Genomic DNA, 72,089 nt, shown 5'->3' on the forward strand with positions numbered 1-72,089 from the left:
TAACATTTACTATATCCAACACTTTAACCCTCACAGAAACCAACTCACTTTATTAGTTTTAAAGTGGAACATAATTCGGAAGATTTATGAGCCTCTCAAGCAGTGAGGAACACTTCAAATATCCCCAGGTTTCACATATTTCACCATGTATTTGTGAGCACATTTTTTAAAATGCGGCCTGTAGCCAAACCTAAAACAGGCACATTTCCTCTGGGATGCATTTCTTGAATACATTTCTTTATTATTATTAGCTGTTTTTATACCTATAGCTATATGCTTTTTTCTCCTTTATTTATTAAAATATTTAAATTAGGCTAAATAGGGGAAAAGTGTCCCAATCAACCTGAATTCATCCCTAATTAAATAAATAAACAAATGTAGGCTATTTATCTATTTAGTTATTTACTTTTATTTACCTTAAATTAGTTTTAAATCCTATATTGTTAAATAAATAAATAGTTAGTTAGTTCGTTACTTTAAGATGCAAATGTGACGTTCTGTTAGATGGGTGCCCTCCTCCTCTCTTCCTCAGATGGTACAGTCCGTTTAAAGAGCCGCTTGGAGTCTCTCGTGCGTTCAACTCTCTCCACGAGAGCGCGCGGCGGAAAGATTCGTTTAGTGAAGCACGCTGTTTTATTCTCTCCAAAGTCTCTTGTCTCTCACTGTTTATCTTTCTCTCTGACAGCCACATCCAAACACATGACAGTATGGGACTCTGAATATCCGTTCTCATCTTGTGGATTTGGGGGGATTTCTGAGCTTATAAAAGAGAGCACAAGGACAGAATGGGATTTTAGTGTGCTTATGATGCAGCAGGCGATATGACACGCTCCGTGGGTTCTGTGGATTCTCCCGGCAGGCGAAGATCCGGAGAATGATGGACGAGAATAAGCAGCTCGCGCAGCGGATCGATGGCGCGATCCAGTGCGCGAAGCAGGAGGTGGCGAACCTGCGCGCGGAGCTGACAGCCACCGGTCACAGACTGGCGGAACTCGGCGAGCTGGAAGAACCGGGCGAACCGCAGGAACATCAACAACAACAACAACAGAACCACCACGGTAAGAAACCGCACGTGTGACCGCTCATATCTCTTACCTGCGTGACCTTCGAGTGAATGGACAGAATAGCTACAAACTCTCTCTCTCTCTTTTGCTCCGATTCATTAGTGGGTTAGTAAGGTGATTCCTCACTGACAGCTGGGGTGTTTCAGGACAATATGTTGTTTTTTTTTGTGTGTGTGTGTGTGTGTGTGTGTGTGTGTGAAAGTGTCAGGAAATAATGCTTGTTTTTGTGTGTGTGTGTGTGTGTGTGTGTTTAAATACTTTTCATTAAGAGAAAGGGTGTTTGTTCATCAGCAAGTTTCAGAAATCAACTTTTTTATCATTATAAGACATATTTAGCCCACTGTTTTTCTAACAACAATTTAATCAGTTCATTGAAATTATACATTGTCAAAACCCATGGCTGGATATTATGAAATGTTACATAACCAATCCACAAATACCAAATTTATCCTCCATGTTTTGAGCATCTGGTCATTGTCATTTTTGGTGGCAGTTTACATCTTCTTTCCCTTGCTTAAACAAGATATCCACAAGAGAAACTGTTTTATTGAGAACCCGAGTACTGTAATCGAGCACGGCTCATGTTTCAGGAAATGGCCCTTCATTTCATTTTCCATTAATGCTAGTCTCACTAAGTGTACCACATCACAGAAGAGAGAGCGTATACGGCTCTCCTGCCATTCTGTTTGCTGTTTGGTCATTGATTGATTGGTCAGTCTTCTGATTGTCTGCAAGCTGTGTGGTGTAGCTTTGGTTTTGAGTCTCTTGGGTGTTCAGAGTGATTCTCTGTTTCAGATCCACCTGCTCTCAGTGGGTGGAGTGGACACCCTGGGCTAACATTTAACAGATGCTTTTTATCCAAAGCAACCTACTGTACTCCAGAGCCACCCTGGGGTTATGTCGTGTGCCTTGCTTAAGGGCACAATGATGAATCAGGATTGTGATTTCCATAACACTCAACAATCTCAGATAATTTGCTGCATTTAATATGCCCTGAAGTGACAGTGAAGCTTTGTTTCACTGTACAAACAAACATGCATCATTTTACACTTTCTTACAAGGTTACACAATACAAGGTTAGTCTGTGTGTGTTTTGATGAGAATGAATCCATCTTGCCCTGTAAAAAATGTTTTAGAAATGCTACAGTAAAAACCTGTTAATTGTAAATTAATGTAAATCTCGCAGACAGCTGCCATAATTTTACTGTAAATTTTACTGTTTCCAGTGTGCACGTATAACATGGTGTTCATTTTTTATAATGATCACTAAACTGTATATTTGACCCTCGTCTGTGCCACCCAATTTATTCATGTCTGTTTATCTATTTGGTAAGCAGCCGTATAACAAGTGGGAATATGTACAGTCAACCAGTAGTTATTGCAAAACAAACCTCTTCCGGATTTACATCACAGGATGTTTATTGTGTGATTATGCTGGCTAACTGTACATTTATGCATTACATACATTTCTGCCTACAATTAAAAATACAAATCTGCTAAAATTACTTGTATAAAGCATATAAAAATACACTAATCTTTCTATTCCTCAATAGAAATCCGTCACATGACCGCAGATGAATCCTGACACTGTGAGGCTCTTGCCCACAGCTCTCTCTGATTTCATTCAGCACTTAATTGAGAGCTCAGCAGATTGTGATCTTGTGTCTAATGTCCCACGTCCACTCCAGGAAAGGCACTTTTCTGCCTTGGGTTTGACTTGCCAAGTCACTTGATGCAATTTATTTATATGTGCATTTATGTATTTGGCAGATGGCTGCTTTCATCCAGAGCGATTTAAAAAGCATTCAGGCTATACGTTTTATCATTACATGTATTCCCTGTTAATCAAACCTATGACCTTGATGTTGCTAGGGCCTGTTAAGCTACAGTATTTCAGTCTGGCCAAGCCAAGCTGCTCTATCAGCGAATCAAGGACTTGATTGTTGTTGCTTGTGTTATTTTGCCACATGTCAGAATGCAGGACATATGTATTGACAAAATAATGACTTATCAAGATGGAAAATCACACAGACACATGTGCCCAGACACGGGCCTGTCAGTGTAGATGAGAACAGTGCTTATTTATCTCTTGGAAGAGAGAGTAGCAGTGCAGATGGCCCTACAAAGACCTGCTGGTAATGAATGAGACGCTAAACGCATACAAATAAACACACACGCACACAATCTTTGTGTCTCAGTTATTTTCCCAGTTATGGCATAGTATCTACATTAAGAGTTATTTTATTTGCCTAAAGATGATGTTTATATAGTGTTTCCCCACTATGGCCAGCAAAGGATGTGTCTTAAGTGCACTTGCCCACCATACATCTGACTTACGTAATATTGATGTTTCTAAATTGCCTTAATGGCTTGGCTGCATAATTGTTTTGATGTAACAGCTGTCGGCGGCCATGCACATACAGGAAGGCTGGTTGTTTCTATTTCTGTTCAATTACACTTGCATATACATTTGAGAATAGCAAATATGAGCTAGTCACTACCAAAGTAATTGCTGTAAAGCTTACTGCTTTAGTTTGAGAGACGATACTAACAGAAGATTCGCTCCACACAGGTGAACCTGTGTTCATCTGTAGATTATGTCATAGGGGCCGTTCAAATTCCCCATCTATCGGTCTCTAGGCAGCAGTGTGGGTTGCTAGGCAATCTTCTCTCATTATGACATCACAAAGGGGAGGACTGATAATGCAGCTAAAAGCTTTTCTCCCTTCTCTCTATATACGCTTGCACACACTCCAGCGGATCAATGCTTTTAGTTTATCCTACTGACATTAATGAGCTATTAAGGGGGTCATCAGCTCTTCGTATTTGATTGTTGCGCTGTATAAAAGTGATTATATTTTCATATGGGTGTTTGTCCATGTTCACAAGGGTGTTTGACAATTTATTTGTCCTATCTATTATTAAAATGCTAAATCTAGTTGTTTGTATCCCAGCAAGAGCGCGTTTATAGACAGGTGTTGTATGTGTGTGAGTGCGCTGCATGGGAGCTGGCTGAAAGCAGTCCTGATCCTCATCCCTCAGACGTGTGAACTGCCTAATTTAAATGCAAGGCAGAAGATGAAACATCACAACATATATCCAGATCAAGCAGCTGGATTGAAGCAGTCAAGAGCTCAACTCACTCTTAAAGACCATTTCCATGCTTGGATCAAAAGGTGTCACCATAATTTAAGATGTAAGGCTTTAAATGGCAGTAAAGCAGCATTAAAGGTCAGGCTAAATCACCACCATCAAGTTAGAGACAGTTCCGGGCTCAGTTTTAATCTAATATTATTAGACATATGAGTAGGATGTGCTCTCAACTAATCTGTGATACCTCATTCTCTCTCTCTTTATTTGATCCTTCTTGAATTCCTGATGGTGCTGACTGATGTTTCCACTGGCCTGTGATTCTGGCTCCTTTCTTGGGAATGATGCTGTTTAAACTTGCGATGAAATGGAAGTAGCGACAGTAACGACACGGTTTTCAACTATAAACAGAATCCATGGATGAATTGTTCACAATAAGATCACAATAAAATGCATTTAGAAAATAGATGCAATGAAATGTAATGTGACTTTAACCTTTAACCAAAGGTTATAAAGACTTTACCTCTTGAATAATGCAGACTCATTATTTTATTTGACTGATAATGGTGCTCTATTTACTGATGATGTAGAGTCAGTCTTGTACCTTGTTAATATTCACTGCCTCTTTCCACACCAATTTTGTGACTCACTTATTTTCACGTCATAGAAAATCACAGTGATTAATACTGTAAGTGTGCTCAACACAAATATGACTGACTCAATCTATCTTGTTAAGCAATAAATTCCTCTGGCCAGGCCACTGGGTGTTTTGTATTGGCTACTTTAGCTAGTTGTTTTGCTGATTTGCTGTTCTTGAGACACAGCATAGTTATAGACCTTTTTGACCTTCAGACTGATTCATGATTTTAAAGGGCAGAATTATGTATGTGCTAGTGATGTCATGATAAGTGAATCAGCTGATATTTGATCATTTTGAGATTACTGGCAAATATTTTTTAGTGAATTTAATCAATATTGTGTGAAGTAGGTGAATTCTGTCTAGATTTCATTTTGTATAATTAAAAGGGTCCTATTATGAAGTCCCCTTTTATGAAGTCTTGATTTTGTTTTTGGGGTGTTCTAGACTATGCTTCCATGGTTGTTTGTTCAAAAAACACATTATTTTTCTAATTATTTTCCATTATTACAGCACCTCTCTTCCCATTCTGGCTCGAACGCACCATATAGTTCCTATTTCGATGAAGCCCCTCCTTTCGAAATACGAAATATGCTGTGATGTTGGTTAGCTGCCCCAGTGTGTTGTGATTGGCACCGCTGGCTTTTACGCGCATGTTTGGGAAACGTCCCGCCCCTTACCATCACCACGAGCTCTACTCAGGTGTAAATATTAAGGATGGTGTCAATTTCAAACCAATTCAAGCCTGATTCAGACCCTGACAATGTTAACCAACAAGAGGATTATCTTGAATGGATTTCATGCACAGACTTTGCAAGCACGGATTTCTCAGGACGTTTCAGAGTGGTGTTTTATTTTTGTAATTTTCCTATACATTTTAGATACGATGTTATACACCATTTAATCATGATATTTGTTGGAAAACTATGGTAATACAAACAGGAATTGATCATAAAAGCTACAATAAAAACTATATCAACACTATTGTTGGTAGCATGGGAGCGGAGCCAAACAGCTTTGCCCTTTGTTCACATCGTAGCTACAACAAAAAACTTGTAATTGGAAACAAATGAGTTTTGGAATAGGGGTGGAAAAAACAGCGTCCTTTTGACATAGCTGTAGCTCAACCAGGCCTCGTCCCCTTTTTTTGTGAATTCCGTGGGCGGGGATTATTTATATTATTAACATTATGACATCACAAAGCCCAGAAAAAACGCATTGTAGTCCAAACGAGTCGTTCGTTGTAGTTCTTGAAAAGTGGATTCTGTTAAATAAAATATCTCCCTTTGGAGTGGACTTTGAGCTTTGTAACCTTGCAGATCTTGTTTATGCTCAACATTACAGACTAACTAAAGTTGAAAAAGTCAAAAAGCATAATAGGACCCCTTTAAGTTATACACTACCTGTTCAAAACTATTATGTCAATATTGTTTTTTTTTTAAATAAATTAATACTTTAATTCAACAAGGGTGCATTAAATTGATCAAAAGTGACAGTAAAGAGATTTCTAATGTTACAAAAGATTTCTTTTTCAAATAAATGTGTTTCTTTTGTGTTTTCTATTCATCAAAGTATCATTAAATTTTTTTTATCATAGTTTCCAAAAATTATTAAGAAAATGTTTGAAGATTTATAATAATAAGAAATTTTACTTGACCACCAAATCAGCGTATTTGAATGATTTCTGAAGGATCATGTGACACTAAAGACTGGAGTAATGATGCTGAAAATTCAGCTTTACCATCACAGGAATAAATTACATTTTAAAATATATTAACCTAGAAAGTTTCAATAGTAATAATAATATTTCACAATAGTACTGTTTTTACTATATTTTTGATCAAATTAATACAGCCATAGTCAAAAGAGATTAGAGACATTTTCTCAATAATTAATAATTCAAAATAATAAAGTAATCTCTAAGTAAGTCTCTATATATCATCATCAGCTATTCAAAAACTCACATCGGTCAACAACTAGGCTACCCAGAATATTATTGCTTGCTTCTGGATTGATGTGTAGGATCTAGGATTTTAAAGACCCATACACGCTGTATCACAGAAAATAGAACCTGTTGTTTTGCAGGGGGAAGTTCTGTGAAATTGACAGTCTGTCATGTGTCGACGAATTGAGAGAATCTTATCTTTTGCTGCAATGCATTCTGCCGTTGGCATCCATTGAGCAAGAATCTCAGACAGACACATCCAGTACCACATTTCTATCTCTCCGTTTTCTCTCTCCCTGTCTTTTTCTTTCTTTATTTTTTCACAGGTACTCACTTGCATGCTGAACTGATAAACGCTGTGGTCATAAATCTTTACTGCTGTGTTGTGATATGTTTGGCTGTCACCATACTGAAGGTGTTTAGGTCACCTGACACCTGCACATCCTGCTGCTCTAATGCCTGTGATTGAGGCTGTTTACTCCTCTAGAGCATTGACGTCCTCTATCTGAGTCACTTCTGTCTGTTGCTGTATCTAAACCTAATAAATCATGAATGTATCAAAATTTGAAAATAACTTTTTTTTCACACCTGCCGATGGCGAATTGAGAATTTACCAGCATGTCTTACATGCCATGAAACTGTCATACATTTTATTGAAATCTTTTGCCTTGCATGTCTCTGACAAACAACGATGAGCCACTTAAACTGCAGCAAAAATACATGAAAAATCAAGTTTACTACAGCAGAAAGTGGAGCTGGTTATGTGATGCAAGCATTATAATAGATTCGTTCTATTATACAAATCACGTACTATGGTAAAAGTGTTTTCAGGTCATACCAAAGTATTGTTCAAGAAACCGTCCAAAAATAACTTTATTAATCAATGATCTGTGCCTGTAATCATAATAATTTGTGTGAAAAGGAATAAAAGTTGTTGGTGTTTTATTGTAACTACTAGTGTTCATTTCAGATGGAAACTGCAGTGAATTGTAGATATAGGTAAGAATCTTGTGTTTTGCAAAATATGTAGGTATGTTTTTCCAATGTGTTGGTCGAAACAGTTCTGGAGAGAAAAAAAACAATGGCCATTTACATGTGGTAAAAATTATAGAATGCAATGAATGTTGTCTTTAGTATTTACTGTTTGCCATTTGATTTGATCAAGAACATGCATTAAAGAGACTATCTGCTTCGATAATTATCAAATTTTGTATGCATTTATTTTTAATGTATTATGTTGCAGCTCCTAATAAACGTACTATCCAACTGCCACTATCAAAACATTCATACTAACATACAATTGAGTGTGTTGAAAGTTATATCATAACATTACTCTACTTGTTGCACACTGCAGTAAGCTAGATCAATATTAGAATATCATACTCATAAAAGCTGAATGACCTGTCTAATAAAACACATAATACACTCAACTAAAGGATTATTAGGAACACCATACTAATACTGTGTTTGACCCCCTTTCGCCTTCAGAACTGCCTTAATTCTACGTGGCATTGATTCAACAAGGTGCTGAAAGCATTCTTTAGAAATGTTGGCCCATATTGATAGGATAGCATCTTGCAGTTGATGGAGATTTGTGGGATGCACATCCAGGGCACGAAGCTCCCGTTCCACCACATCCTAAAGATGCTGTATTGGGTTGAGATATGGTGACTGTGGGGGCCATTTTAGTGCAGTGAACTCATTGTCATGTTCAAGAAACCAATTTGAAATGATTCGAGCTTTGTGACATGGTGCATTATCCTGCTGGAAGTAGCCATCAGAGGATGGGTACATGGTGGTCATAAAGGGATGGACATGGTCAGAAACAATGCTCAGCTAGGCCGTGGCATTTAAACGATGCCCAGTTGGCACTAAGGGGCCTAAAGTGTGCCAAGAAAACATCCCCCACACTATTACACCACCACCACCAGCCTGCACAGTGGTAACAAGGCATGATGGATCCATGTTCTCATTCTGTTTACGCCAAATTCTGACTCTACCATCTGAATGTCTCAACAGAAATCGAGACTCATCAGACCAGGCAACATTTTTCCAGTCTTCAACTGTCCAATTTTGGTGAGCTCGTGCAAATTGTAGCCTCTTTTTCCTATTTGTAGTGGAGATGAGTGGTACCCGGTGGGGTCTTCTGCTGTTGTAGCCCATCCGCCTCAAGGTTGTGCGTGTTGTGGCTTCACAAATGCTTTGCTGCATACTTCGGTTGTAACCAGTGGTTATTTCAGTCAAAGTTGCTCTTCTATCAGCTTGAATCAGTCGGCCCATTCTCCTCTGACCTCTACCATCAACAAGGCATTTTCGCCCACAGGACTGCCGCATACTGGATGTTTTTCCCTTTTCACACCATTCTTTGTAAACCCTAGAAATGGTTGTGCGTGAAAATCCCAGTAACTGAGCAGATTGTGAAATACTCAGACCGGCCCGTCTGGCACCAACAACCATGCCACGCTCAAAATTGCTTAAATCACCTTTCTTTCCCATTCTGACATTCAGTTTGGAGTTCAGGAGATTGTCTTGACCAGGACCACACCCCTAAATGCATTGAAGCAACTGCCATGTGATTGGTTGATTAGATAATTGCATTAATGAGAAATTGAACAGGTGTTCCTAATAATCCTTTAGGTGAGTGTATATTAAAGCTTCTTTGGTGTTTCCATGGTTTCTACGGAAGTAAAAACAGAAATCGAGGGTAATGCAGATATGAGGTCATTGACAGGTGACGCAATGACACAGGATGTTACACTGGTTAAAATTGCAGATTTCTCTGGATTTGGGATAATGTAAGTATACAAGTCAACAAAATATATAGCATTGTTCTAGTGGCTTTTGGATATTTTAATCCATAAATGTTACATATTGTGCCTTTAAAGCATTTTTTTCCTACTTGTATTTGTTGCTTGTCGAGTGTTAATTTTGGATCCCGTATACAGCAAGTCCATAAGCTAAGTTAACTTCACATTTATCAGCACAGTTACAGTATAACACATTGGTTGAATCTCTGAGAGAAGGTGTAAAGGGGCAGTCTATACAACCTTTGCACAGCATAGCTTTAAACTTCTCAATGAACTCAATTCACTCTTATTTCCCCCCACACACACACTTCACAGAGTGTCATATTCCACCTGCTCTGTTAGTATGGAAGATCTGGAGGAGCTGACAGGACATTTTTGCCTCTCGCTCTCTCTCTTTCACATTTGCTGGGCTACAAAACAGTAGGAAAAAAGTGAGTTGTTATTTTGTGTGAGAGGAAATGCGTTTGTTGTCATTCACACAGTGACAGTTACTAACCTGTGGAGCATACGAGTTTTGCCCCTCGCCGTGTAATTTGATCAGCCACGTTTGAATGTGAAGCGTTTTCTGCCATATTTAAATGTCTATAATAGGGTTTCAGTTACTTTCTTTTACACTGTTGTAAAATTATGCAGTTATGTTTGTTTTATATTATGTAGCAAAGGACTTGGGGTTTGGGACTATGTGTGATTTATATGGAGTTTTGAGAAATAAATTTGTGTAGATTTTCCAAACAAATCATCTGTACAGCATGTTTGGTAGTAGATAAATCATAAACGTTTTTGTGTTAATGTTTGATTTGTAAGGGTGCAGTTTGTGTGTGCTGGTGTTTGCCAGTGTTCACTATAATGTTAAACACAGATGTCGAGAGTAAGCTTATATCTGTTTGCCGTTTGGCATTAAAACGACTGGATGGGGTTACCAGCCAGAGAGAGAGTGAGTGAGAGTGAGTGTGTGTGTGTGTGTGTGTGTGTGTGTGTATTTTGCTATTTGCAGCACTTGGAGATGATATGCTTCTAAAATAAACCCTGTACACTGCCTACAGTACCAATGAGGTTTAAGAGGTTACAGCTAGATGTCAAACTCTGTATGCACAACTGGAATTTTTTGGTAAGCGTTTTATAAGTTTTGGATCACAGACATTGTACTCTGCACTGCAGTAACAGACTTTAATTCAAATCCAGCTTCTTATTGGGTGTCCTGGATCAAAATGAAATTTTCCAATATTTAAGCTGTTAAACCAGAGGTGTTTATCATTGCCGTGCCTCTGGACATTATTTGGCTGGGATTCATGATGGAAAAAGCTCTGCACATACATATGTGTATTCTTATCAAGGAGAAGATGACAGAGGCAGAGTTGTGGCATTAAAGCTGGGAGGTTAAAAAAGACTTAAGGCTTTATTAAAAGCACTGACATTTTTCACGGTGGTCTCTCTACACTTTAAAAACAGCAGCACATTCAAGTTCAGTACATAGCAGCTTGATGAAGGCCTGATTACATGCCTGTGGATTGTGAAAACAACATTGATCACTTGTCATTCAGGGAATGCACAAGGCCATCTGCACAGCTTCAGCTGATCGGTTTAAACAGATCTTTCTTTCACTATTATTAACTTGTTTGTGTCCTATAACATCTCATTCAGTGGGTTTAATTGGTTGCTTATGGCACTTACAAGATTTTATTTTTCCTTTTATTTTGCATTAATATTCCCTTAAAGTCTCAAGTCTCTTATGTGATGCACTCTGATTTAACCATCATTAATATAGTCATGCTCATAAATTAATTGAATAGGTTTAGTCATTTATTGTAAGTATTCCATTTCTGATAAGGGCCAAACTTAATTAATTCAAGTGCCCCTTAACTTCCTTTGTTGTTCTGTATACAAATATATATATTTAGATTTAGATTTAGGGTTAGTTCACCCAAAAATGAAAATTCTGTCATTAATTACTCACCCTCATGTCTTTCCAAACCCGTAAGACCTTCGTTCATATTCGCAACACAAATGAAGATAATTTTGATGAAATCCGAGAGGTTTCTGAAAGGTAGTAAAAACATTGTTAAAATAGTCCATGTGACTACAGTGGTTTAAGCTTAATGTTATGAAGCGACGAGAATACTTTTTGTGTGCAAAAAAAAACAACGACTTTGTTCAACAATTTCTTCTCTTCCCTTTCAGTCTCTGACACTGTTCGGTTTATGAAACAGATCTGACATTGCTTGTGTGTGCTCCGGTGAGGATGTAAGGTTCTACGTCAGAACGCCGGCTCAGTATTGGCCGGCTCATGCGTCAGCATCACACGCATGTGTCGTGGTGCTCATGTCAATCGCATTAGAGACTTACACGGAAGAGAAGAAATTGTTGAATAAACGGGGAGGGGGATTGTTGAAATTGTGGATTTCATCAAAATTATCTTCATTTGTGTTCCTACATCCTCACCGGAGCACACACAAGCAATGTCAGATCTGTTTCATAAACCGAACAGTGTCAGAGACCACTGTAGTCACATGGACTATTTTAACAATGTTTTTACTACCTTTCAGAAACCTCTCGGATTTCATCAAAATTATCTTCATTTGTGTTGCGAATATGAACGAAGGTCTTACGGGTTTGGAAAGACATGAGGGGGAGTAATTAATGACAGAATTTTCATTTTTGGTTGAACTAACCCTTTAAGACTTGATGTATTTGCTTAATAATAGTGACCTACATTGTAAGAGCATTACTGTGTACATTTTTCTTTGGTTTTATTAGCTATTTTTAAAGGATTTTTTGTGGTAATGCCACAGATACTGTCGATAAAGCTCAATAGTGTTAACACTGAACTTTCTCGATTGAAAGTCTTTTCAATACAAAAAAAACACTTGATTTAACTACTTTAACTATTTAAAAAGTTTAATATTAATGCAATTAATTATTACAACGATTGCAGGTACCTTTCAAGTATTTTCCAATTAATTAAACATGAATTAAATGGCTTTAAAAATAAACAGTCAGTAGTAAAATGAGGCAATTGCAACAAGCAATCAAGCAAATTGCTTTTCAGTATCTACCTGTTGAAGAATTGCTTTCCAAAAAATTCTCATTTGCTAACATTCACTAAACTGACTGTTTGAATATTTTGATATCAAACAGATACTGACTGTTTGAATATTTTGAGTGTTACACTACCAGTTAAAAGTCTGGAAACATTAAGGTTTTGTAATGTTTTTGAAAGTAGTCTCTTAATCTCACCAAGGCTGCATTTATTTGATAGGATACTTTTTTTAGTTCGTTTTTAGTCCACGGATTAAAGCGTTGCCGTTTTAAACTGGATATTTTTACAGTTTTTTAATTGCGGTTTTCAATTGACGTAACTTGGAAAAGTATTTTGCACCACAGGTGTTTCCTGTTTCCAAATTTTGGCCCTCTGACGACCTTCTGTCTGAAACAGCCAGGCATATGAGTTTTGGGTGCCGTTACCTTGGCATTAGTTGCTTAGCAACCCCTGGTCATATCCTGACTCAGCTCCAGACTTTCTGTCAGAAAGACAGAAAGTTTTGACCTCTGAATGAGATGTTTCAAACTTCACATCCTCCCAGAGCACACACAAGCAATGTCAGATCTGTTTAGTAAACCGATTGTGTTTAACCTCTCTTTAGTCATCCCAATTGGTTCCCATGGTGATGGGATGCTTATGGTGATGTGAATTTATTTGATTAAGAGGATGTCATTTCAAGGATTTACAAGAACAAAAATGTTCACATTCTGTATTTAAAGTCTTTAGTTGTTTGAAGTTTCCTTCTGCTGCATTTTGTTCTTAGTTTGACATGTCATTCCTCCCCCTCACTCTCTTTTATCCTGATTCTGTCGCTTTGTCTGGGAAACAACACAATTCATCCATTCATCATCGATCTGTTAAACTCAGCATGTGAGAGAGTCACAGAGACAGGGAACATTTTCCACTCAAATTGCTATGCTGAGAACATAATTTGTACCGAAAACATTTGTATTAAATTAAAACAATAAAAAAAAAGAAGCATTTTTACTAGTGGTCTCAGACTTTGTGTAGAGAAATGCACAAAACGGTTTGAGAAAGACTGAAGAGAGAATGAAAGCGCAAAGGAAACTAGATGTCTTAACACTTAGCACTTTAGCGATTTTATGTCACTCGCAATCACGAAATCAATATTTTTCAAGTGCGTGCCGTGTGTACATGTGTGTATGTGTAAGTGTTTTGAGTCGCTGACAGCTGAAGGATCTTATCGCACTCATCTGAAGGATGTTGATCTTTGCACCCGCCAAACAGGTTCTCTTATCCGTCAGTGCTGGAATTAAAATTGAGTGAAGGATGATCAGAGTGAAAACATCTTCAGAGAGAGAGAGAGAGAGAGAGAGAGAGAGAGCAAACACATTTCCCCTGCAGAATAAAGCCAGTGATTTAGTTTTATAAGATTATGCTCATTTTAATTAGGTAAAGAAGCTTTCTAAGCATTGAAATCCATCCTGAAGGCGTTATAACAAGCATCCAGTGGCTGAGCCTCTATTCTCTCATTGATTTGTGTGTTAAATGCTTCCAGTTCCTTCTGCAGTGAGTGGTGTGATATTTCAGCCGGATCAGAGGTGAGATACACTGCTGCCGATACCAGAGGTCATTCAAGCTGAACTCTAGACATTTATTTGACTAAAATGTGAACTTCCATCTTCCATCTGTTGCGATTATAAGGAAGCCAGAAGAGTGAATCTGGCTTGAACACACAGTTTTCACAAATCTAATGTTACATGTCTGTGTGTTTCTCCCACAGATGCACCGGTGCAAAGACAGAAAGCTTTGACAGAGCTTGGTCAAAAAGGTGACGCCGTTCTCCAGGAGACGTCATTGGATAAAGGTAAGAATAGTGCACATGCTGAAAAGCCTAAATGAAGTCCAGATAAGCACAAACACTCTCACACCACTAAAACGCACCACTGACTAGTCGAATGAAAATGAGTGTGTTTCAGATTGAAACTCAGAGTGTGATCTATGAGGCGTCACCTGAGAGATAGAGAGTGAATTTTCCTGAGCTGGAAGCACACAAACACAGAGAGACACTCTAGTCTCAACATCAGGCTAAAGGGATAAAGATTTTTTCAAAATCATAAGCTCCACTCTGTCTCTGTCTGGCAATCGGGATGCACATATATATATACAAAAGGAAGTCTCTTATGCTCAAAAAATCTGCATTGATTTGATCAAAAATACAGGATTTTTCCTTTTTGAGAAATTTAAATATAAACAACTGTTTTCTATTTTAATATATTTTAAAATGTAATTTATTCCTGTGATGTCAAAGTTGAATTTTCAGCATCCATTACTCCAATTTGCAGTCACATGATCCTTCAGAAATCATTCTAATATGCTGATTTGGTGCTCAAGAAACATATTTTTTTATTACCATATATTGAAAACAGTTACTATTTTTGTGGAAACTGAATCTGGATAATTTAGATCAGTGATCAACTGAAACTTTTTAACCCGCCTATAGGGGGTGGGATCTCACGATAAAACGGCGTCTTTTCAGTTTCGATACTGCCCTCTGTAACCGGTAGGCGTGGCTTGGGAGTGGCCTCGTAGGGCAGCGAAGCAAGTGCATTCTGGGAGTTGTTGTCTTTCATCCACATGATCCAAAAATACATTTTCTGACTTTTCTCAGTCTAGAAGGCAGGCACCAACTTCTAAAATAATTTCACATTTCTACTACATAAATGAGCCAATTTAAATACACATTCATCTTTCCAGCTGTGAAATATCCCTTTAATTATTAAAACTGGATGGGAAGGTGAACTTGTGAAATGGTTTAAAACATTTTACTGACCCAAGACTTTTGAATAGTCGTGAATATTTACTAGTAAAAATTGTTTACGTACCACTTTGCAGCCACAAGCATCTTCTGAGGAAGAACTGGGCCCGGATTCACAAAAAAATTCTTAAGAAAGAAGTTAAGAAAATTCTTTAGAAAAATTCTAAGAAGTTCGTAAGAATGTTCCTATGTGCAATTCTTGAAAATTTAAGAAGTTCTAAAATATTTTCTTAAGAACATCTTCATTTGTTTTAAAGAAGAAAATGACAGGTTTTTTTATTTTATTGAAAGTGGGTATTACTCATTGCTTGCCGTGTTTTTAATGTGCTGTGTCAAGTTAAAATAGATCATTTTAAAAGAGCCTGTCTCAAGATGCAGCTGTCTTTTCAATTCATTTGCGCTCTGTCTTTCTTGTGCTTTAGAGCGAATGCGTCTTGTATCTGAGTGGTGCCTCGGTAATTCTAGAGTAGTGATCACTGTTTTTTATGATCGATCGGTGTCACTTCAGAGTACACGTCCACATTCCTAGTAGTAATTTGTATTATATGTAGCTAGTGTTATGTTGCAATGTTTACCATTTAAGACAACCCAATACATTTATTAAACATCCCACATTTGGGTATTTTAGACAGGTTGGAGGTTGTCACTCTTAAGGTGATGATACACAGGGCAACTTTTTGAGCAATGTTGCTGGGCAATGTTGCCGTCAACGGGCAACCAGATGAGACACAGGGCCCACGACTGATCTAAATTATCCAGATAGAAATGTATTGCCCATTTTCAATGGGAAAGTGCCCAAGCAACAATCGCCCAGCAAGATTGCCTAGCAACATTGCTCAAAAAGTTGCCCTGTGCATCATCACCTTAAGAAGTTATTTACAATGATTTTTAAGTGATGATTTTTGTTTTTTCATAAATTTGATCTTTCTTAAGAAATGTTTTTGGGAATTCCAAATATTCGTATAATGTTTTTTAGATTAGAAGTTCGAAAACAAGAAGAAATGGGCAGTTAAAAAGATTTTTATTCTTAAGAATGTTTCGAGAATCCGGTCCCTGTTTACTGGAATTGTGAGCTTTGTGAGATTTTCGGGTAATTTCATCATTGTCTTTACAACCTTAGTGAGAACTGCTGTGCATTTGAATGAGCTGCCAGTTTATTTTCTTTGCCGTTTTTGTTGGTTGGTTTGTTTTTCGGGGGGGATTTGGGGGATGTGTTTTTGCCTTTATTTTTATATGACAGTGGATAGCACATGACATGTCCCAGATTAAACTTTTTTCTCATGAGCCGACAGCCCTTGAGCATCCTGAGCATGTGCACAGCCGAGTGCGCCACAGCTCTGATGCCTTGTTATTGAGGGATTTCAGCTTTACAGCACCTAAAATAAACTAAAAAGTGTGGTTAGTTACTTTGTGTCAGTCAAATGACCTTTATCTAATGAAATGGTGGTTCTTGGTAGGGCTGGGCAATAAACAATATCATATTGATATTTACTTAATGATGATAAGCTCTGGAGATTTTTACTTGATATGGATTAATGTAACAGCCTATCATACAGCAGAAATAAACGTAATAACAGCCAGTCAGTGCATATCGCTAGTAAGTCATTTCTGTGTGTCTCTGTGAATGAACGCCGTGGTTTCGTCTGATACACAAACTCACATACATGTGACGCTCACAGTGTTTTTAGCATCTGCAGTCTCAATATGAGGACATGAACACATGAACTTCAGAGCTGCTTTGAGAGTCACTTCACAAGCTTTTCGCCGTTTCATTTGAGAAAAACTACCGTCAAATACACACTGAAACTAAAACTAAAACTGAAAGATCTTCACAGCAATCTGTCAAAACAAAAGTTCGGTTTAACTTCAAGAAATTATGACCGAAATATATCACTCACTAAACAAAAAAATAAATACTCAAAATGTACTTCTCAAAGTAAAAATAATATTATTATTTCTAAGGAATATCATACAACCAAGATATTTTTTTCATCCATGTTTTACATTTATATAGTTTTGTTGTGAAGCATCTTGACAGAAATACAAATCCAATGTTTTGTTGTAAATTAATTGATATATTTTCATTTGATTACATTTTAAAAGCTTGATTAAACTGTTAAAGTTTATATAAATTTGTATTAAATCATAAAACACAAAATCCTAGAAAAATAAAATAGAATTTAGGGGAAAATAAAATGGATTTCATGGGGCCCTACATGAAAAGGTGGCTACTCTGTGGAGTTTAATTGTGAACTAACAAGTTTACATGTTAACATTCATTCTCAAGGTCTAACAAATATGTGGAAAGCATTTCCTTCCCCATTAATAGTAAATGGATATTGCGATGATGAATATAAATTTTGTATGATATGGAAAAAAATATTGTGCCATATTGCCCAGCCCTAGTTCTTGGCCAGGATAGCTTTCAACAATGTGGACCAGACGTTATGTCAGTGATCCAGTCTGGCTATGAGAGACTGCACACATTCACTCTCTACTGAACATGTCATAAAAGGGAGAGAGATGGAGTGTTAGAGAGACACTACCATATTATCTTACAGTGTTTTCTTGGCCCTGACTGCAGGTTGACTCTTAGAGACTCTAACTGATTGAGGTTCTCTATTCACTAGCTTTGAATCAAAGGTTATAAATTATGAATCCATTGATTCATCATCTCCATAAAGGGAGTGACTGTGGCTGCAGTTCTTAAACAAACGTTGTCTCATTTATCACTCTTTTATTCTCTTAGATAAACTTAGATTTTTCATCTGGGTCACGTTGTCAATTTATGTTGGCTTTTGTGAGTGTGTCTATTATACTTCATAAGTGTAAGGGCTTCTGTTTCTGTGACTCAAAGACTAGAATTATCCGCTGTCAGAAGATGACTCCAGCCTGCAGTTGTTTGTCTTTGAACAACTTTGAATTGTTGTCAGTCAAATCTTTGATTCCTCTCTTTCCTTCCTTCCACACATCTACTCGCTCACGTGGTTGGCACAGCATTTATTCACACTTTACATTCCTTTGCGTAAATGGGATTGTATGTTTGTGCGTTAAGCGGATTTGTGTGAACCCTGTTGACAGGTGTAATGTGTGTGTTGATAAACCATCCTGAGGGATCTGTAAAATTTAGCTCAGTGTTGAAAAGCAACACAGCTATATTCAGACACACATATTTTGTGTGTGAATCAGTTTTGGTTTGTAAGTACCAGAGTGAATATGTCAGTGTGCACGTATGACCTAGTGAGCTTAATCACATTTTTGGGCATGCTTGTTAGACTGCTCAACTGTTACTGCCAACACCAAGGTCATGGGTTCAATTCCCAAGGGAGATACAAACTGATTTTTTAAAAAAGGTCACTTTGGGGAAAAAGATGTGCCAAGTCAAGAAATGTAAAAAAAAATCCCTCATAACTGACAGACTACTACAAATCTGTCTGCCTTTTTTTTGGTATAAGAAACATCTGTACAGTATCGTTAAAAAATTTGGGGTCAGTACGTTTTTTTTTTTTGTTTTTTTTTTTTGTTTTTTTAAGGAATTAATACTTTTATTCAGCAAGTATGAATTAAATTTAATCAGAAGTGACAGGAAAAACATATAATGTGATAATTATCACATAAATAAAACATATAATGTAAATAAAAAAAAAATTGTAATTTCCTCACAAAGTGAAACAGTTGAAGATCTTTCTCTCAGATGGGAATTTATCTTTACTGAGCATGTGCTGTGTAAGTGTCATCTTTCAATTTAGTGTGTTATATTTGCCCCCCTTCCTCCCCCCTTCACATGCTGAGATACTTGGATCAAAACTGATTGACAAAAACAAGTGAATGGAGATATATGCCAATATCAGGGGTTTCCTGTGGCTTATTCTGAGAACAGTGTGTTAGTTGTTGATTGTTAACTTCAGTGTGTGTGTCTGTGTGTGTGTGTATGGTTTCCTCTTACCGGAATCTGGCAAGTGAGAGAGAGAGAGAGAGAGAGAGAGAGAGAGAGAGAGTGTGTGTGTGTGTGTGTGTGTGTGTGTGTGTGTGTGTGTGTGTGTGTGTGTGGATATGCTTAAAAAGAGAGTCATTACCTGTTTGAAATTCTGCACCTTGACCTTAGATCCTTCTTTTCCTTTAGCACAGTGTGTGTGTGTGTGTGTGTGTGTGTGTGTGTGTGTGTGTGTGTGTGTGTGTGTGTGTGTGTGTGTGTGTGTTGAACATTGGTGTCAGTTGTAGCTCCTCCTTTTTAAGCAGAGAAAGAGAGGGAGGGCTGAGGATAGTTAATATCTGTAAACCAGTGGAGTCGCTCCTGGCAGGTGAAGAGGGAGTTTGAGCTTTTGAATTTGACTTGCTGTTGGATTCCGTTCAGGAGATGATAGTTGAGATTCTTTTAATCCCAATCATTTGATGTGTGGAGATGTCAGCGAGGAACGAGGGGTGAATGCGGGTGAGTAAACGAGTGATCGTGAGCGTTTCCCTCAGGCTGCAGAGAAACGGAGAGCAGCAAAAGTTTATTTGTAGCTGCATGACTGGTTTTATGGAGTGAGGGTTTTTGTGTGTGTTCAGGTTATTTATGTGTATGCATGCAATGAAGCATCAGAAATTATGGACTGTTACATCATCAGGCTTGTTTATATTCAAATAGACACAGTCATGCATGCACACACACATACACACTCACTCTCTCTCTCTCTCTCTCTCTCTCTCTCTCTCTCTCTCTCTCTCTCTCTCTCTCTCTCTCTCTCTCTCTCACACAAACACACACACACACACACACACACACACACACACACTTGGATAGTTAACAAATGGACAGTATATCAAGAGTTTAAGTTAAAGTAAATATTTGTGAAGCGTAAAACAAAAAATTGTTGTTGCTGATTATCATTTCTTTAGATTTAATGGTGTGCACAATAATAATAATAATAATAATAATAATAATAATTGAGTATATAATATATATAACTATAGTATATAGTATATAACTATTTATATTATACAGTAATATAAATATGTATAATTTGTATAATTTTAGTTTATGCTATTAATGCTAAATATCTCTCTTTTTATTATGTGGAGGTGTCACGCCGTAAATGAACATTGAAGTAATTCCACATAAACATTACTTAATTAAAAGTAGGAGGAAAGCTTGAAAAATTCTTATTTATTTCCTGAAATGATTTATGTGAGTCACTCAACTCTGCAGGACAAAATTGTGAAAACCTTTTTTGTCTGTCCAGATAAATGATGAAAATATAAGAGAAAATGAATGGCTTTTTTTTTTTTACATGTCGTCATCATCATTCTGTTTAATGTACAATTCATTTTTAAAAGCTGACAAAACATGCAGTGATGCATTGTCGTGGAGCTGTTTGCATCAAAATAGCCCACCATCAGAAGATGGATAACACGGAGCATGGTGAAACTAGAGTTGTATTTATCACACTGGACAGGCCTGGCATCGCTTCATCCCACTGTACATAAACTGAAGCACGAGCTTTCCAGAACAGAAACAAATACACATCACAAGCCAGCGGCTTCGTTATTATCAAGTCCAAACTTCATGTGTATAATGCAAACGTTCATCTGATCAAATGTGACTCTGCAACACTCATGCCGACAGTCACTGTTATTTTTTGAAATGCTGTTTATGGTTGCTGTGAGATTAGAGTAAACGTATCTTAAGTACAGTGACTGATCACCTTTAATTAATTAATTAATTAATTATTTAACTTTTTTTTTTTTTGTTGCCTTCACTACTTTATATTAATTAAAAGCCCAAAGATCAGTCCTCTTCTAGTCATCTCCCTAAAGCTTACAAACTCATTTTGTGGTTGACTGCACTAATAGAATTAATCAAACTCTTTAGAGCGTGGCAATCAGATTTCTGCCCTTTTCTGTAGTGTCCTCAAAGGCCAAGACACTCAAGACTCTTTAAATTGCATGAAAAGCCCACACATTCTGTTTTCTTTCTTAGTCACACTTAAAATGTATTAATGTCATTGCCTTGGTTAGCAAAACATGAAACCAAGTGGTATCTATTGCAAAGAAGGAACTTAAGTGGAACTGACAGGAAAAATTGCTCAAAATAAAGTACTTCGGAATAAACGATTCAATAAATTTCCAGATACCAATTGGTTTGATATTTTGTTATTTCATGCCATGGACGTTGTTTGAAGTGTTTGCTTTTTTGAGGGCTACTTCTGTAGCTCAGTTTGTTTAAATTAGATCTGATATCCTGTTTTTAAAGGCCTAAAATGGCAAGCACAGAGAGTCCAGGTAAAAGCTCACTCCATACACCATGTAATACATAACAATAATTTAAAAAAAAAATCCTGTCTGGACAAGAAACGACGGGCTAGTGCCAACTGTAACCCTTCACTGAACCCATAAGCTAATCTAGAGTCACATCTGCATTCTAGAGGCTCATTTTTGGATTAGTTGATGCTAAGGTCTTACAGCTCTAATCCGTGTAATACAGCCTGCCGGATCTGCAGTGCTGTCTCGTATCTGCAGTCTGAAAGTAAACTAAAGCACACTCTGGAACTGCATTAGATGCTTGTGACAAGACTTCAGCCTGTTCTGGCAAGGAGGAACTCCAGATGTTTAGGATTCCTCATCTGTTCCATACCAGCCAACTGTGATGTGAATGTTTATTAGATTGTTGAACTTTTTAAACTCACACGATCTCCTCACAGTGTTTAGAAAAGATAGAGAGTGAATCAGACATCAACTGAAGCTCTCACGTGACTGAACTGAACTCTTCAGAATATGGCAACAACTCAAACTCATAAACATGGCCATATAGACATGGGTCAAAGCTCATTATGGATGCCACACACACACACACACACACACACACACACACACACACACACACACACACACACACACATACACACACACACACACACAACACACTTTACATTGGTACACACCTCACAGACTACGTTTTATAGTCTTTATGGTTTTATTCACACATTACTGTGTCTGTATGCACACTTATCTCTTTGTGTAAATCCAGAAGTGCTATTTAAGAATTTAAAGCTCAAAGATTGTAGTAAGCAGATGTTTTGTGATTCTGTATGCATATGTGCAGAATCATGCATATTTAGATGATGAATGTGTGATTTCGTTTTGTACTGTAGATGCATGATTACTGTGTCTTCTTTATCACTATCATCCTTTACCTATACTCAGTTTCTATAGATTCTCTTTGCAAAATTCTGCAGAAATGACTGGAATGCTCTTATGCTTGTGTCCTACAGTTACACCTGCTGAGTGGATCTACTTGTTTCAGAACGCAGTTTCAGAATGTAGGAGGAATATTTGCATATTGAGTATGTAGTTAAATTGATGGAATACTTAAAGATTTATTTCCTTATTCCAAAATATATACAATAAAAGACAAATCCTGGATTATAATTGTCATTATAATAAACTTCTTCAGGTATATTGTGATTTATTGTTATGGTTAGGGGTTGCAGGCACTGCAAAATGAATAAATAGAAAAATAATATTTATATATTTATTGGGTTAAAAAACTGCATTTAGTTGAAACAGAAAAGTTTTAGAACACGTGTCGGTCAAAAATGACCTTGTTTTTTATTTTATTTAATATTTTGTATTTTAGGAGATTTTATGTTACCAATGTACATTTATGCAGTAGTTATAATCCATTTATTCACTTTTTCAGCATGGACCTGAAAATTACATTTCCAAGTTAAACTATCATCAATCTTGAATGTTTTGGATTTCATATTTTTAAATACTTGGCAGATTACTGCTGACGTGAAAACAGTTTTTTTTTTTTTTTTTTTTTTAAGTGAACTTGAAAATAGTTATATGAAAAATGCTGAAAAATTTCATAACATAAATCTAAACAAGTTGTGTTCCTAATTTGAGGTTGATATCTCAAAAAATGCTTTTTGTTTGGGCACAGTACCAAATGCCTCCCCTAGTTGAAATTTGTTTCCCATTCATTTCCAATGCGCTCATTTTTGACCACGAACAATAGAAGTGTGACTATTTCAGGACCATTTAACATTGTCAAATCATGTCCATGCATTAAAAATCCACTTGGCTCATGCCACTTCTTATAACAATGATTGTAAATAACTGAATAATAATAAAAACCTTCAACAGTTTTGCAAAGTAAATCAGGAAACCATCACAGTGATGCATTATAATGTTTAATTATTCTCTCTCTTTTTGTCCTTTTCTCTGTAGTGCTGTTGCATGAGGAGGTGGTGCGTCTGCAGGAGGAGGTGTCGGTGCTGAAGCAGGTCAGGGAGATGTTGAATCGTGAGCTGGAGGAGACAGGAGGAGGATGCTCCGTGGAGCTGCTGTCTGTCTCACAGGTCCGAGTTCAGCTAACACAGAAAGAGCAGGAGCTGGACAGAGCAAAGGAGGCATTACAAGGTAGGAAATTAATACAATGAGCCCGACCTTTCATCCCCAGCTCTCAGCCTACCCTAGACCTGTCATTTTGAAATAAACAATAGACACAAAAGCACAAACCTCTTGCTTAGTGCTAACTAACTGCCAACTTGCTCAGGGAAACAAAGACTATTCATAAATATTATGGAAAGAATAGGAGTACTTGATTGCTTTATTGATTTCATTAATTGATGAGTGATTTATAATGGTTTATGCATTCATTTTGGCACATTTTTAACGTGTCATTTACATGAATTGACTTGTGGAGCAGCATTAGCCCAATATCATACCCTTATATTACTTTATTGTTATATATATATTTACTTTGATATATATTTACTTTATATATTGTTGATTATTAAATGCAGGGCTGTTGATTTAACGTGTTAATTAATTTAATTGGTTATGGAAAAATAACGTGTTAAAATAATTTAAAGCATTTACCAAACCTGGCCCCACCCCCAGACCTATGTAGATAATCTTACATTTCATATAGTTGATTGGTGATGAACATGATGCAGGGCAACAACTAACCGCGTGATGGAGCCTATGGAATGTAGTAAGAATACCCCTAAAATTCAAGATAAAAATACCCCTGTATGAGTTATGAGTTGATGTATGAGTTGATATATATAGGCCTATATGATATCACACGAGTAACGAGCGCAGTATCACATGAGTGCTGTCTTTGTCTCAAAGCATGAGTGCAAATGTGATATTGATTTTATACAACAGTTCAATAAATAAGAAGGTAAAATTGTGATATATTTTACACACAATATTGTCTGTTTTTGCAAAAAAAATCCAACGAATATATTGCCTATAAAGCCAGAGCAGAACTGTTGTGCGTCTCCGAGCAACACAACAGCGGCGTTTTATTACTGAATGAATACACGTTTCGAGCGAATCAATTGGGTGAACAAATGATTTAAAGGGAGGGTGAAATGCTATTTCATGCATACTGAGTTTTTTACACTGTTAAAGAGTTGGATTCCCATGCTAAACATGGACAAAGTTTCAAAAATTAAGTTGTACGTTTGATGGAGTATTTCTGTACCAAAAATACTCCTTCCGGTTTGTCACACGTTTCGGAAAGTTTTTTTCGAGTATGGGCCTGTGTTACGTCAGATGGGGCGGACTGTCCTTATACCAGGGAACTACACTAACCTTTTCCACTGGTGGCACTTGCGCTACTAACTTTTTCAGTTACTGGCCCAAAACATGATTTGGTTGCACAAATTATTTATAGTAAGCCGCTCTGGATAATAATGAACAATAATGAAACTGTATTGCATACAGATGTGCTTTTTATTTTACTTGCCATCTTTTAAACCACATGCCTTCTTGTTTTTGTTTTCTTTAACATTGGTTGGGATAGATTTTCTGCAATAAAACATACAGTACACAATAAAGTGCAAAATGGATTTCAACATGCTATGGTTGGCACAGTTGGCACAGACTCCTGAACCCTTAAGTAGTGATGCACCGATGTGAAAATTGTACCAATAATAACCGATATTAATATTGCTGTTATGGCATAAAACAGTAAAAAAAAAAAAAAAAAAGGAACATTGTGTACAATTAATATAGGCTACTTAATTTATTATTCCAATTAGGGGTGGGCGATATGGCAAAAATATCATATCACGATTTTTTTCAGGAAAATCACGATTCACGATTTTATCACAATTCTTTTTTATGTTGGTTTTACTATTTTGTGACTGAGCATTACAGCCAAACTAATGTCCATATTTTAAAAACAAAGCCTTAGATAACAAAATAAAAAAATAAAAAAATGGCAGACGGGCAAAGATAAAAATATTTGTCATTATTTTCTTTATTAAATATTAAGATCAAAGATAGACATTACACATACACAACTTAATATACAAATTAAATAAACAGTGCTTTGTTTTCAGCTACAGTAGGTGTGTTTAACAGTAGCACTGAAGAAAGTAATTAAATGAACAAATATGAAAATAAAACAAAACAGACTTCACTGTATATGTTGATACTTATTAAAGCTACTTCAGTCAATAGCAGTGAGTGATTTTCTCTTTGCATTGTGTTGTTTTATTAACATTAAAGGAATAGTTCTCCTAAAAATTCAAATTGTCATAATTTACTCTCTCAAGTTGGTTTAAACTCGAATAAGTTTCTTTCGTCTGTTGAAAATAAAGTTATTTGGAAGAATGTGGGTAACCAAACAGTTGATGTACCCCAGTGACTTTGTATATTTTTCTCCTATGGAAGTCAATGGGGACCAGCTACTGTTTGGATAGCCACATTCTTCAAAATATTAATATTAGAAAAATATTAGAAAATATTAGAAGGAAATTAATACAGGTTTGGAACAACATTAGAGTGCATAAATGATGAGATAATTTTTATTTTTGGGTGAACTATCCCTTTAAGGACAAGCGGCAGAGTGTTTAATAACGCGACGCGTCTAATATACACGCATTTGACAAGCAGATTTACTCAGTTTTCTCAAGTTTGCTTTCACTTTAGACATAACCGACTTTGTTTATGTAAACCTTGTGTGTATTTAACAGTATAAGCACAATAAGACTCGAAAGATAGTCCAGTATCCAGGAGCTGGTAGACAGGCTTTTAGTGCATGTGAGCTTCACATGTAGGCTACGCGCTGAGGAACGCACACGTTAGAACACGTTAAAATATTAAACGTTAAATATTAAATGTTAAACTATAGCCCGTCAATTTTCATTTTACAATTATCTTCTCTCTCTGTGTGTGCGCGCGTCCGTGTTTGTGTGAGAGAGAGAGCTCGCGCAGCACTGATACAATGGTAGGCTACGTTTTAATCTAAGTAACGGTCGCGGGGCTGAAGCCAACTTGATGTTTTGAATGCTCAGAGCGCGTTATAAAACGTATTCTTAAAATACACATTTCTGTTTTAATAAATGCACATAGTAAATCATAGCATATTGCCTAAAACATAGGTACAAAAATAATCAGTGATACATTTGCGACCCATTAAAAATTACGGTCGCAATGGCATTTCAGAAGGTCGCATATGCGACCATTTTGGTCGCAGTGTAGTTCCCTGCCTTATACGGTCCTAAGGGCTCTTTTCCCGGAAGGGCGCGCGCGCACCCGTAGACCAGAGCGAGAGAGCGAAAGCAGTACCTCATCTAAGCGCTGTGCTCGCTGCAGTCACAGGACTTTGTTTGTTCCCTGCATTTCGACGATTATTGTTTTATAAACAAGGCCCAGTTCGACGCCGGATTTAGCAGTCCCAACGATAAAGGTTCACGGTCGTGCGTTGGAACCGCAGGCGGTGAGTAAAACTCAAACTGCTTCAAATGTCGGTGTGTTGTTAACTATCGGCGCGTAAGCACCGCCCACACGGCACGCCTCCAGCCGCTCGTTTTTTTCCGGAAAGACTCGGTACAGCCTATCTTTCTTTTATAAATATAATAAAACTAAAGACTTTTTGGAGATATGAAGGATGCAGTACTACTCTATAGGTACTCAAGATTAACATGAGATTGACTGAAACTGAGTGTTTCACCCCCCCTTTAATGGCCCATTAATAAAGAGAGCTAATAGGTGTGTTCGACGTTAAGCGGCTCTGTGCCGGCTACTTTGTGACATCAAAGTACTGCGTGAGAGATTAGAGATCATACAGAGCCGTCTGCTCTCTATTCGCTCTCGCAGTACTTTGATGTCATACACCAATTATACACACCTATTTACTTCATTCTTGAATGAATCAGCCATTTCAACAAATTGAATGAATGACTGACTCAATGACTTACTCATTTAGACATTTAACCCCACCTAATAGCAGTTTTAGATTCTTATATTATATTATATTATATACCTCATATTTAAATAAGAGTCTCAGACAAGTGATTTGATCCAGTATATACAGTGAGGAAAATAAGTATTTGAACACCCTGCTATTTTGCAAGTTCTCCCACTTGGAAATCATGGAGGGGTCTGAAATTGTCATCGTAGGTGCATGTCCACTGTGAGAGACATAATCTAAAAAAAAAATCCAGAAATCACAATATATGATTTTTTAACTATTTATTTGTGTGATACAGCTGCATATAAGTATTTGAACACCTGTCTATCAGCTAGAATTCTGACCCTCAAAGACCTGTTAGTCTGCCTTTAAAATGTCCACCTCCACTCCATTTATTATCCTAAATTAGATGCACCTGTTTGAGGTTGTTAGCTGCATAAAGACACCTGTCCACCCCATACAATCAGTAAGAATCCAACTACTAACATGGCCAAGACCAAAGAGCTGTCCAAAGACACTAGAGACAAAATTGTACACCTCCACAAGGCTGGAAAGGGCTACGGGGAAATTGCCAAGCAGCTTGGTGAAAAAAGGTCCACTGTTGGAGCAATCATTAGAAAATGGAAGAAGCTAAACATGACTGTCAATCTCCCTCGGACTGGGGCTCCATGCAAGATCTCACCTCGTGGGGTCTCAATGATCCTAAGAAAGGTGAGAAATCAGCCCAGAACTACACGGGAGGAGCTGGTCAATGACCTGAAAAGAGCTGGGACCACCGTTTCCAAGGTTACTGTTGGTAATACACTAAGACGTCATGGTTTGAAATCATGCATGGCACGGAAGGTTCCCCTGCTTAAACCAGCACATGTCAAGGCCCGTCTTAAGTTTGCCAATGACCATTTGGATGATCCAGAGGAGTCATGGGAGAAAGTCATGTGGTCAGATGAGACCAAAATAGAACTTTTTGGTCATAATTCCACTAAACGTGTTTGGAGGAAGAAGAATGATGAGTACCATCCCAAGAACACCATCCCTACTGTGAAGCATGGGGGTGGTAGCATCATGCTTTGGGGGTGTTTTTCTGCACATGGGACAGGGCGACTGCACTGTATTAAGGAGAGGATGACCGGGGCCATGTATTGCGAGATTTTGGGGAACAACCTCCTTCCCTCAGTTAGAGCATTGAAGATGGGTCGAGGCTGGGTCTTCCAACATGACAATGACCCGAAGCTAGGGCTGAACGATATATTGTTATCGTATCTATATCGAGATATGAACTTTCAAGATATTACTATCGAAAAAAGCAACGATATAGACGATATAGATTTCCCCTCTCCGCGCTCGCCCTGCATACAACTCTGGCAGTCACAACAAACATCAGTTTTACGAGTGCCCTTGAATGCACCGCTAAAGCCAGCGCGCACACACTACCAGGGACGTGGGAACTATATTGTGAGAGGGGGGGCGGCGTTTCCATGGTGACGCGTCATTGCTTGTCACGTGACACCGCAGCAGCAACAGCGCTGAATGAATGATGATCTGCTTTTGGGCAATTCCGCGCAAAAATGTCACATCCATAACGCCAACTAAATACAATGGCATTGTGTTGGCGTTATGGATGTGACAGTTTTGCGTGGAATTGCCCTTTTATGTCATTTTTCCTTTTTTATTCAGAATATTCACAAATGTGTTAGCTATGGCATGAAATATCTGATATTCCGATTGTCAAATACATGCAAGTGGAAGTATATTGTTGTTTAAACACCTTTATAACGATCGTGTTAGTTGAGCTGTATGCGCGATGGGCGCCGCCGTGTTAGTTTGTGCCGCAGACGCAGGTCAGAGAATCGGATCTGTTGGATTTACAACCTCTATGTTTACAACATGTGAATTCATCCACTTCTCCCGAAATACTTAAAAGTAAGTGGCTGGTGAACTGGGAATAGAATAGAGTAAACATTGAAGTTACTTACACAATGTGTATCTGATATGAATAAAACGTGTCGAATTATAATGGAAAGGATTATTATTACCTCTTCCATAGACATCAGTGTGTATTTTACAAACTCTAAATGTATTGTTTTTTTTATTACTTACGTAGTCATATCGTATTGTATCGATATCGAGATATCTGGCATGAAAATCGAGATATGAAATTTTGTCCATATCGTTCAGCCCTACCCGAAGCACACAGCCAGGATAACCAAGGAGTGGCTCTGTAAGAAGCATATCAAGGTTCTGGCGTGGCCTAGCCAGTCTCCAGACCTAAACCCAATAGAGAATCTTTGGAGGGAGCTCAAACTCCGTGTTTCTCAGCGACAGCCCAGAAACCTGACTGATCTAGAGAAGATCTGTGTGGAGGAGTGGGCCAAAATCCCTCCTGCAGTGTGTGCAAACCTGGTGAAAAACTACAGGAAACGTTTGACCTCTGTAATTGCAAACAAAGGCTACTGTACCAAATATTAACATTGATTTTCTCAGGTGTTCAAATACTTATTTGCAGCTGTATCATACAAATAAATAGTTAAAAAATCATACATTGTGATTTCTGGATTTTTTTTTTAGATTATGTCTCTCACAGTGGACATGCACCTACGATGATAATTTCAGACCCCTCCATGATTTCTAAGTGGGAGAACTTGCAAAATAGCAGGGTGTTCAAATACTTATTTTCCTCACTGTATATTTGAAGTGCAAAAGGTGTTTTGACTGCACCATTTAAAATATTCCTCAAAGCGATTTAGATGTCATATCTCATCTTTCTTTATTTTGTGCTGCTGCTCATTTTTCAGCTCTGTAGCCTTGAAATGCAGAAGTAATCAGAACAGCACTGACCACAAAACTGCCATAATATTCTCAGTGCTTAAGTATCAAGGGATTCTATCCTCCTTGGTCTGACTTTGTCTTGAAGTCTACTTTTTCCAATGACCATTAAAGCCCAGTGTGACAGGAATGCAGGAATATATTCTAGATCAGGGAGAGCTGAATAGCAATCCTGAACATTAATTTCACCTAAACAGCTTTGCATTGTGGGTGCTGCCTTCTGTGTTCATCTGAGCAGAGCTGACTTTGTGTGTCTGCAGTATTCTGCGAAGGCTTACTGAAATCAGTTATGAAAATCATAATTTTGAAATGAGCATTGTACATGTCTGCTGTAGAAATCCACAGCAGCAAGAGATGGAGGGATAAAGAAAACTCATAACTAATAATGTGGTTTGTGTGTGAGCTAATGGACAAGGAACATGTTCCAATATTAAATGAAACACACACTGTTTGGGAGAAAATTAAAGAGCTCTGCTTACAGGATCTACTGATCTGAATGTTCACTGCTATTCACAGTCTCTCTCCACCTCCGACCAGGTGTTCGTGTGTGTGTGTGTGTGTGTGTTTTTTTTTGTGTGTGTGTGTGTGCCTTTTGGCTCCTGTATAATGAGTCTTTAAGTGGTGGGTGAATGGACTCAATGTCCTTGGAAAAGAAGAGCTGCAATTTGCAAGTCAGAGCAGAGACTATACAAACAACCTAAAACAGTCAATTACTGCCTTTGTTATCACACAATATTAACCACAGCCAGCTGGAGAGAGAGACACCCTAGAAGAGGAAAAAGAGGGAGTGAGAGAGAGAGGGATTGGACATCTTGGACATCAAGAGAATAATAGTAATGTATAAATGGGAACGGTTGTATGCAAATTAAACCGTATTATAGTTTTAAATTGATCGGGACCACAGACCAAAAAGCACATGTAAAAAACATTTCAGAAAATCTTTAAGGTGTAATATTACTACATAAAACTGCACTGACAGGTGAATTCATAGCAGCAATATTTTATCAACATTGAGGTCCATTATAATGGGTAGATGAGTAATTCCCTTTCATATATCTCAGATATTCTTCATGCTTTCTCTTGGCCTCTCGACAAGGTCTTATTATGAATATTATTTTAATTCATACTGTTTAAAACAGAGCAGAAGGTTGATAATAGTCAAGGTTGTGAAGCACTTCTGATTTGTCAGAGCAAAACTAGCAGTGGAGCACAGAACCTTGATTTTAGAAAATTATTTTAAACTATTGTGGTAGATTTTTCCCTAAACCTAACTATCTGGGTTGTCTCCAATCGACGTTCCCTTCCTACTCTAAGTCTACCTGGGTCGTCTCCAACCGACGTTCCCTATATAGTCTACCTGGGTCGTCTCCAATCGACGTTCCCTAATGTCTCCAATCGACGTTTAATATATAGTCTACCTACCTAACTAACTTTCCCTAACTAGCTTTCTTGCTGCGCAGCAATGATCGACAAACAGACTTCAGCAAATGTCCTTTAAATGCTTTAATCACGGCCGGAAGAGTTCCCGAGCAGTTCTCAGGGAATCTCTCCCAAGAAGAAGCAAGGCTGGAGGATCTCAGACAAATTCCATTGAGAATCCCACCAGCTAAAAGAATACAACAGGTTTTTTTAAAGAATAAGGAGGTATGGCAAAATGATATGAATTTGATTGGTTCTTCATATGCAAACCCTTCTGTTACTAGGTAAAACAAACTTTGTTTTAATGATTACTTCATTGTTAATCACAAGGTTCAAACTTAGTCATCGGTCTAGTTTCATTTCCCATATTTGCTATTTTTACACTCACACAACCAAAGTAAAAGGGATATGGCAACACAACATACAACATTCAAAAACACAGGACAGAATGTTTTAGTACATTGTGTTTCAAAGTGTTATCATGTTAGGCCTAAAAAGAGAAATAAGGTTAGATGTTAGAAACATGGTTAGTTTAATATACAGTTTACTATTTTATCTATAAAAATCCACCACACTATATTGCAAAGTTAATACAAGTATTTTCATTTTCAATAATAAGAAACATTATTGCTTATAATGTTTTCTCTTTCTTTTTGGTTTGTGTTATTTAATTATTGGTGCTCGCAAGGCCTCCAATAAGGATTGCTATTGCTCATACTTAGGGTTAGGATTTATTTTAAATCGATAACTCTATGTATTAAACTTTGGTGTTTGTGCTATGGATATGAATTATACCTATAATCATGCAAATTGAGGAAACAGACTACTGCTCAAAGGTTTGGGATTAGTAAGATGTTTTTATGGTTTCGAAAGTAGTCTCTTATGTTCACCAAGGCTGCTTTTATTTTAATCAAAAATACATTAAAAGCAGTAATGTGAAATATCATTGTAATTTTAATTACAAGTCACTTCACAAATCCTTCTAATATGCTGGTTGGTGCTCAATAAACATTTCTTCTTATTATTATCGATGTTGAAAACAGCTTTGTTGCTTAATCTTTACGGAAATACATCTGAGGAACTTTTTATATATCTTTATCTCTCTTTTCCCCCTAGCAATGAAGGCAGACCGGAAGCGTTTGAGGTTGGAGAGGACTGATCTCGTGAATCAGATGCAGCAGCTCTACACAACACTGGAGAGCCGTGAGGAGCAGCTACGAGACTTCATACGCAACTACGAGCAACACCGAAAAGTATTTTTCTGGCATACTCGCAGGTCTTATGCATTAAAACTTGCACAGCAACTTTAAACATGCATAAATTCATACACAAACTTGTTTGTGTTGTAGGAGAGTGAGGATGCAGTGAGAGTCTTGGCAAGGGAAAAGGATATGTTAGAGCGGGAGAAGTGGGACCTACGTCGACAAACCAAAGAGGCCACAGAACATGCAAGTGCACTCCGCTCTGCACTGGACCTGAAAGAGAACAGGATCAAGGAACTGGAGGCTGAACTAACTATGGTAAGATACACATCATTTAGAAAAACAGGATACCACACATTAGAATATCCTGCTTCTTGTCTGCTGAGTGGGTTTATAAATATTTGAAATGCGTGTTTATCTGGTTTCTTCAAACTATCTGTCAACTAGCTCAAAAACTTTAGTGTTGAGTAGTGTATGGGTGCTTTTGTTTACGTGTGTGTTTCTTTAACAGATGAGTAACTTTATGGCTCAGAAACTAGAGAGTCGCGTGTTTGTTCGATCTCCAGAAAGACCAGCATCACCTAAAACCGTGTCGGTAAGATCAGCCAGGCCTGTCACTCAACCCCAAGTCCCTCTTTTGATTGGTCTGCAGTGTTGACTCCCTCTCTGATATGCACAATTTAGACAATGTTATTGGTTGCACGTGTGTTTTGTTTTGAGAACAAACACGTTGTGTGTATGGAATGGAAAAAGCATGTGCAGTTCTGTTTCCTTGCTGTGAGTATCAATGTGTTTGTGTGTTTCTCTCTGCATGCTAGTTTATTAGAATGTTTAGAAACTCGGGAAGCATTCTAACCCAGTGATAATGGAGAACATGGCAGTGGTGGTGGTGGTGGTGTTATTTGCCCAACATGGAATCTGCAGGTTTTAGCGCACCGATTGTGGGAACAGTTGTGCAGAAATGTGCAAAAATTATTTACAAATGGTATAATGTATTAAACAGTGCTGAGAATTCACTTTTATTGTTTGCCTGTTTTTATAAGAACAACATAGATTTAAATATTATATATATATATATATATATATATATATATATATATATATATATATATGTATATATGTATATATGTATGTATGTATATATATATATATATATATATATATATATATATATATATGTGTATATATATATATATATATATATATATATATATATATATATATATATATATATATATATGTGTATGTATATATATATATATGTATAGTCAAAAGTCTTTGGCACGTTAGTATTTTCACCCCAAAAAATGGGTTTAAGCCCGTTATTTATATATTTTTTGTAGCGTGTCAGTAAGAAATACACACATTCCCTTTACCATTCATATTAATAATCCAGTGAGATTTTTGTATGCACAAGGAGTCTGACAACAGCCAGTATGATCTGATCTCACCAACATCGAGTCCCATAGAGGACTCCCAGATGGACTTGATGATGGTGAGATCAGATCTCTGTGTGGAATATACCGGCTGTTGTCAGACTACTTGTGCATACAAAAATCTCAATGGATTATTATAATTAATGGCAAAAGGAATGTTTGGAAATGTAAACTGATATTTCCTACTGACACACAACAGTGTGTGTATATATATGTATATGTATATAAATATATATATTTAGGGATGCACCGATATGAACATTTTGGCCGTTAACGATAACTGATAATTCTTTATATTTGACAGCCGATTACCGATATATTGGCCGATAAATCTAAATCCAAATTTTTTGATAATTTTTGAGAGAATGATTGCAAAAGTCCCACCATTCAAATCCATGCACTGCACATGTTGCACTTTACTAAATTTTCCTTCTTTCCAATCATATTTCAAGCAAATAAAAACCATCATGGTGAACAGTGAGCATCTGAAGTGTATATATATATGTGTGTATATATATATATATATATATATATATATATATATATATATATATATATATATATATATAGCATAAAGCTTCTAAATGTGTTTTTTTAAATATCCGAATTCAGTAGACACGAACAACTTGAAGATTCATGGATATTTATTGGTCAAAAAATGTTAAAACAATGGGATTTAACACATAAGGGGGGAAGAAGGATGTAGAATTTTGACAAGTTTAGAATTAAACAAGTTTAGACATATGTAGTATTTTCTGCAGAGTTCTGTGTGGGCCTATTAATAACTTGTCTGTAGCTCCAGACTGCCACTACTGTGAAACGTTTGGAGCAGTTATTCTGGGCAGTACTACGCATTCATTTTCACACATTTTACACTTGTTTACAACACTCTCTGGACAAAGAAGTGGACCTAATTGAATTAAATCTGTTTGTGTGTTCCAGGCAAAACAGTCTTTGGCTACTCTCACTAAGGATGTTCCTAAGCGACATTCGCTGGCCATGACCACGGAAACTGTCGTCAACGGCAACCAAGAGTGGGCGATGCATGCAGAGCTTCCTCTGACTGCGGCGATACGACAGAGTCAACAAAACCTTTACTACTCAATGGACAGACAGGGTACATACAGTACACATTATGCATACAATGACCTGTCTTTTTAAAGATCTGAACAAGCTGAAATTACCCGAGTTAAAATCAGCCTCCTAATTCTGAAACAAATTCACTGAATCAGTCATATGTTTGTGTCTGTTAGCACTGAAAGCATCACCATGCGTTTGCGATGCTGATGGCATCAGCATGATGTCATCAGCCGCAGCCAGGATCAGTCCGTGTCACTCGAAACAACCGTCTGTCATCTCAGACGCCTCAGTAATGGAGGGAGAGAGATCCTCAACGGCATCCGATTCACCACGACACAGAACACACTCCCTCTGCAATGTAAGACACAAACACAGAATTCAACTCACTGTGACACTCATTGCATTACAAAAATACACAAACGTGTACAGTGGTGTGGCATGATACTGTCTACCTGATACCCAAATCTGAAAATACATATACATTTACATTTATTCATTTAACAGACTCTTTTATTTAGAGCGACATACAAATGCGAAATATATAGCAATTCATCACAGAGCCAACAATATTTATAGTATACTATATTAAACAATATTCATAGGTTAATTGAATGGCTAGATTAGGAAACAAGCTAAAGCAGAGGTGAAATGCAACCTTTTTTTGTTATAAATGCCTTGGTTTAGGTTGTGAAGTGTTTAATTGTTCAGAAGAGGTGTGCAAAATATGGTGTTACTATTATTGCATACATGGTGTTAATTAGTAATCTAGTTATTACTATATACTATCATCATTATTATTATTATTATTATTATTATTATTAATTTCTATTAATTCAATATTTTTAAAAATGTTATGTGCAGAATGCAATGTGCATATATTATTTACTCAATCAAAATTTAAAGCTGCAGTCCGTAGTTTTTCCTCTTTGTCGCCATCTCTGTTTGAAATCTGCAATTGCAGTTATTCGCGGAATTATCAACTTTACGTGCGTTGTGCCTCAGCATGGCACAGCGCGGATGAATCCAATGTTTTGAGGAGAATGTGCGGTTGTCAATCACCGCGCTGGTGGTGTGGATACTGTCATTTGGAATCACAGATTCTACTTTTTGGAAGTATGACCAACATAAGAATTTTCACCGTAAAATGTCGTCTGAAGAAGTAAGTAACATCCACTTTTGTTCTGACCAATTAAGGGAAAAAAGTATTGCAGTAAATCGCGCCGATTAAATCTGACGATTGCTTATCGTATCAAGTCAAACCGTGCAAATTATACTTTATTCTCAAATTGTTAATGTTAACAACATCAGCATTGCGTAACTACATTTAATGCCCTTTCGATATTTATCCTTGTTTTCGCATGGGCCGGTTGCAGTCTCTTTTTTTCTCTGAAGTCTTTCGCGTTTGTTCGGGTGAATCTCCAGTTGTCACTGGTGATTGTCGTTTGAACCTTTCTGGATCCGTCATCAAATTGATTTTAATTATATCAAGTGCTGTGAGAAAAGGCTATAAATCTCCACCTCCAACATCCTCACACACAATATAGCCTACTAGCCGGGACACCTTCTTTATGTGTACAGATGTGACGTAATGACGCAAAGACATGCTCGAATTTCTCGGGGAAATCCACCAGTACCACTGAAATTAAAAACATTATTACAAGCTTACCGTTTTGAATCGAGCTAAGGCAAGCAGATAGTTTTGAACACTGGCTGGTTATGTATCACCTTTACTTCTATTACTTATTATTTCTTTCTTTGTCCCTGTCTCTAGTCTCTAGAGGATCTAGAAGAGCAGAGACGCAGAAAGAAGAAAGAGAGGATGGGTCTGGGCTCTCTGTCGCGGGTGTTCGGTCGAGGAAAGCAAAGAAAGTCCCTGGACCCCACTCTGTTTGATGGTACTAATGCACCCGACTACTACATAGAAGAGGATGCTGACTGGTGACGCTGCTGAGAGCCCCGCTACTCATTTGTGTGTGTGTGTGTGTGTGTGTGTGTGTGTGTGTGTGTGTGTGTGTGTGTGTGTGTGTGTGTGTGTGTGTGTGTGTGTGTGTGTGTGTGTGTGTGTGTGTGTGTGTGTGTGTGTCTGTCGCTGCCCCGTCTTTATGAGCACAAGCTGACTGTTCAATGATTCCAAACTGTGCCGCAGTAGAACCAAACCTCCCCTGTGTGTGTGTGTGTGTGTGTGTGTGTGTGTGTGTGTGTGTGTGTGTGTGTGTGTGTGTGTGTGTGTGTGTGTGTGTGTGTGTGTGTGTGTGTGTGTGTGTGTGTGTGTGTGTGTGTGTGTGTGTGTGTGCACGTGTTCATTTTTTACCCACTTTAGCATCTCACTGGAAACTTGAAGGACTGCTGAATGTGAAATAATAGTCATTGTGCACTCAGTGCTTGTAAATGTTTCCAGATGCCTTTTTATATCATTTAACGCTCATTGTCTCAGCTGTTTTTAAACCTGTGTGTTAAACATATTGATGGAGCTCTCCTGTAGGAAGTCAGCAGGACCCTCCAAAAAAAAAAGGATGTGTGCCATTTCACACTGTGATCTAAAAGATATCTATTCGTCTAACTGTAGCATATTATGATATTTGGATATTTGATGTAGTTATGTGACTTTAGTGAGCAGTGGCTCGCCCTGCCTTTCCCACAGGAGAATTTATAACCACCGTAACACACACTAACTCTGACAAATCGCTTCACAACAACACTAACCAGGAGGCAAAAAATTATTTGAGAACAGTGTGGAAATACAAAACTCAGATCATTGGTTATAAAAGCTTGGGATAGTTGTCATGGAAATTATTACTGTACCTTAAATAAAGCAGGGTATGACATAGAGCTCCACAGTAGCTTCCCATGCTGCTTTCCAAATGAGGAATGGATTGCCTTTACAGGGCCTTTCACCATTCAACGTTGTAATTATAGTCTCTTTTTTATTTTTCTGAAATCAGTGCTAGCTATCATTCAGTGGCAGATTCTTACCATTGTGTACATTTCAATATTGCACTGACATGAAATGAAGAAATAAACAAGTTTTTTTTAGAGCATGTAGTGTGTTCTTCATGAGCTGGAGATGGAGAGACGGCTCTCGTTTCCCCTGCTGTGTTTTGGCTCAGGCTGGTGCTGAATAGCATGGAACTCTAAATGGCATGGAAATGAAAATGGTAATAAGTTATATAACTACAGACTATTTTGAAATAAAATCAAAAACACTGAACAGCGTGTGGCTGAGTTCTTTGCTCTTTGTAATTGTGTTTTGGCACTTTGCCTCCCTGAGCTTGTCTTTGGCTACCTCATCTGCCTGATGGATCTCAGGTAATAGAGTGTGTGTAATCATAATTAACTCATTACTAAATATGCTTAACCACATGGGGCATTTATGTGTGTGTGTGTGTGTGTGGTTGCTTAATCCATTTGTTCTTTTTTATCTCACTTTGAAGTCTTGATGGGAGCTCTCAAAGTCAGTTTGGCGCATTATGAATTCTGTATTGTTTTTTCCTCTGCAGTGCCTCGTTAGCTTCTGGTGATGTGCAAGCTCCACAATCCTGATAATGAAGCACTATTAGAAAAGGGGGGAATACAGTTTAATATATGGATGGCTTGTGTAGAATAGATGAGCAATCTCAGGCAAAACCAGGTTAGACGAGCTGTTTACGTCTTTTCTAACAACATTTTCTCTTTACAAGCACTTAGCTGTAGCCATCTGGTTTGTCAGTCATGAATTTATAACCTCTGGACCCAAACCCTTTAGGTTAAATCTAAGCAAACACTGACAGGATCACCCATGGAGGCTTGGGTTGGTTGAAGTTTTGGAGGCGGTTTAGTACTGCCGTCTACTGGTAAATCAAGATGCTTTAACAGACGTAGTAGTGGTGTTCAACAACGTGATATAAATGGAAAAAAAATGTACTACAAGACATTTATATAACTTAATATCACTGAATTAATACATTTTGTATTTATGGTACCGTGAACACACCTGTCTTTACCTAAGAAAACACGATGAATATGCTCATATTAGAGAAAACCTACTCGCATTTAAGCCCCGCCCCTCTGCCGTCATCCACCAATCTAGACTCCGACAGTTTATCAAGCCCCGCCCGCCTCAGTGTGAGCCTATCAGAATGCGAGGAGCAGCTGGATCGGCTTCAGCAGGTGGAGCTCGCGCGGACGGCCCCCATGTGTCGTTGGCGTGCAGGAACCGTGCAGGCGTGGCTGGAGGTGATCATGGCTATGCCGATGTACATACGGGCCTGTTCAGACAACGTTAAAAGTGGGAAGGTAGATGTGTGACCTTGTATTATACAATCTACTCTTATTATACATAAACATGAGGCTATAATTATCATGATTAATGATCATATCAGCTCTGAATACTTTAGGCTATTTTGTGCAGAATGTAAGAATCCCACATTAATATCGGTGTGTTTTGTTAGGTCTTATTAGTTCTTACAGATGAGGACCTAGAATTTGTTTTGGGTATCAGTAATTCAATGCACCGCAGAAAACTCCGTCTGGCAATTGAAGACTACAGGGATGCAGAATCAGGACATGGGTGAGACATAAATACACCTTTAGTCATAAAAATTATATCATAGAAAGAAAGGACCCCTGCAGATCCTTATTGCTCTGTGTCAAGGTGACACTTAAAAAATAACACAAACACTGACCTTTCTAAAATTGTCAAAGTCAAGTGATGTGACTACGCAAAACCATAATGCACAATATTATGTTAATAATTCATGATATTCTTGAAAATATCATGATGTACATGTACTTTTATCCTATAAAAAAGATATATTCAATAAAGTTTCAAAATAATACTAGATCAATACATGTTAAGTTCAGACTACAAAATTTGTGGCATAATGTTGATTACCACCAAAAATAAAAAAGGCTTGTCAAATATTATCATTTTTAAAGCGTTTAAATAACTTTTTCTTGTAAGTGGTATATTTTTCTAAACCATATGAAACCAGCATGAATAAAAAGCATTTTAAACATTTACTTCTAGATTTTAAAACTATTTTCCTTTTTCTTTATGGTGGCCATGTGTTTCAGCCTTTCTAAAGCAGCTGATCTGGATCATCACTGGGTGGCTCAGGCCTGGCTGACGGATGTGGGTCTCCCTCAATATTCCCAGTTCTTCCACACTCACCTTGTGGACGGACGTCTCCTGAGTACACTCACACGCACCGACCTAGAGAAACATATGCACGTTTCTAAAAAAGCCCACCAGAACAGCCTGCTACTGGGAATACAGCTGCTACACACGCTCAGCTTTGACAAAGAGGTAAAAGCACACACATAAACCAGAAGCTGCAATCCTGGCAATTCCCACAGGCACCAAACCTTACCAAAAAGGAACAACAACCGTCACAAACACACATCAGAAAAGCCCAGTTTGGAAAAACAAAAAGTCTCTATAGTAAGCTAATGAAGCTAAACAACAAATAACCAAATACTGTTTTGCTGCAGATTTTGCAGTCCAGACGATTTGAGTGTGAGAATCAGAACACAGACCCTGTAGTGTGGACTTGTCATCGCATCATCAAATGGATCAAAGAGATTGATCTGAAGGTACCAAAGAGAGAGAACAGCAATGCTAACAGAGAAAGTGTAGGTGTTGGTATGTCTCAAGACTCAAAAGAAAAATGTATCTTTGTATTTAGGAGTTTGCTGACAGTCTTCAGAACAGTGGGGTTCATGGTGCTGTCATGGTTTTGGATCCCTCCTTCAGCTCTGACACCATGGCAACAGCTTTATGTATTCCAAGCAACAAGCAAATGGTCCGTCATCACCTCAATGAAGAGATGAAGGCACTTGTCAGTGCAGCCAGGTAATGCACTGTTAGTATTGAAGTACTGTCTAAGAACACTACACAATCATAATAATTGTGTCTTTATATATTGTAAAATCAAGAGATGAAGAGACAGTCGAGTGGTGCAGATTTCTCAACAGATGTCTGTATCTGCAGGGCAGGGCTTGATCAGGAAGTTGAACCTTTGGGGACTCCACCCACACTCCACCGACAAAGTTCTCTAAGCAGCTCATCACCCAGTTTTCATGACGATCAGCAGTCTTTAAGGAGGGTGAAGGTAGAAAACTAAACCTGAATCGGAAATTTTTGAATCTCATACTAACTTTAGGGGGGAATCTTTTGAAACCTGTCAAGAACATGTATGGATGGCAACATCAAAGATAGAAATAATTAATTATAAAAGACAATAAAGGCCCGTTCACTCTAAGAATTATAACTATAACGATAACTATTAGCATCCACACCAGCGGATGATATCGCTCTGTTTATTCTTAGCGCGCACTGCAGTTTTGTCGTCTGTCGCTTTAAATTCTTGAGCTCTTTGAAGCAGGATATATTCTGATTGGTTGTGAATGTTTGTGCCGTTCATCAGCTGGGGGGGAAATAGTTCTTAAAGTGATTCCAACAATATTGTTTCTCTGTGCTGTTATCATTATACTTGTGGTCGGGCCTCTGCTATTGGTGTGAATGAGCCTTAAATCATATTTTTTATGACATTAAACTCATTACATTTAAGTACCTCCACCCCCAAATATATATATTTATTATTTTTTTAAATAAAAAATGGATTGTAGTATTTTTATTCTGTCATCATTTACTCATGTTGTTCCAAACCTGTATGATTTTTTTCTGTTGAACATAAAATAAGGTATTTTGAAAGAATATCTCAGTGTTTTTTGTCCATACAGTGGAAATCAATGGGCTCGAATGTTATATGGTTCCCAACGTTCTTCAGAATATTTTATTTTATGTTCCGCTGAAGAAAAAAATGAATACAGGTTTGGAACGTAGTAAATGATGTTTAATTTTTAGGTCAACTATCCCCTTGAAGGGTTAGTTCACCCAAAAATGAAAATGATCCCATAATTTACTCACCCTCAAGCCATCCTAGGTGTATATAACACAATCGGAGTTGTATTAAAAAACATCCTGGCTCTTCCAAGCTTTATAATGGGAGTCATATACACCTAGGGTGGCTTGAGGGTGAGTAAATTATGGGATAAATTTCATTTTTGGGTGAACTAACCCTTTAAATGTAGCCATTTAAAGGACAATTCCAGTGAAAAATGAACCTAGGGGTATTTAACACATGGTTACCGAGTCGATCGTTCCCTGCGATGCGTTTTCATGAAAATCGAATGTATAGAGTTTTATCTTTAAAAACAGTATAGCTCACGAACGGCGTCGATAGGATAGATGGTCGATAGGAGTTACGTTTGTGAAATCTAACGTAGCACGGCGTTCGTGGCTCGATTAGTCGAGACTGTTTTCCAAGATGGATCCTGGATGTAAACGCGTAATGTACTGTCTTTATAAAGTATCTTCTTATTAAACTGTCTGTACTTACAAAGTTCTCAATGCTTCGGTTTGTATGTAAGGACCCTCATTATGTTACCGTGTTAGTGTGAGGCTATTTTGAGCCTTGTTAGTGGTATTAACTAGCGATTTAATTTTACTTACTCTATGCCCCATATACTACTGCTATGAGCTAATCTGTTTTTAAAGATAAAACTCTATACATTCGATTTTCATGAAAACGCATCGCAAGGAACGATCGACTCGGTAACCATGTGTTAAATACCCCTAGGTTCATTTTTCACTGGAATTGTCCTTTAACACTTTATCCTTTGCATAAATCTCTTTGCACAACCACTGTGTGTTCTCTTCTCAAGGTCTGTGCTCTTTAGTTTCCTTTGAGTGTAGTTCTCAGTAACAATGCACCCTCAGAGAGTGAAGATTTGTATTATTGCTTGAATAATTCTTAAAAGTCAAATATTTGTAGAACCAGTGAATCAGAAATCTGATGGATCCATTTCTTTCTGCAGCAGCAGCTCGGTCTCAGCCCAAAGAATTTCACTGGACAGAAGATCAGTCACCAGAACAGGTCCGGCTCTTTTCCAAGGAATGGACTTCAAGAGGTCTCGCTTCAGCAAGAGCGTTGCCCAGTTCGACATTTTTCTGCTGCCGAGCTCACTAATGTCTGAGTCTTTCTCCTGTCTAGACTGCTGTTGAAAAACATGACACTTAAGGCTCACAAATGGAGGGATTTTCTTTTCTTTTTCAAGGTCAACACTGAAGAAATCTCAAAGAAAGTTCACATTTTCTGACTCTGGACTCTCAGTATGCCAGAAGGGGCCTTGGCATTGTTTTGTAGACCTTATGTTGTTGTGAGTGTGGACTCATTTGTCTCAAAGTGAGATAGAGTTAAGCATCCATTTGAAAGAGCAACATTTATTTATCCGTTTAGATGTTTGATGAAATTATAGCTGACGTTTGTGTGGAAATTGGAATTTATTTCCATTAAAATGAATATGTTTTACATTGAATTTTAGCTGTTGATGTTAGATTTAAAACCACAAAATACTGAAGATTAGAATATGAAATGTCATGTTTAATAGTACATTATTATTCGAATAGATGATTATTTGAATTGAATAAAGTTCAAATCCACTGGGGTTCAAATAGTCATGTGGTTCATATTACAGTAAATGATCATGAGGATCATTGATGTCAGGTGATTAGCAGATCCATAACTAAAGGTTACAACTCATGCTTTCCCAATCACAGTGCACAATTTTTTATAATATGAAATTTCTCTTTGAAGCCCATTTAAAACCCAAACGGTTCAAACCTGCTACTTTTGTGTCCTAACTGTAAATCACCAACCTCATGCATAAATACTGTAGTTAGTATATACTAACTCCAAGGTCATGCACATTGGTAAGTTGTAGCAGAGGTTATTCTAATTGTCACAGCAAATGTGCAAAGATCAAAGATATGACCGTTTCTGAAGCAGTGTAAGGTGCATATTTATATAGAGTACAAGTTCTCCATTTAAAAAATGGTCTTAAATTTTATTTTGTATTCATCTTTATGGTACTTTTTCCTTATTTTATCCTAGGACATTAAGACAAGAAACAATTATAAATTATTATTTATGAAAAAAAAAATTAATTTGTTTCTTTGTTGTGTTATTTTTGAGTATTTCTTTCACATTTTTCTAGCATCTGTTACACATCATACCTGTAATTCCCACAATTTCCCCACACAGGATTAATAATGTACTTAATTTACTGAGAAAAAATACGTAATACCTATCAGAGCACTCCTTATTCTGTTTACTATAAACGTTACATGACGTCCCAAACAGACAGTTATGAGGAAGCACCTATATGGTCAACCTTTGCCCAACATCATTAACATTGCCAGAATCACAACTGCCCATAAAGTAGTTAAATATTGTTGAGCGTTTGTTCCGCTCTAGGGATTTATGTTTGGGTGAACCTTGTTTCGACACATTTATGTGGGTGCTGCTGGTGATTTGACGTACACCACCCTGACTGCCGATTAGTGTGATTAATAATGCTTGTATCTTAAAACCTGTAGAAGATTAGGTATTTCCTGAGAATCATAAATAAACTCTGTCAGAATGCCAACACATCGACAGTCTTCCTATTTTACCGTTAGGGTGAAAATATTAAAAGATGAATGAAAATAAGATTAAGACTTGACTGCTTAAGCAGTTAAAACTGGAAAACTAGTTTATAGTTCATGATTTTATTTCAAAATAAAGTTTCTCTGTAGCCTAGGCTACTATATATGACATTTTTATTTTTATTCACTCTGGAATCATGCATCAATATCTGTTTCACTAAAAGTTTCAAAATGTGGTTCTGTAGTTTTATGGATCATCACTGCCAGGGGATGGGGAACTTTTTCCCCTCAGAACACATGGGCGGGGCAGGAGCCTGAATAGGTATGTTAAAGGGTTAATTTGGACTCTGTAGCTTACTATATATGAATAATAATAATAAATAAAAATAATTTTAAAAAATCACTCTGGAATCATGCATCAATATCTGTTTCACTAAAAGTCTCAAAATGTGGTTCATAGTAGGCGATATATGGACCATTACTGCCAGGGGATGAAGATTGGAGAACTTTTTACCCCTCCGAACACATGGGCGGGGCAGGAGACTGAATGAGTCTGTTAAAGGGTTAATTCTGGACTGCAGGGACAGGAAGATGTTCATATCTGTGAAACTTAATGCCATATCGCTTTAAGGAATTCAAGTTTAGCTTCTTAAGGAATGTTACAAATGCTCTGGTATACGTGTGCATCATTGGATTAAACGTGGTTTCATCCAGGATTGAAACGGACTGGATAAACACAAGGAAGGGAAGTTTTCCCGGTAAGACTCTTTTAGTGAACTTGAAGTTTTGCTCGTTTTCCTGGTATGTTTGTTACTGTAAATATGGTTTATATCGCGTTCGTTTTTTAGCCACGTGTTGTGCGCAACGTGATTTGTTTATAATTTATCTTTGCCTGAGAGGGTTTTTCGCCCTGCAGTGTGATTATTTTGAAAAGAATTGTTTACATTAAGTTGAATTTATGTCTTTAATGTTTGCGTTAAAGATATTTAACTCTTCTTTATTTTGGGGTTTTGTAGATGTTTTACTCTTTTTATTAGTAGTATTCTCTGGTAGATTTTCGGACGTTGATGCTTAAAGGGACAGTTCACCCTCATTTTTTTTTTTTTTTTTTTTTTTTTTTGCCAGTACTCGCCCTTATATTTTTTTCAACCCCTATTCTTGAGTAGTAGCCTACATAAATAGAGATGTTTGGCATGAGTTGTTGGCACTGACAGCCTTGGGGCCATTAACACGGAACACGCTTTTGTCTTAAAAATGCTGCATGGTCTAGAGACCTTTTTCTTTTATTTCAGCTACTTTCAAACTTAAATTTGTGTGTTTTTTAGAACACACTGTGTAGAACTTCATTGTTTTTCTATGTAAAAATTAGCTTAAAGACGTGTTTCACGTCTTTTACATTAGATGTCATTCTTAAAAACGCGATCGCTCAAGTTGAAATTCAACTTTAAAAGTTAGCCTAAACTTTTTTATTATTATTCCACTAATTGCGTATTTAAATGTAATACCATGTTCTGTGTTAACAGCACCTTTTTTGCCTTCTGTGAATGATGAAATGTGAGGTTAGCCTATTTCCTTCCTTCTAAGATACTTTAGATTAATGTATAATAGGGGTGTCGCTTAAGTTTCTGGAACCCTGTAGCCTACAGTTTGTTTCCTCAAGCTACCTCAACTGTAAGCTTCTTCCCTGTTATGGTGCCCCTGTGTAATGTGAATTTATGTGGCACTATTTTTTTGTGTCTAATCTTGTCTAAGTGGCTTTTGTGAGAGGGGGAAATTCTTGCCATTCCTCCGCGTAGATTCACTATCATAATTTTATCTGGTCTGCATGCGTAGACGTGCTCAGTAAACTCAGTTTTCGGTCACGTACACTTTCTAAACTTTGCTTATGCGTCAAGGAAATCGCATTCAACAAGTCAAAAGTCCCGGGATAAAATTATGCCTGCCATTGGAGACTTTAATCACCCTGCAAGAGTACAAACACAGAGCTCATGAGCAACTGCCCACATTTTTCCATACACACATCTTAAAGTATAAGTCACTGCTGAAGGAAATAGATTCCACCATAAACTACCTGGCTCTACATGTATGATTTACACTGATCTAAGACCATGAATTAATATTGCTTCCATGCTGAGAAATTATTAATTGTGTGGTAAGAACGCTTATCCCAGACCTGCCTGTACAGATAACCAATACCAGAAACTGTGTAGGCATGACACAGCAGAGTTATGATGTGCTTTCTTTAGTGTGTGTGAGTGTGTAACTATGAAACAATAACACACTGTCAGTAAAGAGAATTTAGGAGTTTTTTTTTTTTACTGGCTGCCTTCATTCCAACGTAAACCTTTCAGAGCAGAGATGAAATTTCACCAAAGTCTGTGTTCCTGAACTCTCTCTCTCTCTCTCTCTCTCTCTCTCTCTCTCTCTCTCTCTCTCTCTCTCTCTCTCTCTCTCTCTCTCTCTCTCTCTCTCTCTCTCTCTCTCTCTCTCTCTCTCTCTCTCTCTCACTTCACTCTTGAATTGAACTCTTTCTTCCATTTTCTTGCACCTGTAACTAAAGCTTGGCAGGCGAGACACTTACTTAATCTCATGGAAGTCATGCAAGCCTAACATGTCTACCAATGTGTGTGCAGACAATAAATATGGTTTGATAAAAACTTTATCACTGCTTAAACACAGGCCGAGTGACTGCTATGTTATTTTCACAAAAGATTTATGGAGGGACTGGGCCTGGATCTTTGACGTTTATTGATTTAAGACTCTTTTATGATAGTCTGATTATTCAATCACATTTTGATGTCCGATGATTCACCCTTATTTGATTTTCTGTTCACAGAGCGGGTCAGTGCTCCAGAAAACAAAGTGGAAAATGAGATAGGTCAACTTTTCAGACATTTTGAAAGGCACTGGAAGAAAAAAACAACGTGTCCGGAGGAGATTCAAGTCCATGGTAAGGTTTGGAAGCATGTCCTACAGCGACCAGACTCCACCCAGTCCCAGTAGGACCAGCGGCAGTAACTCTGGGGCACAGTATGCTACCGCTGCGCTGGGAGTGGGCCTCATCGCTTTGGGGATCGTCATGATTGTGTGGAGTGTGGTGCCGGCAGGGTCCGGTGGGAACAGTTCCAGACCAGGCATGGAATCCACTCAAGTTAAGGAGACCTCGTCCGTGGCTTTCGTCCTAGTGGGGGGAGGAGTGGCGCTGCTGCTGCTGTCTGTGTGTCTGAGCATACGGAACAAACACCGGGCGGACAGGGGACAGGAAGCCGGCAGTACACTCGCTAACACACAGGGGGAGGAAGCTACGTGAGTACATATTGTTAAATACACACCCAGGTGAAATCACATTCATTCACTTGATGATCACATTCATATGATGATATTTGCGCCAATTACGTGATGTTTTTATTCTAATAATTTATGCAAAAACATTTAAAAATGCAATTTATACATATAGTGACTTGAATACACTTCTTCTATGTTTTTTTTTTTTTTTAAGTTTCTGAATTAAAATAAATGTTTATTTATTTTTTGGGGAAGTGTGAAGTCATAAATATCAGTTTGATGCAACCTCCTGATATCATAATGAAGAAAAAAGTCTTAGAGTCTTTAAACATAAAAAATAAATAAATAAATAATAAAGTACTTTGGCATAATCTTCTATTATTATGTCTTAGAAAAAATATTTTAACAAAATTGCTTCACTGCTTATTAATATTTGACAAACTTTTTTTCTGCCAAATCAATATCATGTGGTCCAACCAACATACAGGATAAAAGACCGGCATGGTAAACACTATGGTAATTAAAAATGCTTTACACAGAAAGGAATTAAAATAATAAAAAAATAAAAGCAAGGGAAATTAAAACAGTTATAAAAGGAATTAAAAGAGATATAAAGATGATACAGTTATAAAAGGATTTAAAAGAGTGAAAAGATGATACGTGGATAAACTTCTCATCTGGTAAAACACTGGTGTATCATATTTTTAACAGCTGCTTGTTTTACTGTGAGATTTTCCCATGTTGATTGCACTGTGTCTGTGGTGTTCTTTCGGCACGCCTAAGTAATCTATTGGGCGTCTCCAATTAATCAGAATTTTCCCTAAAATTGGACAGGAGGAGCTCTAGGAAAGGAATCAATCCAATCCGCACCCCAAAGATTTGTTCGGAGGCTCTAGGACTTACTCAAGTCCGCTCCCCACAGAACAGATTTGGTCCTTGACCTCAAGTTTCATATTAAACTCACTACTCTACCACAGACTCAGGTCATCAACATGGTTTTATCTCTCAATTTCCCAATTAACATTTCATAGGAAATGTTAAGATAAAGAGGACCCTTTATGACTGTGTGTCAAGGTCAGTAAGTCTGTTAAAATATCATATAATTTGGCACGGTTGGCTCAGGTTGTAAAATGTCTTAATAAAATGTTTTGATTCTCAAAAAATGTATATTATTTATGAATTAATTTAATTAAAAAATAAAATATAGACAAATATTTTCACAAACTGTTAATATGTGCTGTATACATTGACATTCAAAGTGGGAAAAAATACTTTTGTGCCACATGACTTTTTTTTTAGTTAATAAATTGACATTTTTATTGGAAATTAATCAAGGTTTAAAATAAATAAATAAACAAGAACATTATTATTTATTACCTTTCTGTTTAAAAGTTTGAGGTCAAAATGTTTTTGAAAGAAGTCTCTTATGCTCACCAAGGTTGAATTGATTTGATTTAAAAAATACAGTAAAATAGTAATATTGTGAATATTGTTACAATTTAAAATGGCTTTTTTCCCCATATTTTTTTATTTACATTTTAAAATTAAATTCTTCCTGTGATAGAAAAATTTTCAGCAGTCATTACTCCAGTCTTCAGTCACATGATCTCTCTCTCAAAAAAATATCATTCTAATATGCTGATTATTGATTATTGAACGCTTTAATTGATCAATTTAATGCATTCATACTGAATAAAAGTATACTGAATTAAAAATAAAACGGTAAACGGTCTAAACGGTAGTGTATGACAACCTAAATTTGCTGTGTATGGTTGTAAATGGGCGTTTATTTTTGTATCTAGGATGGATCAGAACTTCATGGTCCCCACTTATGAGGAGGTGGTTATGAGTGGCCAGTATCCCATCACTCAGTCCTCTGAGCGACACAACAGCGTCACGCAGCTGCCAGCCTATGAGGAGCTAGAGGAAGATCAGCACGTCGTACTGGATGGATCCAGCCCAGCACGCAGACCTTCATCCCAAATCGACCCCGGCACTGGAGCGGGCGGCCGCAGAAACAGCCGTCCCAGTCGCAAGCTGATTCCCCTTAAAATTAGACGCATCAGATCGGACAACCTCCGAAGGAAAAGCTTAAGCGATATCCAGCAGAGCAACGTGTTCACCATCGAACCTCTCACTCCGCCCCCACAGTATGATGATAAAGACCCCCCACTTCCTCCTAACACACAACAGTGAACCGTGCTGGAGGTTTACACTGACATTGCAGTGTCAAAATGTGATGAAGTGCGTCTACCTCCTTTATGAAATACTACAGCACTGAACTGCATACTACTCCTCTGTATAGGATGTGTCACTATCAACAGCACAGAGTTCACAGTGTTCTGTAAAGGTGAAGAGCCTTCAGGATGTCTTCCTGTGTTGGTCGTACATTTCCTGTTTAGGAAAAAGAAAAGAAAAACCTTGACTAAAAAAGCTGTTTGGAATAAAACCTAACTGGATTTTTGAAAGATGTTTACTGAACAACTGCTGGTTTTGATATAGGCTGGTCTTGTTATTGCCGTTAAACTTGAAATTCAGCATCCGAGCTGCCCAGAACTTTATTTCATAGGACGTCCACAAGAACTTTCGAAGTGATGTCAAACTATAAACTATAAAATGTCACATCAGCACTGTTGCGTTTTTGCACTTACGTTTGTGTGTTTGTCTGGTGTGGAAGAGGGCATGTGATGTTTTGTAAATTTTCCATGAACTTTGTTTTAGTTTGTGTGTTGGCTTTAACTTTCTGTTTGTGTGCAAGTATGATTGTGCTTAGTGACCTTGTTGCCGGAGTGACAAACTGTGAGGTCATCCGTATGTGCCTCTCCTCATGGTTTATGACACAGAGAGGTTCTTTGACCCTGCAGCTGCTTTATATCACTCTCTCACCAACGCACACCACCAGACACTGAGAATTTCTTGTCTCCTTTTTTCGCTAACTTGGATACACAAACACTCAGTCTTTTCATCCCTTTATTTTTAAATTTCAGAGTTGATTTGTGTGAAGACAACTGTGTTTCTCATAGGGCAGCTGTGGCATCTCCATGCTGTGAGGTCCAAGCTCCCCATCATCTGTTTTAGGCTAGCATTACTCCTCTAAACACTCCAAGATTTTCACATAAAGACACACCCGTAACTGGTTGTTATTGAAATCAGTGTTTCTTTTTCTGGAATTTTTGCTGATGACACTGCAGTTTAAGACGTGTGGATGGAAAATGTTGCTGAATTTCATGTGCTATTTAATGATGTTATTTGTTTCTTCTGTAATATTTGTTTTCGTTTTTCTGTGTTGGAATATTCTGTTTAGAATTGTAATCTAGTATGGTATGAGAAATAAAAAAAGGTTTGGCATGTAGTTGTATTTAATTTAAAATATAAAAAAAGATATATAATATAATAAAAATGGTACCCTGCTTTAGATATTATGTTGTCTACAATTTATGTTGCACCTACATTCCGACTAATTCTCATTAGAGTATTAGTAGACTGTATGTATCTGGCACTTTGATGGTCATCCAACAGACTTTCAGTAACTTTGCAAGTATATGTCAACTTCTTCTATACCTAACCCCTTATTCTACAAACCCTAGCCCTACCCCTACTCCTAAAAGTCTATTAATACTGTCAGTGCAATTTTACTTATACAGTAGTTGACAGAATGTCTAAAGAGTACCATAAAAATAAGTGTAATCAGAAAGTATTTGTCATGAGGGATGCTGATAACTTAAATATAAAGTGTGATTGAGTAAGAGAGAATAAATTCTGTCATCCAGAGCATTACCTCTATTTTAGAAAGATTAAAATAAAAATGTTGATTCATTGTAGAAATAAACTTAATTGATACGTTTTGAATCTCTGTTCATGATTTATATTACCCAAAATAAGATTTTTTTTAAACTTATTTATTCATCCAGTAGGTGGCAGTGCATTCATTCCAGAGTAACGCAATCAAATGAATTACTGTGTGCTGTGACACCATGGTCAATTTTAATCCGTTTCTCCTTGAGAAACAAATGGTATTGTGGTTCTATCTGCCAGCCACAGCAAAAGCCCCATACTCACAAAACAATTTTATTTTTTAACATTTGGAATTTACTCTAAAATGTCCATCTAGAATTAATGTATTCATTCAATTCACACCATGACCCTGACATCTGTTTAGTGGAGAATGATTCATTCTCTTTCGGTTCACTATACAGTTTGTTCACTGCTTTGTTCATTGATCCGCATAGATATGATTGATCCGTACTGCAGGATTGGTGATTCATTGAATCATTCACTCAACCGATTCGTTCGTGAAGGGCGTATCCCCTCAGGTCCAACCAATCAAACGCTCCTTCACGCCTCACGCACTCGAATGTAGAAGGCACGCGCTTCGGAAGTGAAGGACATCAGTTAATGGAAAAACACTTATACACATACAGTATGTTTGATTTTAGATACATTTCAAGATAACTCAAATGCTCCACTTAGTGTTAGATTGGTATAGCCTAACATAATATTTCAGTGTGCTTCTCCCTCCTCCATCCTATGACCCGGAAACCGATCGAGCTCAACCATTGTAGTAGGACATCTCATCTCTAATTGCTCAGCGTGGAGTCGAGGATTGAGGAGTGAGGAGGAGGCTTCCTGAGGAGTCTTAAGCGAGGATACACGGGTGTATCCTTTGCGGAAGTGTTTTATCGACTGAACTTGACGCACGTATCAATTCCCCCCCCCTTCACATCGGTTACAATAATTTTAATTTATACTTAACCTTTGCAGTTTATATATAAACCACACATCTCACATGTTTCAACAGGGTATCTTGCTTTATTATTATTTAATATTGAATTTCTTAAATAACCAAACTTAAACAACACAATGGGCAGATCCTTTGAGCGCTGCTGATGACGCTGTGAAGTGACGCTCGAGTGATCAAGTATTCCAATGTATAAAAAAGCTTTCATTCGATTCCTCCGTCCTCATTTCTTTCCTTGCAGCCTTCTCTCGCATCCTAAAGGGGGTGGAGCTGAGACGCGAGGAAAGGAAACGAGGATGCACAAAAAAGAATTGAGAAGCACCCATACCACTATCGTCTCATGGACTGGTGAGTAACAGTGAAAGTTATGCATTTCTGCATTGCAAATAAATCTACCACGCCAATGACACGCACTTTACAGTGTTGCTATTTATTTTAAGAGGATTGCATCTAAATCTTAATATCACTCACTGTCATCTAAATCATAATCTAACTACCATATACTAAACAGCTGAGAGTACTAGATTTGAATAGCATAAAGTGACAAATGGGTGTTGACTGGTTTTCTGTGAGAGAGTCTTTTATTTTATTAAAGGGTAGGCGTAGGCTTACTGTATAGCAGATTTTAACAATCTTGCCTTTAATAGTATAGGGATAACATGATCTAGGCCCTTTGGCCACTAATGGAAAGTAAAAAGTAAAGTGAAGTTGATATTTTAGGCTTCTTGCAAATGGTTGAAATCAGAACATATCTGTGTTCAGAGGCTCATGCTGATATTGAAACATCCAGATAATGTAGGCTATCCTTCGAGCCAGACTATACAGGATTTAAATGCTGAACACATATGCTATTACTAGAAGTGCCTCTCTCCCACAGTGCTTTCTATGCAGATAAAATGTCTCTTTCTGATGTTTAGATGCTGGTAGTAGTAAAGGGAGGAGTTACTTTAGTCTTGAAATGAAACAGAGGGCCTGGAATCTGGATTGTTGTATTTTAGCTGTCAAGGAAGGGCCCTTTTCCCCTATGTTTTGAAGGATAAAGCAAGATCTGTCAGTCATAATGTCACTCACAAATGAGAGCTGGTCATTTTGAACACACCTGGAGGCATTGACTGCTTGACCTTCGACTGAGGTAAAGAGAAATTTTGTTGAGGGAGGAAGGAAGATGAGGATAGTCTTGTCAAGATTAAGGTGACGAGACGTTCAGACGTTCAGTTTGATATGTCCATAAGGCATGCAGAAATCCTTTCAGGAGTTGAGTAATATATCTGTAAAGCAGAGGTACGAGAAGCTCATTGAGGAAAACATCTCGAGTCCCACCACCAACCAAAGGGGTATAAATATTATGAAGATCAGTAAGGTATGGAGGAGCGAGATTGTGAAGTGCCTTGAATGTGAGAAGCAGAATTTTGAAATCAATACGATACATCACTGGAAGCCAGTGTAGTCGCTGAAGAATTGGTGAAATGTGCTCAGTAGAAGGAGCTCTAGAAAGTACATGAGCTGCAGAGTTCTGAATCAACTGAAGTATATAGAGAAGTTTGGAAGGAATACCATTATGAACAGCATTACAATAATTGATGTGGATACATGGATTAAGACTGCAGTGTTGTTCATTGTGAGGGAAGGGCGGAGATGATTAATATTACGCAGTTGAAAGTATGTACTAGGTGTAATATTAATAACATGAGCTTTGAAGAAAAGTGTGCTATTCAGAATGACACCCAGACTCTTAACCTGTGGGGAAGGACAAATTGCATTATGATCAATATCCACAGAGAAACAATCAGAGTAAGTCAGAGTAGATCTTGTGCCTACAAGTAGGACCTCGGTTTAATCATTATTGTGTTTCAAAATGTTAGCTGAAACCCAATCTTTAATTTAAGCTAAACAGCTAGGGGGTGAAGGTGGAAGAAAAGAGTCAGAGGGTTTGGAAAACAGGTAGAGCTGGGTGTCATAGCAGTGAAAATTGATACCATATTTCCTAAAAATATGGCCAAGAGGGAGCAAGTAGATAATGAATAGAAGCAGGTCCAAAAAAAAAAAAGAACCCTGAGGAACACCAGAAGTAACTGTAGATGGTCTTGGTCGGAAATTTTTAAGTTGGACAAACTGAGTACGACCAGAGAGATATGATCTAAACCAGGACGGGGGGTGCCAGTGATCTCAATAGAAACTAACCTATCAAGGAGTATCTTATGTAAGATGGTTTCAAAGGCCGCACTTTGATCATTAGTGATTTTAACAAGAGCAGTCTCTCTATGGTGGGGATGGAAGCCAGATTGAAATTGCTCAAACAATTTGTTATTGGAGAGATGATCATGGACCTTGAGTTGCAACACATTTTTCCAGGATTTTAGAAATAAATGGCCATTTAGAATTCGGATGGTAATTATCAAGACTAGATGGATCATGTATAATTTAAATAAGGTACAATGGTGTACCTTTTGAAATTGCCCCAGTGATAATTTTTGACCTTGTTAAGGGGGTAAGTGGAATATTATTGCCGAGTGTGTTCCTTGTATAGTTGTATTTCATTATAAAGTGATAGATGTTTGGGCAATAACCTATTTATTTATTTATTTATTTATTTATTTATTTATTGATTGATTGATTGATTGATTGATTGATTGATAAGGCTTGTAGCAATGACATTGTGTTCTTGTGGTGTCAATGTTATCTTGACAAACATTTGATTAGTAACACAACATTTATGGCTCAAATGACTGGCCCTAAAACCTCTATGCCCAGAAATGAGTGCCAATATGGTGTTGGGCCAAACATTCCAAAAAAGCAAAGTCCAGTCAAGATTGCACCTATCCCCTGTACTGTGTCATTCATCCAGTAGGTGGCAGTGCATTCATACCAGAGTAACACACTCAGATGAATTACTGTGTGCTGTGACACCATGGTCAATTTTAATCCGTTTCTCTTTGAGAAACAAATGGTATTGTGTATTTCTGTCTGCCAGCCACAGCAAAAGCCCCATTAAATGAAAAAGAACAGAAAGAACGGGGGAGGAAATGGAAAAACAGTACTGCATTGTGGCATGTTCAACACTGTGGGTAGAATGTTTTGTCCCCTTTACTTACTGTGTCCCATTCTTTAGCCTTAGCTCACTTGTTTAAGTGTGTGTGTATCTGTGTAGGATGGTGTGAGGTCATACTGTGTGAGATATGAGCCTCTGTGGGGAATTCAGACACACTGACCAACACTGTGGGCAGTGGAAGACACAGTCTCTCTCTCGGGCCTTTCGCTCTCTTTCTGTAAGTCTCAGAGGAGCATAAAGAGCTGTTGTAAGTACTTTAATGTGCTCAGCATGATTGCTAGTGAGGAAAACCACACACATGCTCAGAGAGTAAGTTACAGCTTTGATTTAATCAGAGGAAACTGCAAGACACTGGATATTAAAGTAAATGTTCACACTTGATGTTTAATAATAACTGACAGCATTTATACCTTTTTATATAAAACATTCACCTTCATTTGTGCGTTATACAAACAGAAAATACAGCACATATTTAAAGGTGAAGTGTGACAATATATATTGGGTCCATATCATACTGAGCAATGTATATATTAATAGGATGCATTGAATTATGCATTAATCAAAAGTGTTAGAAAAAAATCTATTTAAAAAAAATTCTGTACTTTTGTTCTTTCAGGATTCTTTGATGAATAGAAAGTTCAAATCTATCACTGTTTCCACAAAAATATTAAGTAGCACAACTGTTTTCAACATTGATAATAATAACAAATGTTTCTTGAGCAGCGTATTAAAATGATTTCTGAAGGATCATGTGACACTGAAGACTGGAGTAATGATGCTGAAAATTCAGCTTTACCATCACAGGAAGAAATTAAATTTGAAAGTATATTAAAATAGAAAAGTTATTTTACATAATGTAAATTACAACATATTTTATCATAATGTCACAATGTTACTGTTTTTACTATATTTTTGTTTAAATTAATGCATATATATTCATATATACAGCACACATATTCACTTGTTGTACTGACAGACAAAACATTTTTAGTTTTTAGTGTACTAAACTACAACTATCATCTTAAAAAAATGTTTTATAAATAAATAAATAATTTGCACAATTTTTAATGTGCCTTTTATGATATAATATTTTCCACTCTCTCCGCCTCAGTACTTCTGCATGTATACATTTTTTGACTGTAACTCAGCAAGTAACACTCCTCGAACATGCAGTCAGTAAACTGTTCTGACTGTCCCGATTCATCCTTCATTTCACTCGTCTATTAGCTGCTCTCCATCCTCTCTCTTTGTTTGAGCTTGAGAACAGAAAGACGGAACATTCACACAGGACTGAAGAGCAGTTTAGAGGGGAGGGCAGCTTTAAAAAGCCTTTTTCAGTTTGGACGACATCCTCTGCTTTATTTTGCTCATTTTGTGTGCACTCCACCTCTCCCATTCCCTCCATTCCTTTTCATCCTTTGATTTTGTTCTGTCTTTCATCTCTCCATCCGTAGGCTTTTTATCCTTTCTTTTTTCCACCAGGTGACGCACTGCAAACACAATACAGCTAAAGAGGAAAAAAGACGGATGACTTTTGAGTGCCTCCTCCTCTCTGTTAAAGGGCAGACATTCAGTGAGCGATCTGGTGGGTGCTACTGAAGTTTGTGTGTGTGTGTGTGTGTGTGTGTCAGTGAAGTTGGGGATTATGTGTGTTTGACTCTAGCTGCTAGTCTGAAAAGAGTCAGTTGAAACAGGTGCACCTGTGTTCCTACACTGAATAATGAATGAATGACTGAAAGAGAAACATGAAGAACTGAGAAATAAGGGGGAAAAGAGGGTTTTGTGAGGGATGGGTGTGTGAATGTTGTACTGCACAAATCATTTTAAAGCAGGGTTTTTGTTTTGTTTTACAGAAATGCATCTAAACAGCCGTAAAACAAGTTAAATAACTGAATTTTTTTTTTATTAATAATATATAATAATACTGTATATATGATATATATTTATATATTGGCTATTTTGTTCTGGTTGAAAACATAAATCTAACAAAATTTAGATTTATGTTTCAAACAAGGGGAAAAACAATTTTTATATTTATCTTGTAGAATGCTTATATACTGTATGTATATATTTATTATTTTTTATAGGAAAACAAGACAAAGAAATAATAAGATAACCATTTTTGCAGCTTGTATTTTTTTGTCTTTATCCTAATCACCGTGTGAACCTTGTCCTGTGTCCTCTGTTTATTTTCTTTCTGTTCTTTCTCACGCTTACCACATTCTGCCAATTCGATATGGTGTTTTATTCTTTTCGTATGCTCATCTCTCTCGCTCTTTCTCTCTGAGAGTTTGTGTCAGCGTGTGTATTTGGCAGTAAACAAAGATATGCTTGATTGGTCCCGTGGTTGCCATGCCTGCTGTGTCATTGTCTTGGCTGGCATCAACACTAGGTTTTGTTTTCAAAATATTCATGGTTTATTGACCTTTCAGATTATGACCTCATTTGAGTTTATAGGATTGAGTTGATAAAAGTATATTTAATGTACTACTACTAATAATGACAATGACAAAAAATGTAATGTACATGTCCAAAACTTTGAGACCACTTAATCTTACTGGGGGCAAGAAGATTTCATTTATTTATTTATATATTTTATGAAGATTTCCCTTTTTTTCAAAAGTGATAGTAAAGGCTTTTACATTGTTACAAGAAATTTTATTTCAAATAAATGCTGTTCTTTTGAACTTTCCATTCATCAAAGGATGCTGAGAGAAATCCACAAAAAATAATAAGCAGCACAAGTTCAACATTATTGTGTTACAAAGAAACATTATTGGGCAGCAAATCAGCATATTGGAATTATTTCTGAAGTATCATGTGACACTGAAGACTGGAGTAATGATGCTGAAAATTCAGCTTTTCCACCACATGAGTAAATTATATTTTAAAATGTATTACAATAGAAAACAGATATTTTAAATTGTAATACTATTACCAGAAAAAAAATCTTACCCACCCCAAACTTTTAAATGGGTGTATTTCTTCTTTTTAAATATTTCATTTTTAATTCTGAGATTGAAGTAACACCACAGCAATGGTAGATTTGTAGTTCAAACAGTTTGTCTTGTATAAATGGGTGTGTCACTGTGGCAGCATCTGGTTTTAGATTGTAAAGCTATGAGTTCTGGAAGGGCAGAGGTCGTTTCTGTGGAGATGTTAATGTGTAAGTGTGTGTTGTGCGGTGATGTCTGGGTCATACAGCTTTACCCCGCCCACCTCAGTGACCTCAACATTCACCTGCCAACCTGGCCAGTTGCCATAGCTACTTACAGCCCGTAATAAAGTGCGAGATGACTGAGTAGCAGGTGGCAGGATGGGTGGGATTTCGGTATGTCACTGACAACAGTTCTGAGTGCTTGTTTTGAATACAGACAGATACAGGAAGGATTGTGAAGAAATTGACAGACCATTTTATAAAATATTTGAAGTGGGTTTTTGTGTGTGTGTGTGTGTGTGTGTGTGTGTGTGTGTGTGTTTTGGATCTGTAAGATTGCTATCCCATCATTCTGGAGAACGGCCCATAGATCATCCAAAACCACCTTACTACACACAAACACATGCTCGCAGTTCACAGCATATCGAGTTTATCAGCGTCTACTGCTCTTGGAATTTGTGTAGGTGGGTGTGGATACAGGTTCTTGGTGTGTCCACATTGTATGTGTGAGTGAAGGCACATTTGGTAATTTGCTATGTACCATCTGCCTATTGAGTCTCTTTTGGATGCTGGTATGAATAACGGTCCACACACTGAACTCAAAGTAAAAGGTGTTCCTAGTCTGTAACTCTATTTAGTATGACCAAGTATAAGAGTGTCACAAAGCGACCCCTGGATATCTGCTTTGGATAGCGTGAGGGTTCGTTTGTGATAAATATATAAAAAGAAAAGGATGGCTCTACTCACAACAGCACTGTCGTGCAAGGTGTAATTTATTTACAGCACCGAAGATATATACAAAAGTCCACGAGTGATGGTGTGATATATACAGTGTAATCTTCAAAACCCCAAAATATAAAGTGTCAAAGAAACAAACTGGAAAATAAAGATGAAAAAAATATATATAAACAAAATATACACAAAGGGTATCTTCAATATACTCGCTCTGGTAGTTTGCTCACAGCACCACAGTTGCACGCTCGCTGTTGACTTGGTTAACAAGTCCTAAATTTGAGTCTGGCCTCCCCTTTTATAGGCCAGACTCCGCCCCTTCTCTGGGCGTACCATTTATTTGGTAATTAAAATCATTATTGACATCTATGTGTATCAGACTTCACATATATCCAATAAACACAGGTTTCAGCACAAATCCTCATGTAAACATCATAAAACACATAACAAAACACAATAACACATATGACTGACACTTTCTTCCTCATTTGTCAGCCCCTCTACAAACAACACAAATGGTTTTGTCGGACTTCTAACATAGTGTGCTGGCGCAGCACCAACAGTGCGTCATAAGCGGGAGCCACTCAATCGATCGGTTTCGCTGGTGCCACCAGCCAGTTTGATTACACCAAAACACTTGCGACACCCGACAAACAATTACAGGATACAGTCTGCTTGGCTTTACCCTTATCTGGATGGTGGATCTCATAGGTCACCGGTCCCATCTTCCTCACTACGGTGTACGGCCCTTGCCATTTGGCTTGCTTGTTGGTCCGTGTTGGTAGTAGTAGTAGTACCTTCTGCCCCGGCTGTAGCTGTCTCTCTCTTGGATTCTGGTCGTACCACGTTTTCTGAGCTATCTGTGCTTCTTTCAGGTTCACGCTTGCCTGTTTTTGATAACGTTCAAGCCGGTCCCTCATCTCCAGCACATACTGAACGATGCCCTTCTCTTCTCTGCAAGCAGGATGCTTCCAGCTCTTCCGTATCAGGTCCAGGGGTCCTTGAACTTGCCAGCCATATAGGAGCTCGAAAGGGGAGAAACCGGTTGAAGCTTGAGGTACTTCTTGGTAAGCAAACAGCAGGAATGGGAGCCATTTGTCCCAGTCCCATCCCGTGTCTGACACAAACTTCTGCAGCATATTCTTCAGTGTCTGGTTGAATCTCTCCACCAAGCCGTCTGTCTGTGGATGGTATGTGCTGGTTCTGATGGCTGTGATGCTCAACTGGCTGTGAAGCTGCCCCATTAGCTGCGACGTGAAGTTTGTACCTTGATCTGTTAGAATCTCCTCAGGGATTCCCACCCTGGAGAACAGCTGCACAAGGGCTTGGATGATCTTTGGGGTGGTAATGGAACGGAGTGGAAAGGCTTCAGGGTATCTGGTCGCATAGTCACATATCACCAGGATGTACAGGTGTCCCGCATTGCTCCTCTCAAGTGGCCCCACAACCATGGCGATGCACCTGAAGGGAGTAGAGATAACAAGAGCCGCGTTTCCACTGTCGGGCCAGGGCCGGGCCGTGCTAGTGCGTGCCAGGGCCGGGCCGTGCTAGTGCGTGCCAGGGCCAGTCGCGTTTCCACTGTCACTTCCGGGGCTTGATCGGGGCTTACTCGGGGCCAACGGCCAGGATTTCTGGCCCGTCGAACACCTTGGACCAAAGCGGGCCAGCTCGGGCTAGAGGAGTGGTTACGAACTGAGGCGGAGTTCACCTGAGTCAGCTCCGGATGACTGCGTCAGCATTAAAGACTTTTAAAATAATTTAACTCGCGTTCATGTTTGAATGCCTTCTGTTTGTGATGCAAAAGACTATGCGCGCTAACCATTACCATAGTAAACATAGTAAACTCTTGAAGATACGCATAGTAAAAAAACATAGTGAACGCTTGAAGAAATCAGACCAATCATAAAGGCTATCACAGTCATGTTTTTATTTTATCTGTCAGTAGCCTACGTCTCGTGTCTTATACCGGACTATCATAAAATAAAGCAACTTTTTTTCGGGAGCTTCCTCTGTTTCTCTGACTGAAAATATCTGTATGGGAGTTGAGAGAGTGCTAAAGCTCCTCAGGTTGTATTTTTGGTGGCATATATATTTGTAGAAATTAGCATTCTTTCTAAATGTGATGTAAATATGTCCTGTACCAGATAAACAGAAACAGACGCGACTGAAGAAGTAAGTCTGTCCTCTACCTCCTCTTTCTTTTGTGAAATAGACCTAACGTTAACGGTAATTTATTTCTGAGTGACGTGTAATTTTGAAATAAATTAATTCATTATGATCAGTGTATCACTTTTTATTTATACTTTTTATCCCGACAGTGGAAACGCAGGCCCAGTGCTATTAGCCCGAGGCTATTAGCCCGGCACGGCCCGTTTAAAGCCCTGGCTCGCACTGGCCCGACAGTGGAAACGCGACTAAGGAGAAGGTACAAAGGTCCCGCTGGGACACATCACTGGTTTTCTGACATGTTGCACGTGTTGCAGAATATCTGTACGTCAGTGTAAAGTGAAGGCCAATGAAAATGTGAACTGATGCGAGTGTATGTTTTCTGTTGTCCTAAATGACCAGCCCATGGAACGGTGTGTGCGAGGTGCAAGACAAGGGGTCTACAACATTTAGGGACAATTAAACGAGTAACATCATTGGGTTGCAAGTACAACACATCATTCACAAATCACAATCTCTACTTTTCATCACACAGATTTGACACTTTTCCACTAGCAGTTTTTTTAAACAATGACCCCCCTGCAGCAGACTACTTTGCAAGTCTGGCAGTGGCTGCAGACCTGCTTTAGCTTGAGCCTGGGTAACAGGTCTGAGCCAAAAAAAAAATCCTAAAATCCAAAGAACTAAAACTCAGAAGCCCCCCTCAGTTATGACTGAAGTATTGTATTTAGCCTACCGGAGCAATTCTCTGGACATCATCCCTATAGGTTCAAATACACTTTTGTTCAGCTACTATTTACACCACTAATGGCTGTACAAGTAATTCCAATAAATAAATAAAAATTGGGCCAAGCCAATGGCAAAATATTTAGTGGTATTTTAATGGTCTTAACCATTTTAATCAGAAATCACTGGTCTGGAAATTATCAAGAATTGGACAAACACTGTAGATAAAGTAACTTAACACGGAATAGCCTTCCCCAACTTGCAAACCGCTATTTACAGGAAGATGAGTCAGTGTTAAAGTTAATGGCTTTAAACACATAGTAGTAGTTGAAAACAGGCCAAAACATGAGCCTGATGGATTGTTCTCAAGCCACTTCTTGGTTGTCTTTGCAATTTGGCAATAATTCCGGTTCGCGTGGCTATGCAGACGTGACTCATTTCTGTATTATAAAATTTTTAAGGCCAGACAAATAGTTTATTGAGGGTTGATTTGTAAAGGACTACACGCTTGTGGACTGTGGACCTTTGGACTGAACATGCAATGCGCATGTGCGCGACGTCTGCGTTTTTGCGAGTTTGCATTTTTGAGGTTTGCGCAGAGATAACGGATAATTGTTTGCACCTTCGAACCTATTTCAGGGAGTGTGTTCTTGAGACACCAGGCACTGTTTTGTGCGGATAGGCGGCCGGAGCACGTTAAGGGTTTTCCTGTTAGATTGGTGTTGTGTTAGCGTCCCCTAAGTTTATAACTAATGATCTTCGCAACGGAAGTGAATCAATCAATCAAAACTAACTTTAGCTGGACAATAACTTTATCCTAGAGCTGTTGCAAAGCCTAAACAATCTGTTACGGTAATTTCCTATTATCTCTGTAAAGCTGCTTTGAAACAATCCATACTGTTAAAAGCGCTATATATATGAAGGTGTCTTGACTTGACTTGACATGACATTGTCTTATTTTTTATTGTTTTGAAAAATAACATCTGATAATTCCTCTTTAGATAATAACTTTTCATTTGTTGGAAGCAAGCCATTCTGTAATATTCTCCTGTACCCCAAAGCATTAAATGACTTTTCACCTTAAAGTATCTCACCAATACCAGCAGCTAAAAAGGTTCCCCACACAATGACACCTCTGCCTCCATGTTTCTCTATGGTAGAGATGCCTTTGTAATTATATTTCTCAGCAGATCGAAGGCACCGCTCTAGAGCATCACCATGCAACTCTTGTTTCATTGTGATTCATCACTCCACACACAACTTCCCATATTCTGCCAAAAACTTAATTCTGTCTTTGATGTTTTTCTGAGTCAGCAATGACTTTTTAAGTAGTAACACACTTTGCTCAGGAGTGTATGTGTGTGTGAAAGACTTGTTTGACTGAATATTTAGACTGAATTTAGACATACCAATTTTTTTTGTCTCGTCTCCAGTTCCATCAGGGTTTTGCCCCAGTTACTTTTCACTACAGCTTACGGTCTCTCTCTCTTTCTGAATGTAGTAAAAGTGGTTGTTATCTGATTTGCACCGTTACTGAGGATCAACTTTCAATACCACAGAGAAAGTCTATAATTATCTCTCTGTGTGAAAATCTGGTATGTACTCCAAACTATTGAGGTAAATGTTTGGATTTTAAAACAGGACCAGACTAAAAAAGACTCATGTTCCTGAATGTGTGTTCATAAAAGGTGACCTACAAAGATCATTTACACTACTTATCAGTGTTCAACTGAGAACTGGCTCTGTCGACTTTCAGTTACATGAATGACAGCGACAAGTATGGCATTGAAAAGTTTAACTTGCTGCATTAAGTCGCTCCATGTTTGAACCGGCATTTGGAGTAAAGATGGAGGTCCCGTTATTCATCTCCTGTCAGCTACTGTTGTTGTGTGTCAGAAAGATGCAGTGCAGTGAGTAATTTCCTGAGTAATTTCCTTTAATATACAGTTTTGATATTCCAGACCAGTGATATTTTCCAGTGGATGAGGTGACGCTACAAAAACGGGAACTAAGCGACTGGCAAAAATGACCTGTTACTTGTGGCTTCTTGGGACTAAAAATTCAGATTTATATGTAAAAGATGTCGTGCCTGGTTAAATGGTGTAAGGGTTACCATTCTAGGTCAGGGCGAGTAAATATCATTGTGTTACTTGCGTATAATGTTTAAAACCAGCTGCTGTAATTCAGACACTTTCTATCTTAATTCTCGGCTTAAGCTTTGAAAAAGCTACATTTTCTAAGTAAAAAATAAATAAATAAATAGAGTAATTTGCAGCACTGGTAAAACACTCTCTGTGTTCCATGAATTTTTACACAAGTTTTTGAGATCATTTTCGCATATCTAAGGTTATAATATTATGATTATGATTTCAGATCAGCCATCTTTATCAGCAGCACAGATTAGAAAGATTTTCATCTAGCATGTCCTACAGTGCTGCATTTTTTCACCAGGAACTCCCTGGGTGTCAGAGTCAGCTGCTCTCTTACCCGTTTTTCCATACCTCTATCCATCTATCTTCTCCTCCATCAATCAGAGTTATCCTCAGGGTATGTGTAAAGACCTATCGCAAAAGAGGTCGGGGTTATGCAAACACACTTTTACACACACACACACACACACACACACACACACACACACACACACACACACACACACACACACACACACACACACACTGTGTTCTACGTTCTGATATTAGTCATTATCAAATATGTATAAGTAGTAGTAATGCTATTATATGATGAAATAGAAGGAAATAATACTATTAAATTGTTTACATAGTTTTCTAAAACAGTCGCCTAAATCACCTAATTGACACTAGTGTGTGTTTGTGTGTGAAGCATGTGCTCGCATATACACACAGTGCGCGGGTCAAAACGTGTTACTTAGGCTTTAGGTCATTATGTTGCTCAAGGTGTGGTTAACCCTGAGCTGAGAAGGTTGCAAGAAACAATAAAAGGAGCTGTGTATAGTTACGCCATAAGTTACGTTTACATGGACACATTGTTTCAATCGGAATGAAATAATTTAGATTGATAAATCCGAACATAGTGTTTACATGAACACTAAATAAAGTGATCATGTTATCAGATTTGATCTTTTTGACATACGCTCACTGCACAAATGTACAGTTTCCCACTGTTGGCACATACTAACCATCATCCTGGCATCGCTTTTCTTTGTTTTAAAAAGACTTAATATTTATATATTTCGGGTCCTGATTAGGAGACGATGAGCACATGAAGCTTTGTGCTGTGCTGCTTATGTTTATCAAGCAGTAAAAACGCCCTGTCCCGCGCCTAAAACAAGCAGGTGAAGCAAGGACTGCTGGGACGACATTGTCCTGCAGAAGTTGAATGAGAATTTTAGAATCATAAAATTTTTGGTTGTTTGTTGGAAAAGAAAAATGGCTTTACCCTAAATGTGGAATGTGCGTGTTTGTGTGAAAGTGGAAAAAGATTGTCCACTGAATGTGCCTGATATGTAGAGCACACACACGCGCGCACACACACACACTGATTTATATCTCAGAGAGGTACTGCAGGTCCTGTGGGTCCAGATACAGCCTGCACATGTCTACCTTCAAGTGTAATGTGGCACGCTGACAAACTCGCACACACTCTCTCTCTCTCTCTCTCTCTCTTCACTTTCTCCTATCCCATCTTAATATGTAAACATAGGCAACTATAAGTAATCCATTTATTCCCCCTGTATGTCAAGAATTTTGTTGCTAAATGGCAAAACATATACAGTATATCAAAACATTGCTCTGTTTGAGCATCCCTGACCCAGCAACATTGGCCTAACTAGTGGCATAAGTTTTGGGGCGGGACTATCTGGTTAATCAGGGTGAATTTCAGGGGAAAAAAACATTCATTGTGCAATTTTTTGGGGGAATTTCTTTTGATGATGCAGATATTACACACTTTACCTTTAAAGAAAAATAGTTCACCTGAAATGAAAACTTACATTTATTTCTGTTGCTCGCATATGGCCATCGTATGGCTTAAGAAGATTGTAGCAAACAAGTCTTGACATTTATTTTATATATATAATTTGAGAATTATTTATGGTGCTTTTTCTTTCTTTTTTAAAGTTTGACATCACATCCAAACTCTATACTTCATTTCACTATTTGGCAGGGATTATCTTCAAAAATTCAAAAAGAAAGTCATAAATTTGGAATGGTATCAGTAAAACATGACCGAATATTCATTTTGGGGTGGATTATCACTTTAAGCAAAAGAGAAAAAAATCAACATCAAACAGATGTGCAAGCTTTGTTTTTGCATGTGCACACACATGCAAGCTTTGTTTTGAGGTTGTTCCTGGAAAAATCAGGTCAAGTGAACAGCTCGGCATCAATTTTACAAGTCCCTCCTTTCCTTTTCTGTTTTCTGTTCACTATTTATGGAATTTAGATTTGGCCTCTCAGTGACACCCAAGGAAAAAGAAGTAACACACAAGCACACACACCGGAAATATTGTTTGCAGGATATGCAACAGGTACTGACCATAATGCAGTTGGAGCAGCTATTAGTACAGCCTTCAGGTATTCACACAACAGGTGTGAACCCTGCTGACAAAGACCACCTTTAGATTCACACACATGAGTACACATACAAACAAATACATCAATAAGCAACATAAACACAACCACACACAGACTTTGGATTTTGCATTTGCCATTGGCCCTGTGAGTGCAAACACCGAGAGAAGGACAAGACCAAACACAGCTTACCACGCGCGCACGCTTGGATACATATGCAAATGGTAGATGCCAAGGGTGAATCACATCAGTTATGAGGAAACTAATGTCAGGGTGGATTTAGAAATGAATTTAAAGGATCTGTTCACATTAAAAGTGACACTGAGAGAGGGAGAGATGGAAACAGAAAGAAAAGAGGAACCAAAATATCATTGAAATTTAGGGGAAACATCTAACACCCTAGCAACTTCATAACAACCACTCGGAACACCATAGCAACCACATAGCAATACACTGGCAAGCACTGCAGTATTGAATTTTGCCTCAGGCGGCACTCACATTGTAGTCAGAAATATAATAATGTCACTGTTAACCTACAATATGGTTGTGAAATGCAGAAATATTCTTGAGGATAAGCTTTCGAGACCTGCCAGCAAAAACTGCTACATTTGTCCAACAACGGCTAAACCACCAGACATTTAATACATCCTAATGCTTTAAAACTGCCTGAAACAAGCCGATTATTCCATTAATGGATATAAACCTCACTCTCTTTCTCTTATTGGATCAGCTGATGTTAACACCACCCCTTTCCTCCAGTTATTTGGGTAATGTAACCTTCTAATGTAACACTCTGACTTTATTCCAGAACTTAGTGAGCTGCATACTTCCTGCATACTTAGCTGACTTCTAAGTCGACTTTTTAACTGTTATGGAACCACAAAAGTGAGTGATTTGGAACGTTCTATAGTTCCATTCACACAGAACTTGTTTTTCCATTGCACTGTGATACTTTATGTAAACACGCATTAGACTGCCATGTTTGACCGTTGTGCCTACGTCCTGCGTCTTTTGCAGCATATCCTACATGACGTGGCATTCTAAAAATGTGGCGCTCAAGGTAAAAGCTTATCAGCTTCACTGGTTTCAGTAGAGTTTGATGTTAGCATGTAGCTAAGCTAATGACTTGATGTATGCATACAAAAGCACACCACACGGAAGTACTAGGAAACAATCATTTGTTAGCTACACTGAACTATACTTTTCAGTTACTTGGATTCATTTTTAAGTTTTTTCATTCTGGGATTGCCTTTTCCGTGAATGCAGCCTTAGGATTTGGCCAAAACGATATGTCTTAGGTGGCAGCATAGTTAAGAATGCCTACCTTTGTGTCATGAGCTCACTAGGATTTGGAACGGTCTTCCTCTTTCTCTCCTCCTTCTCCTCTTTGTCAACCCATTATGGTGTGATTCCCACTATCCGTTTTATTTCGCTCTCCCGGTTTAGTCTAGCTCTCACATGATGGGGGAGGAGGCTGTTAAAAGCGTTACTTATTAGTTATTCAAAATATACTGTAATCCTGATTGCTTACAGTACTATTTATATAGAAAGAGGGTTTACTGTACATTAGGCTGTGTGTGCGTGCTGTAAATAAAATGTATTGTTGGTTTAACTAAAAATTTTGAGGCAACCGCAGGTTGGTTACTTTTTTAAGTTCATTGAAATAAAATAAAAAAAGTTAATACAATGAGGAAGATTGGTTTAATCAACAGAAACTCAAAATTGTATGTTATCTGAACCACGTAAATTATCTAAGTTGATTTGACAAAAGAAAAAGTGAGTGTGAGTGTGAATGTGAGTGTTGGGGAGGCAGGCCCAAACAACATGGAACCCTGAGGGTGCATTCTCTCCTCGTCCTCTTTCTCTCTCTGTCCTCTTTCTGTATATTTTTCTCCCCTTCTTGCAATGATACTATTGAGTCATAGATTAGGAATGGAGAGGCAGAATAATAGGGGCAGAAAATGTAAGAGTGAGGTGGAAAGGAATGAATGAACACGAAAGTTTGAAAATGTGTTTACCCGTTAAGATTACCACTTAATTACATGTTTACAGTTGTGTGTCCTTTTTGTTTTTTACTGTCTGTAGTACTGCTAAAGGATACAACTAAATATTCCTGTTTGTGTGTACAAAATGGAAGAGTTTAAGAAATGACCTTTGTAAAGCCCATATTGATTATTATTCTACATACTAAGATGGACCTCCTGTTTTTGACAAATCTTCCTTGAACGATCTCACGGAAATAACTGCACACTAAAGGACACTGTTCTGTTATGTGAGCCCATGTAAACACCATTCCCAGCACTTGTCCTTCAGAACAAGTCCACACCTGTCCAGGTGAACAGTGAGCGATAGAGAGAGGGGCTAAGGTTTATGCTGATATATGTGCTAATATATTGCACATCCATGTGCTGCAAATGTTCCCATCAATCTTTCCTCCCCTCACAGCGCTTGTTTTATCAATCTCTTTTTCTCCCCTGAGGATGGTTTATTGGTGACATGTTTTTCTCAGCATTCTGTATGATAAGGACAGATGGGAACAGGGGTCAGGTGTGCGTAGTGACTTCTGGATAAAACTATTCAATATTTTAATGCATGCCTGCATTGTACAAAAAAAACCCCCCACTGATATATGTTCAGTAATTTAAACTTTGTAGTTGGCTTAAATGTTTTGTAAAATAAATAATTTGACTGATAGGTGATAATACTATTATGTTGGCATATTTACACAGTTTTTGGAGGTTACGCATTTGGCAGGGATTTTATCCGAAGCAGCTAACATTGAAGTTATTTGTTTTATCAATAATACATTTTAGCAACACCCTTAACGTTGATGCTGCTTGGTGCCATTCAAAAAAAATGATTTACCTTTTTTGAGAAATTTCTTTTTTTCTTTCTTTTTTTCTTTTTTTGTGGGCACCAAAACTGGTTTACCAATATTTTTCAATGTCTTTTTTCAAAAGAAAGTCATACAGGTTTGAAATGACGGGGTGTGTTAATGATGACAGAATGTTCATTTTTGGGTTAACTATCCCTTTAAGGGACTGACCGTTCATTGCTATTGCTGAAGAGTGAATCTGTATTAAAGTGCTTTGTAAATTAGGAATTTGCCTCAGCACAGTAATTTGTAGTGAGCTGGATAATCTTAGTAGTAGGCTTGGGGTATTTAATGTTTACATTTAATGATTATTTTGAATTTGAGGAAAAATATTTGAACGGAAACTAAATTCTGTTGTCAGATTGGTTAGGCTTAACAGACAGTGAGGGTTTTCATTCTTGATTCACAATTCATTTGTTCATCGCCCTTCACTGGTTATGCAGTATGTTTATGTTATGCAGTATGTTTTTTGTTTATGTTTTTCACTAAAAAGAACGGTTTCATCAGAGTCAAAAACTGTATGTTTTATGCTTAATAAAACAATTTCTCGATTTTCAACCCTACTTATCGCTTCTATAATGATTGATTAAAAAAACATTTTCTTATTTTAGATCAACTATTTTCCTACATTTGATTATGTATGCCTATTTTTTTTTTACATGAATCATTAGTGTGTCCTCCCTGCTCATTCTTTTTCATTTTCGTTATGGCTTCCTCCCTCCTTCTGTAGGGACATCTGCCAAGTTACCTTCAACCAATCCCATGCCCACTGTGCTCTGTGGTTGTGTGTATTACATGCTATGAAATCACAATTAATCACTAACCACATTTTAATTTCCTCCTTCCCTGTTGAGCAACACACACAGGGTTAAGCACATGCCCGCACAAACACTCTTCCTTCCGCATACACTAAAATATACACGCTCTCTTAGTGCACGCTAAGATTCAGAGATTTAGAATGGGCCATTGACTCAGTTCAGGGCCATGTAACATGAAGGATATTTTCCATCTCTGTTTCTCTGTCTTTCTCTGTTGCTGACAGGTGTGTTGTGGAATTGAGTTCTGGGTATGCCTGAGTGTGTGTGTGGCTTGCCTCTTTACTAATTTGGCACATTGTGTGTTTTCTGTGGTTCACTGGCCAGCCAGGTAATGTTAGACAAGAGCAAGCAGAGGGTGAGACTGAAAAAAAACATGGTCTGTGAATGACAGGATTGTGAGTTTGTGTGGGCCGTACATAAAAGTACTGGAGCGGTACCTTGGTGCTGTGGTGGTATCAGATGCTAGTACCATTGTTGTGATTTATACTATTTGATTAAATAATTATTATTTTCATGTTTATATTTATATTTACATGGTAGGCGGAGCACGTGTAAGGCTGGGTGTTCATTAGTTTTCCCCTGGCCACAGACGTGATTAACGTGGAATTTTCTCTCAAGCCACTTCCTGCTGCTGCTTCTGATTGCTTTTAGATGGAAAAGCTGCCCACATAGCTCTTCTTCTATTTTCTCTGTAATAATAGCATATTGGCGAAACAGATCTGTCAAACAATCCTGTGCTTTTTTTGTCTTTTAGTTTGCGCTTTGTAGAGCGTCAAAGGTTTCTATTTAAAGCGTGTTTTTGCAGCATTGAGCAATCACAAACACATATCTGTTGATTTATTGAATGCAATGGTCAATCAGAGGTGTTTAAAGGGGTGGTATAATGCCCTTTTCACAAGACGTAAAATAAGTCTTTGATGTCCCCAGAGTGTGTATGTGAATTTTTAGCTCAAAATACCTCACAGATATTTTTATATAGCATGTTAAAGTTGTCACTTTTTGAGGG

At 37.8% G+C, this 72,089-nt stretch overlaps 2 protein-coding genes across 6 annotated transcripts; both read left to right on the forward strand.

The window, feature by feature from the left end:
- The first annotated feature begins 542 nt into the window (after positions 1–542).
- Positions 543–44,987, forward strand: kazna (kazrin, periplakin interacting protein a). 5 transcript variants are annotated; one of them, XM_084087325.1, is made up of 16 exons: positions 543–1,058; positions 14,328–14,411; positions 23,577–23,768; positions 32,920–33,056; positions 33,153–33,323; positions 33,517–33,600; positions 35,384–35,558; positions 35,695–35,879; positions 37,293–37,416; positions 39,588–39,793; positions 39,949–40,067; positions 40,574–40,805; positions 40,991–41,092; positions 41,185–41,351; positions 41,490–41,610; positions 43,379–44,008. In XM_084087325.1, the coding sequence occupies exons 1-16, from the start codon at positions 875–877 to the stop codon at positions 43,535–43,537; spliced, it is 2,442 nt and encodes an 813-aa protein (XP_083943451.1). In that variant the 5' UTR covers positions 543–874; the 3' UTR covers positions 43,538–44,008. The 5 variants fall into 5 exon arrangements, with proteins under 5 accessions (XP_083943451.1, XP_083943452.1, XP_083943454.1 ...); XM_084087328.1 differs by lacking the exon at positions 543–1,058 and adding an exon at positions 9,845–9,974 and having other exon boundaries at positions 43,379–44,987; XM_084087326.1 differs by lacking the exon at positions 33,517–33,600.
- Positions 44,988–45,560: 573 nt separating this feature from the next.
- tmem51a (transmembrane protein 51a) lies at positions 45,561–51,638 on the forward strand. Its single transcript, XM_084087209.1, has 3 exons — positions 45,561–45,745; positions 47,824–48,293; positions 50,075–51,638. The coding sequence occupies exons 2-3, from the start codon at positions 47,935–47,937 to the stop codon at positions 50,466–50,468; spliced, it is 753 nt and encodes a 250-aa protein (XP_083943335.1). The 5' UTR covers positions 45,561–45,745; positions 47,824–47,934; the 3' UTR covers positions 50,469–51,638.
- Positions 51,639–72,089: the final 20,451 nt, after the last annotated feature.

Source organism: Abramis brama (genome assembly GCF_963993115.1).
Source record: "Abramis brama genome assembly, chromosome: 16".
Lineage (NCBI taxonomy): Eukaryota > Metazoa > Chordata > Actinopteri > Cypriniformes > Leuciscidae > Abramis > Abramis brama.

Bases quoted from the DNA above. Each gene is read 5' to 3' on its own strand.
- kazna (XM_084087325.1), top strand. From the start codon at position 875: ATGATGGACGAGAATAAGCAGCTCGCGCAGCGGATCGATGGCGCGATC. The intron at 33,057-33,152 runs GTATTTTTCTGG...TTTGTGTTGTAG, and splicing joins ACTACGAGCAACACCGAAAA to GAGAGTGAGGATGCAGTGAG. The intron at 33,601-35,383 runs GTAAGATCAGCC...TGTGTGTTCCAG, and splicing joins CATCACCTAAAACCGTGTCG to GCAAAACAGTCTTTGGCTAC.
- tmem51a (XM_084087209.1), top strand. From the start codon at position 47,935: ATGGTAAGGTTTGGAAGCATGTCCTACAGCGACCAGACTCCACCCAGT. The intron at 48,294-50,074 runs GTGAGTACATAT...TTTTGTATCTAG, and splicing joins ACACAGGGGGAGGAAGCTAC to GATGGATCAGAACTTCATGG.